The sequence below is a fragment of the Euphorbia lathyris genome, chromosome 4 (genome assembly GCF_963576675.1).
Source record: "Euphorbia lathyris chromosome 4, ddEupLath1.1, whole genome shotgun sequence".
In the NCBI taxonomy this organism is placed as follows: domain Eukaryota; kingdom Viridiplantae; phylum Streptophyta; class Magnoliopsida; order Malpighiales; family Euphorbiaceae; genus Euphorbia; species Euphorbia lathyris.
The window spans coordinates 57,132,784-57,204,872 of NC_088913.1; the positions used below are offsets into that span (position 1 = coordinate 57,132,784).

Below are 72,089 nucleotides of genomic sequence, written 5' to 3' on the forward strand. Positions count from 1 at the left end.
TTCATCAGGAAAATGGTCGCGGATCTCGGGTTGTTCGATTTCCGTGCTTGCTTGTATTCTGGATAAATGTTCAGCTGCTAGATTTGCTGATCCCTTTTTATCCTTGATCTCTAAATCGAACTCTTGTAAGAGTAGCAACCATCGTATTAGTCGTGGTTTAGCGTCCTTCTTGGCGAACAGGTATTTCAAAGCAGAATGGTCGGTGTAAATAGTTACTCTGGAGAGCACGAGATAGGGACGAAATTTATCAAATGCATAGACCACTGCAAGCAACTCTTTTTCTGTGGTTGTGTAATTCTGTTGAGCTTCATTCAAAGTTTTGCTTGCATAGTGTATGGGCTTAAACTGCTTGTTGATTCGTTGTCCAAGAACGGCCCCTACACTGAGATCACTGGCATCGCACATGAGCTCGAATGGTGCGTCCTAATTTGGTGCGGTGAGTATAGGTGTGTGTGTCAGAAGCTTCTTGATCTGTTCGAATGCCTGGTTGCACTCATCTGTGAATATGAAGTTAGCTTCCTTGTGTAGTAGTCCAGAGAGTGGTTGTGCGATCTTTGAGAAATCCTTGATGAATCGCCTGTAGAAGCCAGCGTGTCCCAAAAAACTTCGAATGTCTTTGACCGTTTTGGGCGCAGGTAGTTTCTCGATTACCTCTACTTTAGCTTTGTCAACTTCCAACCCTTTGCTCGATATTTTGTGACCAAGTACAATACCCCCTATTACCATAAAGTGGCACTTTTCCCAATTTAGGACTAACTATGTTTCCGTGCAGCCATCCAGAACATCTTCTAAGTTCTCCAAACAAGATTCGAAGGATGTTCCGTAAACCAAAAAATCGTCCATAAATATTTCTACTGTTTTCTCGATCATGTCATGAAATATGGCCATCATGCACCTCTAAAATATTGTTAGGGCATTGCAGAGCCCAAATGGCATACGTTTGTATGCGAAGGTCCCATATGGACAGGTAAATGTGTTCTTTTCTTGATCTTTGGTGCAGATGTGGATCTGATTATACCCGGAGTATCCGTCGAGGAAACAATAGAATTGATAACCATCTAGTCTTTCCAACATCTGATCAATAAATGATAGAGGGAAGTGATCCTTTCTGGTTGCTTCGTTGAGTTTCTTCTAGACAATGCACATCCGCCACCCTGTGATTGTTCTGGTGGGGATGAGCTCATTTTTGTCATTTTTAACCACGGTGGTTCCTCCCTTCTTAGGAACAACTTGGACAGGACTGGTCCATATATTATCGGAAATGGAGTAAATGATTCCTGCCTCGATGAGTTTGATCACTTCTGCTTTCACAACGTCCTTCATGTGTGGATTTCGTCATCTTTGCGGTTGCACAGTTGGTCGGTGATCCTCTTCCATTAAAATTTTGTGCATGCAGATGGTCGGGCCGATTCCTTTTATATCTTCGATTTACCATGCTAGAGCAGTCTTGTGCCTCCTTAGGATGGTGAGTAACTGTTCCTTCTGGTCTTTTGTCAATGTTGCCGAAATGATTACTGGTCTACTGTTTGGTGGGTCTAGAAATGCGTATTCCAGGTGGTCAGGTGATAGGGGTCAAAAACCCCTATCTTTGGCTACGGTTTAGGACGGGTTTTAGCGTTATTTAGTTAATAAGCGAGCAATTCTCGCATTTAAATGCTTTTGTGTGAGTTAGTTAGAAATTGGAAACGTTTTATTTACTTTTCGTTGTTTAGGCTTGTTTTATGATCAATTTAGGCAAATACGGCCAAAATGGCATGCGTATTATAATTCCATTATCTTTTGAAGCTAATTGATCCACCAAAAGTCGCACCGAATGAAGCGTTTGCTCAAAATAAGCGATTGGCGGGTCAATTTAGCCTTTGGACTAATGTTATTTGGAGTTTTTGTGGATGCGCAGGGATAAGTTCGGGCGAAAGACGCAATTTTTGGCATTCGGCGACCGCGCGGGGGCGTATCGGGAAAGACTGCTCGATGAACTGGCCTATTTTGGCCTGCTCGGGCGAGCAGCTCGCCCTGCTCGGCGAGCAGACCTGCGGGAATTGGTTAAAAAGACAAATTCCACCCCCACAACTCCACGACCGGCCCCACAACTTCCTACCTGCATAAGGACATGAAATAGGTCATCAAAAGGGCCCGAACCATGCCTATAAATAGGATTTTTCCAATGTAAATTATTATCTTTCATTAATTGTAAATTACTTTAGCTTTCCCCTTGAATTTCCTCTCCATCTCCTCCATCTTCATCGACCTCCATTGAAGCTCCTTCAAAGCTGTTCTTCGAGGAATATTCAAGGTCCGTCCTTAAGACCTAGGAAGCCAATTGCAGAGTAGACAGGTTCCTTGAAAGGGATTTTCGTATCTCCTTTTACCTTTCTTTGTTTGTACTCTTTGATACAATCTATGAATCCTAGGCTAATTGTACCCTGTGACATTATTCTTCATCTTTAATAATATTTTAGCTCTTATTTTGTTCTATGCTTATTCGTTTAATCTTTGTCTTACGCTTTATTCAATTGGTTTAACTCATTCAAAAGCCCCAAAATCTAGTAGGCACATATTGTGAGCTGCATCTGACCTAGTCAGAGCCTAGGAGATTGACGACCTCTTAGTTGATTAAGTCCAAATTGCTGAGCCTTAGACCTAGTTTCGGCCTTACAAAGGAATCACGCACTAGGAACTTCAGGAGGGTAAGTAGGGTTAATCGCCTTGAATACAAGTGACTTAGATTAGGTTTTTAATCAATAGACCTAATAACCTAACTTCATTATTATCGTTCATACCATGTTCCTTCGGGTAATTGCATTAGTGAAAGATCACCTAGGAGTAGTATAACTTAATTAGGAGTAGTTTAACTTAATTAGGCATAGAATAACTTAGTTTTTTTTAAAAGAATAGAATAACTTAGTTAGAACTAGTATAACTTAGCTAGGAGTAGCGTAATTCAACCTAGGAGTAGATTAACTTAAACAAACAAACTCAAAACCCACAAAGCCTAGATAACACCTGAGACCAAGTAATTCGATACTTGTGGTAAATAAGTCCTGTGGATTCGATACCTGGACTTTCCAGATTTATTACTTGATAACGACGGGGTACACTTATATTCATACTTGTATATACAAATACTTGTTTAATCGTTTATACCTAAGTTTATATGACCTTTCTATACTTGTTTATATCTACCGTGTTTTCTCATAACATGCGTAGTTGTCCATACCTATTCTTATTTATGCTTGTTTATATAAATGTATATTTGTACTTATACTTGTCTGTCTGTGCCTGTTTATACCTTGTATACTTGTTCATTCTTATTTTTATATTTGTTCATATTCTGATTCATACTTATACATACTTGCTATCTCTACTAGTTTGTACCATGTACATCAATCGATATCCGTCAATATAAACCAATAAGAATGCTTGTATAAAACTGTGCGACCTTGTATGATGTGTATAATTTTCTTTCATAGGAAAAATTTATGCTTTCATTTATTTCTTGTATTTATTTCTTCTCAGCATATGCCTACAAGATCAGCAAGAATACCGTGTGTCCCTCTTAACCCTGAACTTGAACGTACTCTTCGCAGGAGCAAACAGATTGGAAAACTGAAGCAAGACGAGATCATCGAGCCTATCAAAATGACTGACAATGAACAGAACAATGAACGGAACACTGAGAACACTGGGCCAGAAAATGACACTCGTCTGATGAGTGAGATCCTGGCACCGCACCGACACCAGCATTTGTCCGACATTGCCGCTCCGAATATTCCGGCCAATACATACGAAATCAAGTTCGGTATAATTCACTTGATCCAACAGACCGGATTGTTTGGAGGGGAAGCACATGAGAGCCCGAATGATCATCTGGATCGCTTCCTAATGTGCGCAGACACTGCGAGAACAAATGGGATTCCCCAAGATGCTGCTAGGCTGAAGTTGCTCCCATTTTCTCTAACTGGGCAAGCTTTGGAATGGCTAAGAACACTGGAGCCCGGATCAATCACGACTTGGGCAGGATTGGAGAAGGAATTCTTGTCCTACTACTTTCCTCCCTCGAAGACAACAATGCTCAGGGGTGAGATCACATCCTTCCACCAACCTGAGCACGAAGCGCTCCATACATCTTGGACCCGATTCAGAAAAATGTTGCGTATGTGCCCTCATCATGACATACCCAAGCATCAATTGGTGAGCGTCTTCTATCACGGATTGACACCCACCAACAGGGCTATTGTAGACTCCGCAACGGGTGGAGATTTGTTTAGGAAGACAGCAACAGAGGCGTATGACATGATTAACGAGCTGGCTAGGAAGAGCGTGCAGTGGCAAGAGGAGAAACTCGCTGGCCCCACAAGGCAGCGGGTGTTTGCTGTGGAAGAACAAGAACAAAATCCAAGTGTTGCGGATATAAGTAGGAAGATGGACGTCCTGTTGGCTAAATTCAGCCAACCTCCCACCTGTGTGCACTGTGGCGGTGACCTCCATGGAAAGGACTGTCAGGTAGGGAGCCCTTTCGCTGGAGATGGGGTGGAGATGGTCAATTATGTTGGGGGGCAACCGAGGTACAACCAGAACTATAACAACTACAACCCCAACAACCACAACTCCTACAACAACAACAACAACTATAGGAGGCCTCAGCACCCGAACCTATCCTACGGGAATTCAAATAAGAATGTGCTTCGACCTCCCAGCGGTTTTGTTCAGGAACATAGAGAGCAGGGGCTTGGCATGCCCCCATATCAACAGCAGAACCAAGGGCCAATGCAACCTCCTAAGGAATCTGACGAGGTGGTTACTCTCTTGAAGGAGATCTCGGCTAGGCTTGCCAACAATGAAGCTTTCTGCAAGGATCTGAGCAATCAGGTAGCCCAGATCAATAGGGACGGGCAGGAAAGGCCACAGGGTTCTCTCCCAAGCACAACAGAGAAGAATCCAAAGATCCTGAGAAAGGATTGAGTAAGGGGGAGAAATCGAAGTTCTCCTCGGTTTAAATTCAAAGCTTGAACAGTTATTTCTGCATTTTTCTTTTCTTTTTGTTTTGGTTAAATTTGGTTGTTAGTTTTTAATTCGTATTTTTATTACATTGTCAAGTTTTGCACCCCATATTCTCTCTAAATTAAAAAAAACGCCCCTGCTCGCCGAGCTGGTCGGCCGAGCCAGCTGCTCGGCCGACACGGGCTGTTCGGGGTTTTTAATCCCGAACTAAAAAAAAAACAACACATAAAATAAAGATAAGGATAGGGGATGACTCATCATCTCCTTCCTTACCTTCTTTCTTTCTTTCTTTCTTTCTTTCTTTTTATTCTCTTCTTCCTTCTCTCTTTTTCTTTTTCACAAACCTAAACCCCAAATCTTCCATACTAACCCGAATTCAACAACTAAGGTATGCATTCTTTCCTATTTTTGATTTCTAACATGTTTCTAGGTTTAGATTTTAGTTTAGGGTGTTAATTTTTGAGATTTGGGCTAAACCTAAGTTTTGGGTTTTTTATACTTTTTCTCAAATAACCTCTTATTTGCTTTTAATTCTTGATATTCTTGCATTATATAGTTACATTATGATTAATATGTGGTTTGGATATGATTTTTGTTCTTAATTTGTGAATATTTGGAGAAATTGCTCAATTTGGGTAAAATCTCCATTTTAGCTCAAAGTTCAACTATTCAGTTTATAGTTGAAAACTTGCCAATAGAATTCTATATCACATTCTTAACACATTTTAGTCACTGGGCATCCCTAATTTTGCACGAATTTAGAATTACGGGTAAATTACTTAGGGACTGGAAGCTTATGGTTTTGGTCCCTAAGTTTCTAAACTATGATTTTACCTATTTATTGGTTATGTGGGGGTTTATGTTTATGTTTGTGAAGAAATTCTAACTAGTCCGTTTGGTCTATCTCTCAGGCACTATGGGAAGGAAAGGCAAGGCCAAGATCACGGTTGACAATGAAGCCGACTCTGACATCGAATTCAGTGACGCTCTGCAAGCTAAGTATAACCCACCTTTTGGACTGGTCGATGAGAGAGATGGGCTGTTGTATCATTGGTTTTCTAGGCAAGAACTTGCCACTCTAATCATTGTTGACCAGAAATATCTAGCATCTATAGGTCTGGAAAAGGATTTCAATGAAATCCTAAAATTCCACGGTTGGCATAGACTGGCCACAAAAAGGACCCTAGTGTATTACGATTTCACTGTAGAATTTCCGACCACCTTGAAAAAGGAGCTGCCTGTGGGGTGTGGTAAGCATTCTTTCAGACTGAACGGTGTACCCTATCATCTCAGTGACACTACGTTAGCAGCCTTGATGGGAGTCTATAACCATCCAGAGGCAGTCTCGGGTTTTGAGGAACCCTTGACAAAGGATAAAGCTTGGGAACAATTAACAGGCTTATCAGAATTTGACTCCCGCACTGCTAGCCCAATCCACCTCTTAGACCCAGTGTTAAACCTTGTACATAGACATGTCCACGGGCCCGGGTACCCGCTCGGCCCGCCCAGGCCCATGTCCCTTGGACCGGGCTTGGACAATAAAAATTGTTCATCGGCCCGGCCCAGGCCCGCCAAAGCCCGCCTATTTTTTGGGCGGGCTTGGGATTAATAAAAATAACACGGGCCGGCCCAGCCCAGCCCGCTTATTAATATTAATTAATAAATATATATTTATATATTAAATATTTATTTTTAAGTATAATATTTATTTTTTTATAATTAACAATATATATATATATATATATTTAGGTGGGCTTATATGGGTTGGGCTCGGGATTTGATTTTTAAGCCCGAGCCCAGCCCGGCCCGAGCCCGCCTAAATTAATTGTGGGTTGGGCTGGGCTTGGGCTGAGCATTTTTACTTAAAAATCCGACTGGCCCGACCCAGCCCGGCCCATGGACAGGTCTACTTGTACACAAGTTTGTGTCTCACAACTTGTTAGGCAAAAATGAGAGCAATAAGATCTCAAAGACAGAATTGCTCATACTATGGTGTGTGGCCAACCATAAACCCATTGATAGTATCAAAGCCATCTTTGAAGGCTTTTCAAGCCAAACAAGTAAAAAACGCGGGTCCGTTGGCCTCGGACATTTGGTTACCAACTTCCTTGATAACCAATTCAAAGATTTGGACATTCAGGAAGATGGTTTCCACCCCACCTTGCTTAACTCCACATTTTTGGGGAAATCTACTTTCCATTCAGTTTTGAACAGGAACTCATCTGGAGGAGCAAGCTCAAGTGGGAGGGCAAGAAAACGGGCAAGAAACCCACCACGACAAAGAGAGGGAGAGCACGACGAACCTGAGGAAGAAGAAACTGCAGCAGCAGATGACCAAACGGAACACCAAGGGCCGGGGACGGAGGCCCAATTCCAAGCCATTAACACCATGATGGAAGAAATGAGAGACCTTAACCTTCAAACCTTCAATACTGTTCAACAAATGGACCAACGGTTCACTACCTTCGAACAGAACATGGACCGGAGGCTCACGGGCCTTGAATATGTAGCGGCAGACGACTGTGAGCGCTACAACATACCGTGGCCACCTCCCCCGGCCGACTAGTAAGTTGTCTTCTCCACCCTAACTTTTTGCACTTGTACTTTATGGTTTGTGATGCAATGTTGGAACTTATTGCATATTTTTAGTGTGAGGAGGAGGGGTAGACAAACTTACAAAAATTGTATAAATTTTTAAATTTTTGTTGCGTCGTGTCTAGTTTAGTTTAGCGTTTTTCGGGTGTTATTTATGTTTTGCATGTTTAGGACCTAAAACCGTGAACCTCCTTCGAATCTAAACTTCGTTATTTGTCCTTGAGGGCTGAGAACCGAATCTAAGATTGCATAACAACTAGTTTAGGTGTAGGACACAATCCTTGTATCTGTAAAAGCATGAGCTAAAGTTTGCATTTAGACCCTACTTTTGAAGAAATACTAAAATCATTACTTAGGTAGATAACTTAAGAATTGAAGGCATGTGATGTTAAACTTGAGTTTGGGGAGAACTAGTAAACACAAAATTGAAACCCAAAGAATTGTGAGTTGAATTTGAGCCTAAGAGCGAACATCAAAAAGCTCTTTTTCTTGACATTTTTGTGTGAATGCTTTGACTTGTGGAAAGATTACAGATTTTGCACCTAATACTGTGTTGAACCTACATGCAATGATTTGAGATGGTAGACGATGAAATCAGCCTCATTAGAATTAACCCTTTTCTTTACCTTATTTTCTCTTTTTCATCCACTCTAGGAAGCCCCTTTGAGCCTATATTTTTGTAGTTTATAGATTTTTCTTTCGTTCTAACCCAATTTTTGCAAACCATCACTTGGTTTGCTACTTAACCCTAAGTCTTTGCAAAGCTCACATCGAGCCTTTGTCGTTTCTAGCGCTTTATCTTTGTTTATGGCATCATAGTAGCAAGCCAAAAGGCTGAGAAGTGAATGAGCATCACTATCCCAAAAAAAAAGAGAAAAAGAAAAGAAAAGAAAAGAAAAGAGACGAACAAAAAGGGGAGAACTTCATTCCCCAGTTCTTAAAATCAAAACATCTCAAGAAAACGTCCTAAAAAGAGAATAATGAATGAATAAAAAGCTCAGTCACTTCATATTTGCTAAAGCCATTCGAACTTTGTTTTTCAAGCGCTAGAACTATTAACCCTTGTTGTACCTTTAACCCTCTAACCACATTACAACCCCAATTCGAGGTTGTTTTTGATATCATCGGAGTCATATAGTATAGCAGAGGAACTCGGATGAACGTGCAAAATCAACGTAATCCTAAGCAAGAACATAAGCCGAGAGTAAACACTTTAGCCACCAAAACTATGTGAAATGAGTGAACTACCTATGCTGAGGTGTTTTACTTAGCGATCCCATCAAGCTCGTTTAATTGAACATGTGTCCTTTTTCTTAAAACATATGACCTATGATAATTGAAATGCGGCTTTTGGATATCGTGTCTCTACTTTGTATTTCCCAATGCATGTAATTACAGATGCTCGAAATTGTGTCAAGCACCTAGTCAAACCGGGAGGTTTTCTAGCTTGCTTGTGATTGCGGGTTTAGTTTTTTAGTTTACTTGGGGACAAGTAAAGTTTTAAATGCGAGGAGGTTTGATAGGGGTCAAAAACCCCTATCTTTGGGTACGGTTTTAGGACGGGTTTTAGCGTTATTTAGTTAATAAGCGAGCAATTCTCACATTTAAAAGCTTTTGTGTGAGTTAGTTAGAAATTGGAAACGTTTTATTTACTTTTTGTTGTTTAGGCTCGTTTTATGATCAATTTAGGCAAATACGGCCAAAATGGCATACGTATTATAATTCTGTTATCTTTTGAAGCTAATTGATCCACCAAAAGTCGCACCGAATGAAGCGTTTGCTCAAAATAAGCGATTGGCGGGTCAATTTAGCCTTTGGACTAATGTTATCTGGAGTTTTTGTGCATGCACAGGGATAAGTTCGGGCGAAAGATGCAATTTTTGGCATTCGGCGACCGCGCGGGGGCGTATCGGGAAAGACTGCTCGACGAACTGGCCTGTTTTGGCCAGCTTGCCGAGTAGGCCCTCAGAGGCCTGCTCGGGCGAGCAGTTCACCTGCTCGCGATGAGCAGTGCCTGCTCGCCGAGCAGCTCGCCCTGCTCGGCGAGCAGACCTGCGGGAATTGGTCAAAAAGACCAATTCCGCCCCCACGACTCCATGACCGGCCCCACGACTTCCTACATGCATAAGGACATGAAATAGGTCATCAAAAGGGCCCGAACCACGCCTATAAATAGGATTTTTCTAATGTAAATTATTATCTTTCATTAATTGTAAATTACTTTAGCATTCCCCTTGAATTTCCTCTCCATCTTCATCGACCTCCATTGAAGCTCCTTCAAAGCTATTCTTCGAGGAATATTCAAGGTCCGTCCTTAAGACCTAGGAAGCCGATTGCAGAGTAGACAGGTTCCTTGAAAGGGATTTTCGTATCTCCTTTTACCTTTCTTTGTTTGTACTCTTTGATACAATCTATGAATCCTAGGCTAATTGTACCATGTGACTGAAGGAAATTAGGGCTAAGGTATAGCAGCGGAAATATAAAAATTTTAGCCTATTTCCTTTTAACCATAGGATCCGTTAATCGTTATTTCAGATAAAGAGGGATAAGAAGGAATACCTTTCGATGAACAATCTACCGTTGTTAAAGAAGCGTCCACAATTCTTCTCCGAGGTTCCAACCGCAAAGTAGAATACGGTGAGGTTAAGATAAAATCAACCCTTATGAGATGCAACCAAAATAGATTGCCTCTAATTAACCAACACAAGATCAAGGAGAAAGAGGGATGAATGAGATTAATCAATCGATGGAATGTCGTATGAATTCTTGTCCACGAACTTGGGGATTAGAATTCTTTTCTCTCTCTCTCTAAGCAATTTCGAAAATCACAAGTGGGGAGGCATAGGGGCTTGGTCGAAATTCACTATAGGGAGGGGTATATATATTAGCTTGTATCTAAACCCTAGTTAGATAGGAATAGGTTACTTAATAGGAATCCAATTCGAAAAAGGATTCCTAATTATTATCTCACTATATATCTAATATATTTAGGATAATAATAAATAACCTAATTGGATAATAATAGGAGAATATTAATCTAATTAAAACTCCCAATTAAATTATCTCTTAATTAATTTAATTCATAATCCTAATCAAATTAGGATTAATGGAATAAAATCAATCCCTTACTAATACATACAAATTTCGGGCCCCTCCTTGTATTTGGGCCTTACTGGGCTCAATTGGGCTTCCATCTATTAATCATATCCATCTCTCTTTTGGTTCCAAGTCTTATGTGTGATCCATTAGGTCCTTACTACTTCTGGCCGTATGCAACCTATTAAATTAATTTCTTCAAGAATTATATTTAATCCCTTGCATAACAGAATAATGTACAGAGTATGTTAATGGCAAGTCTGTAATCATTCCCCCAGAGTCCGTTAAGAAGACAGGTTGATTCTGTCGTTAACCCTTCCGTATTAGTTACGGTATAATACGATCCTTTATCAACTACATCCTTGAACTGAATCTTATGACTATGGGTAATGTCAAGTCACATATAGCGAGACGTTCGTTTTACTTGTTATTGGCCGAGTCAACTCAAAAAGATAGGTTAAGTGAAATCTGTATTTCTACTCTTAAGCTATCACCTTGCAAGGGTTTAGAGTCAAGTCTTCCACAAGTGATCCTTGGATGTATCTCCCATTAATCGGGAGTGATAAATGCTCAATCCAATGTATAACTACCTTGAAATTACTGCCTGTGACACCTAACCTTTGCAGTTCACACCCCAGAGTCATCTTTGTTAAGGATCGTGGGACCACTGGATCAAAGTCTCACATTCAGTAATTCAGGATGACCAATTAACATTCCTTTGAGTCTGAGGATTAGTTATACCTATTAATACCAATGAGATGAACAGTTGACAAGGATGAATCTACCCATCCTGTTATCTCAAATCGGATCCCCAATCCTAATGAACAACGTTTCATCGGATCTATATAACTGTCCAGATATCTGTATATATGAAGCTTGTGAGATCAGCTTTCTGTCGGACAGAAGACATTGTTACATACAAGTCTCAACAGTGATATATCAATCCTAAACATATCACTCGACTTGGGGTGGTTTTAAGTTTATTAGTTTATTATAAAGTTTTGTCTCACTTCATGCTTGTATGAACACTTTATAATCACTTTAAACAAACTTACGGATTTCCTTTTATTAGACTTTATTTAGTGCTTAAAAGGGATTGCCTTTATATAGTTGTAAAACATATATCCCATTAAAATAAATGATATAAAGAACAATTCATTTACAATAAGTTTGTATCCTGCAACAATTGACTATAGGACACAAAACCCCAATATACTCCCACTTGGACTAAAGCCAATTGTTTCTAAAACTTATCCCAGTAGAAGTTAAATGACGATCATGTACTTTCTGGGTTAAAGTCTTTGTCAACGGATCTGCAATGTTGTCCTCTATAGGTACTCTTTCTATTCTCACATCTCCTCTAGCCACAATCTCTCTTATGATGTGGTATCACTTTAGGTAGTGCTTGGATGCATTATGAGACTGTGGTTTCTTTGCTTGCGCAATGGCTCCATTGTTATCACAGTACAGAGTAATGGGATTGACAGTGTCAGGCACCACACCTAGTTCTGTAATGAACTTTCTAATCCAAACTGCTTCCTTTGCTGCTTCCGCAGCAGCGATGTACTCTGACTCGGTCGTAGAGAAAGCTACGCTTCCCTGCTTGGAACTTTTCCAACTGACCGCGCCCCCATTTAGGATAAACAGGTATCCTGATTGGGATTTAAAATCATTCTCATCTGTGAGATGACTAGCGTCTGAAAATCCTTGTATTTTCAGATCTCCTTCTCCGTACACTAGAAACATATCTTTAGTTCTTCTCAAGTACTTAAGAATGTTTTTGACGGCAATCCAATGCTCGTCTCCCGGATTCCCTTGGTAACGACTCGTTACAGATAACGCGAACGCTACGTCGGGTCTAGTGCATAGCATAGCATACATAATCGAACCGATCGCGCTGGCGTACGGGACTACAGCCATGCGTCGTTTGTCATCATCAGTTTTAGGACATTGATGATTGTTTAACTTTACTCCATGTACCATGGGTAAGTTACCTCGTTTCGATTCAAGCATGCTAAACCGATTTAGCACCTTTTCAATGTATGTAGGCTGTGAAAGACCAAGCAGTCTACGCGATCTATCTCTATAGATCTTTATACCAAGTATATAGGCTGCTTCACCAAGGTCTTTCATTGAGAAGTTACCGGATAACCATATTTTCACTGACTGTAATAGAGCAATGTCATTTCCCATTAACAGTATATCATCCACATATAGTATGAGAAATGCTATAGAGCTCCCACTTGCTTTCTTGTAAATGCAACCTTCTTCGCAATTTTGTTCGAAACCAAATTGTTTTATGGTTTCGTCAAAACGCTTGTTCCAACTTCTAGATGCTTGCTTGAGTCCATAAATGGATCTCTGAAGTTTGCAAACTTTATTTGCATCCTTTGATATGAAACCTTCAGGTTGCATCATGTATACATCCTCAAGCAGGTTTCCGTTTAGGAAAGCTGTTTTCACATCCATTTGCCAAATCTCATAATCAAAATGAGCGGCAATTGCAAGCATGATTCTGATTGATTTGGACATAGCAACGGGAGAGAAGGTTTCGTCATAATCAACACCTTGTTTTTGACGATATCCTTTCGCTACCAACCTAGTCTTGTAGGTGCTAACCTTTCCATCCATGTCAGTCTTCTTTTTGAAGATCCATCTGCACCCAATGGGTTTTATCCCTTCGGGTGGATCAACCAAGGTCCAAACTTGGTTAGTATACATGGAATCCATTTCAGAATCCATGGCTTCAAGCCATGCTTTAGAATCTGGACTAATAAGAGCCTCTTCGTAGTTTTCGGGTTCGTCGTCTAATACGGGAACCTCGTCATCATCTCCCACTAGAAAACCATATCTAACTGGGAGTTCACGAACTCTTCGTGATCTACGAATAGGTGCCACTGGAGTCTCATCTAATGGGACTTCTTCAGGTACCTCGACCGCCTCCGTTGTTTCAGTCGGTGTTTCTTCCTCTTGAACTTCATCGAGTTCAATCACGCTTCCCTTTTGTGTTTCTTCGAGAAACTCTTTCTCTAAGAAGGTTGCATGTTTGGATACGATCACTTTCTGATCATCTGGATGATAGAAGTAATATCCCATAGTTTCCTTAGGGTATCCAATGAAGAAACATTTATCAGATTTAGAATCTAATTTGTCGAACGCAACGCGTTTGACATATGCTGAACAACCGCATACTCTCATGAAAGAGAACACGGGTTTCCTACCAACGACCAATTCATATGGCGTGGAACTAGCGGATTTAGTTGGTACTCGATTTAGGGTGAAGAGGGCAGTTTCTAAGGCATAGCCCCAGAACGTCTTTGGAAGTAAGGCCATGCTCATCATGGATCGTACCATATCTAATAGGGTACGGTTTCTCCTCTCGGATACACCATTGTGTTGTGGCGTATAGGGAGGTGTCCATTGTGAGCATATCCCACATTCAGTTAGATAATTCAGAAAATCATCAGAAAGATATTCGCCACCTCGATCGGATCGAATCGTCTTTATTTTCTTTTCTAATTGATTTTCCACTTCATTCTTGAAGCATTTGAACTTGTCAAAAGCTTCTGATTTGTGCCTCATCAAGTAGATATAACCATAGCGAGTATGGTCATCTATGAAGCTAATGAAGTATCTGAATCCTCATCTTGCTTGGACTGATATAGGACCACATACATCTGAATGAATTAGTCCTAGAGTGTCTGATACACGCTCACCTTTATTGCTAAAGGGTGTCTTTGTCATTTTACCTTTTAAACATGATTCGCATGTTTCCAATGATTCAGAATCGATTGGATCTATAAGCCCATCTGAATGTAGCTTTAGCATGCGTCTCTTGTTTATATGGCCTAAACGACAATGCCACAAGTAAGTTGAATTATCTAGCTTATGTCTTTTGGTATCAATTGCAAAAACAGGAGTTTTATCATCTAACACATAAATCCCATTTTGTGATATTCTTGAAAAATAAAAGATCGAATCTTTATAAAAATTGCAACTATTGTTCTTTATTGAAATATGAAAACCGTCGTCAACGAGACGGCTAATAGAAATAATGTTACGAGACATCTCAGGAACGTATAAACAATTCCTTAATTCTATTACAAGCCCAGAGGGCAAAAGTAAAACATAATCTCCAATTGCGAGGGCAGCAACTCTTGCTCCATTTCCCACTCGCAAGTTTATGATTCCTTTCTTTAGTTCCTTAGTCTGCTTTAGCTCCTGCATATTTGTACAAATATGAGATCCACATCCGGTATCAAGTACCCAAGATTCAGACAATGAAACCGTATTTATTTCATTATAGAACATACTAGACGTAGAAGCACCGCCTTTTCCCTTCTTGAGGGTGGCTAGATACTCCTTGCAGTTTCTCTTCCAATGCTCGTCTTTACCACAGAAGTGGCACTCTCCTTTGGGCTTCTTAACTTCCTTTCCCTTGGACACATCTTTCTTACCTTTCTTGGGATGTTTAGAATTGGGAAAGTTCCCTTTTCTTTTCTTCGATCCTTCGATTACAAGAGCCGGTATGGCCTTGTCTTTCTTCATATTGGGCTCAACAGATTTGAGCATGTTTGCAAGCTCTTCAAGAGAGGTTTGCAAGTCATTCATTTGGTAGTTCATGATGAACTGTGAATAACTCTCTGGGAGGGACTGAAGAACCAAGTCGGTACTTAATTCGTTGTCTATCACAAAGCCAATACTAGAAAGTTTGGTAATATAGCCTATCATCTTGACACAATGTGTCATGACAGATGTGCCCTCTTGCATCCTGCAACGATATAACAGTTTTGATATCTCGTAGCGTTCGCACCTAGTTTGTTTCCCAAACAATTCCTTTAGGTGCATGATGATGGAATAGGCATTCATCTCCTCATGTTGCCTTTGTAATTCCGACGTCATCGATGCAAGTATGATGCAAGTGGCATGATCATCATCAGCCTTGTGCTTCTGATAAGCATCAATTTCCTCGATGGGAGCATCATCTTCAGGGACAGGGGGTATCGATGTATCAAGTACATACCCAATTTTCTCGAACTTCAAAACAATTTTGAGGTTACGAAACCAGTCGGTGAAGTTTGAACCATTCAATTTGTTATCGGTAAGGATGTTTTGCAGATTGGTTTTAGTCATGATTTTAAGAGTGTGTGTTTAAACAAAACTTGAGAGTGAGAAAGAGTAAACGTATGTCATTCATTTGCTTTAAAGTTTAACAATCTAAAATTATAGGCCTTTTAATTTATTTCAGATTGCTCCCACTATTTTGCCAAATTAATAACCCTCCATATTAATTCGAAGAATTTCACAAATCCTTTAGTGAGCTAGGATCCTAACTCTTAAGATTTCGCCTTGAGTTTACTCAACAAGCTAGTCTCATTCATTAGGTAGATTCATATAATCAATCACATCTCTAATGTGATTCCTAGGTTATTGGGTTACTAACCACATTAGTAACTAATATGCTATTCATATTAATCCCAACCATTTTGCCCATTAGTTTATGACAACATGAGTTTACTCATCCAATTATCATAATCTAATTTAAGTATTACCCCATATTCATGAAAAATGATTTTCGATAATTCAGGTGTTACCATAAGACCCCGAGCTTGAGTTTACTCAACAACCCAAAGGCCCCTAGTACTTCCGGCTGAATTATAATATTAGGGAGGGGCAACCGATTTTAATAACTTACTTATTTACTTAACTTTTTAATGAGGGATTTTATTTAAGTCTCATAATCTAACTTAGTCTTGATTTGCTTTAGCATACATCAGACATACATACATTCACATACATTGGCGTTATGGACACATCATCTAAATTATTCCGTCGAGCCAGAGACGGAATAAAAGGCCAAACCTAAGGAAATACTAACTATTACATATTTCTCTTTAGGTCCTCCGTCTTCTCCTTGGCGTCTTGAAATTACATTTTAATTTCTATACTACTATAAGAAAACTTCAATTGAATTGAAGGGAATCAGATGAGAGGAGAAATTACAATAGATAGTAGAAAGGCAAGACGCGCATGCCCTATTTCAAAAATACCAAAAGACTAAAAGAGGGTCCAAATATGTCCATAACTCCAAACATGCATAAACTCAATTAAATAAATTTAATTGGTTGATTACATAACCGGCTTATGTAATATTTAGGTTAATCACATTAACTCGTCAAATTAACTTTCATCCAATTTTACTTCTAATCGTTTTGTATCTTTATATTAATCCTTAGATTAATATAACCATATAAAACGTTGATTATGCTTGTCCCATTTATTTTGATTTTAATTCACTTAACACTTTGATTTACATATTGGTAAAACAAACATTTAAACGAATTATTCATTCGATAATCAAAACAGAACACTATTAATTTCTGAAACATATATATACATTTAACATAAAACGATTTTAAACCTATTTTAAAATCAAGTGGGTATCGGGCCGGGCCCGAGGGCGGGATGCTGCCGATTGGCAGCAGCCCTTAGGGCACGCGGGGCGCTGCCGCCTTGCGGCAGCGGCGCCCCTGCGCCGCACGCGGCTGCTGCCGCGAGGCAGCAGCCGCGTGACAGCGGCCAGTCGCGCCATGAGGCGCGACTCGGGCTGCTGTCATATTTTTTTTATATTAAATATATATATATATATATTTATATATATCAGTTCTAAAACAATTTTAAAACGGTTTTCAGAAATAGGATAATCTACAATAGATTTCCGTTTTATCATTTAGAATTAATAAAACTAATTTTATCAACCTAACTATAAAACTAATAGATTTTGTTATAATGATTATCAACCGAAATAATTAGGAACATAAGCATAATCAGTTTTAATTAACAATTAATCAAAACTTTATTTATCTTTAGAATTAATTAATTAATACTATTTGTCAATTAATCCTAACCATAAATATTTATTCAATCCTATTGAAAACTTCTATATTTTCATATATGAAATAACGGATTTAACGATGGCTCTGATACCACTGAAGGAAATTAGGGCTAAGGTATAGCAGCGGAAATATAAAAATTTTAGCCTATTTCCTTTCAACCATAAGATCCGTTAATCGTTATTTCATATAAAGAGGGATAAGAAGGAATACCTTTCGATGAACAATCTACCGTTGTTAAAGAAGCGCCCACAATTCTTCTCCGAGGTTCCAACCGCAAAGTAGAATACGGTGAGGTTAAGATAAAATCAACCCTTATGAGATGCAACCAAAATAGATTGCCTCTAATTAACCAACACAAGATCAAGGAGAAAGAGGGATGAATGAGATTAATCAATCGATGGAATGCCGTATGAATTCTTGTCCACGAACTTGGGGATTAGAATTATTTTCTCTCTCTCTCTAAGCAATTTCGAAAATCACAAGTGGGGAGGCATAGGGGCTTGGTCGAAATTCACTATAGGGAGGGGTATATATATTAGCTTGTATCTAAACCCTAGTTAGATAGGAATAGGTTACTTAATAGGAATCTAATTCGGAAAAGGATTCCTAATTATTATCTCACTATATATCTAATATATTTAGGATAATAATAAATAACCTAATTGGATAATAATAGGAGAATATTAATCTAATTAAAACTCCCAATTAAATTATCTCTTAATTAATTTAATTCATAATCCTAATCAAATTAGGATTAATGGAATAAAATCAATCCCTTACTAATACATACAAATTTCGGCCCCTTCCTTGTATTTGGGCCTTACTGGGCTCAATTGGGCTTCCATCTATTAATCATATCCATCTCTCTTTTGGTTCCAAGTCTTATGTGTGATCCATTAGGTCCTTACTACTTCTGGCCGTATGCAACCTATTAAATTAATTTCTTCAAGAATTATATTTAATCCCGTGCATAACGGAATGATGTACAGAGTATGTTATTGGCAAGTCTGTAATCATTCCCCCAGAGTCCGTTAAGAAGACAGGTTGATTCTGTCGTTAACCCCTCCGTATTAGTTACGGTATAATACGATCCTTTATCAACTACATCCTTGAACTGAATCTTATGACTATGGGTAATGTCAAGTCACATATAGCGAGACATTGGTTTTACTTGTTATTGGCCGAGTCAACTCAAAAAGATATGTTAAGTGAAATCTGTATTTCTACTCTTAAGCTATCACCTTGCAAGGGTTTAGAGTCAAGTCTTCCACAAGCGATCCTTGGATGTATCTCCCATTAATCGGGAGTGATAAATGCTCAATCCAATGTATAACTACCCTGAAATTACTTCCTGTGACACCCAACCTTTGCAGTTCACACCCCAGAGTCATCTCTGTTAAGGATCGTGGGACCACTGGATCAAAGTCTCACATTCAGTAATTCAGGATGACCAATTAACATTCCTTTGAGTCTGAGGATTAGTTATACCTATTAATACCAATGAGATGAACAGTTGACAAGGATGAATCTACCCATCCTGTTATCTCAAATCGGATCCCCAATCCTAATGAACAACGTTTCATCGGATCTATATAACTGTCCAGATATCTGTATATATGAAGCTTGTGAGATCAGCTTTCTGTCGGACAGAAGACATTGTTACATACAAGTCTCAACAGTGATATATCAATCCTAAACATATCACTCGACTTGGGGTGGTTTTAAGTTTATTAGTTTATTATAAAGTTTTGTCTCACTTCATGCTTGTATGAACACTTTATAATCACTTTAAACAAACTTACGGATTTCCTTTTATTAGACTTTATTTAGTGCTTAAAAGGGATTGCCTTTATATAGTTGTAAAACATATATCTCATTAAAACAAATGATATAAAGAACAATTCATTTACAATAAGTTTGTATCCTGCAACAATTGACTATAGGACACAAAACCCCAACAGTGACATTATTCTTCATCCTTAATAATATTTTAGCTCTTATTTTGTTCTATGCTTATTCGTTTAATCTTTGTCTTACGCTTTATTCAATTGGTTTAACTCATTCAAAAGCCCCAAAATCTAGTAGGCACATATTGTGAGCTGAATCTGACCTAGTCAGAGCCTAGGAGATTGACGACCTCTTAGTTGATTAAGCCCAAATTGCTGAGCCTTAGACCTAGTTTCGGCCTTACAAGGGAATCACGCACTAGGAACTTCAGGAGGGTAAGTAGGGTTAATCGCCTTGAATACAAGTGACTTAGATTAGGTTTTTAATCAATAGACCTAATAACCTAACTTCATTATTATCGTTCATACCATGTTCCTTCGGGTCATTGCATTAGTGAAAGATCACCTAAGAGTAGTATAACTTAATTAGGAGTAGTTTAACTTAATTAGGCATAGAATAACTTAGTTAGAACTAGTATAACTTAGCTAGGAGTAGCGTAATTCAACCTAGGAGTAGATTAACTTAAACAAACAAACTCAAAACCCACAAAGCCTAGATAACACCTGAGACCAAGTAATTCGATACTTGTGGTAAATAAGTCCTGTGGATTCGATACCTGGACTTTCCAGATTTATTACTTGATAACGACGGGGTACACTTATCCTTTAGTGAGTCTTCTTTACGGAAGGCGCATCATCAGGCAACTGTTTCAGTTCGGGACATCTTTCCTCACTCTCCTTTTCGGGATCTATGTCAGGAAGATTATCCTATTCTTCATTGTCAGGGCCTTCGTTATTACTCGCTTCTTGGTCTAGATCAAATAGTTGTTCCTCCTTTTGATGTTTTTCCTTATCAACTTGCTCCTGCAAAAACAAATCATTATCTTGTGTATCGAGAAAGTAACATGAATCACCGGAAATTGAAGCGTAACGAACTGCTTCATGCATCTTAAATACTACTTCTTCATTATTAATTTTAAGGACGAGCTGCCCTTTGTGCACATCAATAACAGCCCTGCCTGTGGCTAGGAAAGGTCGTCCCAAGATTATGGGAACTTCCAAATCTTCCACAATGTCCATTATAACAGAGTCGACAGGCAATATGAAATTTCCGACTTTAACCAAAACGTCTTCAATGATACCCTTAGGGTATCGAATTGATCGGTCCGCTAATTGGACCGTGACCTTTGTTGGTCTTAGTTCTCCTAATCCTAATTGCATATAGATTGAGTATGGCATAAGATTAATGCTGGCTCCTAGATCACATAAAGCATTCTGAATAGTAAGTGTTCCTATTGAACAAGGTATAGAAAAACTCCCTGGATCTTTGAGCTTCTTTGGAATTTGTTGTTTGGCTTGTAAGATTGATGAGCTGTCCTTGTTCAGTTGCACCATGCCTACACTTTCCAGTTTCTTTTTGTTGGTCAGCAAATCCTTCAAGAATTTGACATACATGGGCATTTCAGACAAGGCTTCGATGAATGGAATGTTGATGTGCAGCTTTGTCAATTGTTCTAGAAAGCTCTTGTTGAAACACCTTTCCACATGATTTTTATTTGACAAAATTATTTAAGTAATTGATAAAAAAAATATTCTAACACATTAAATTTAAATGCTTTGATTTATTCATACTAATGTGTTTGTTCAATGTTGAGTTTATTGTTTATAAGACATTATGATAAAGAAATCCTAAAGGCCCATAAGTGGAAATCAAGCCCAAGTCAACACATAAAGACCTCACGGCCCAAGATTTCAAAACGCGGTCGTTTTGTACAAAGCATAAGCTCAGCTTAAAGAAGGATCGAGAAGCCTTCTCTCAATTGCTTAGAGATGAAGCTGCTGAGTGGAACGACAAGAAGTACAAGTCAGCAGCGGACAAGAACCAACTTCTAGACAAAGTATTTCTACTTTGGGTAAAGTTCAGAAGGCGCAAGAAGTTGTCTGGAAGACTTTGCCAAATATGTCGAAACATTCTGTTTATCGGACGAAAAGCTTCCGAGCACTGCCGTGGACAGAAGATGCAAGAATCTCATTGGCCAACGACACTGAGCACGTACTGAGTGACAACGACAGGAAGCCGTTTCCCTCCAATGGTTATTTCGAAATTCGAAATTACCGGTGCGTGAAGTGTCACTATATAAAGGCCTCTCATTTGCTTCATTCTATGCAGATCTTCAATTAGTTGAAATGCTGACCAAATTCATACTCGAAGTTCTGTGAGAAAAGCAAAGCAAAATCTTACACCAATTTCCAATCATTGTGTAAAAGTCTAGAGTGATTTCAATCATCTAAAGTGTATTAGCAATTGTTGTTTAAGACAAACACTTTATCATTTCTAGAAGAATAGAAATGAGAGGTTGAGTACTCGGTTATAGTACTCAGCGGTAGTTATAGGAGTGAGTAGAGGTATAGAGGAAGGTACTCTTGTATACTCAGCTTCTATTGTAAAAGGTTTCGTGCTCTACCTTTAAAGAGCTCAGTAGAGAGTTCAAAAAGCTCGGAACGAGTTCCGGGGACTTGACGTAGGCGAAGAGGCCGAACCAGGATATGTCTGCTGAGTAACATATTTCTAACCCTTAAACTCCTTTATATATTGCTTGCTATAAAACTGACTAAGTAACGAACTCACGCTGAGTTGAGTGCACTAAGAAGCTGAGTTCAGGAATAGACTCTAAGTGCTATCTTCTGACTCAAGGAAAGAAACAGACTTAGTCACAAGTTGACTAAGCTTGTGTCTTAGAATTACTTAGCGCCGCTGTGTAAACCTTTTCTTAAGAAAAGAAGTCAACCTTAACGGACAAAATTTTAAATAGTTCATATCCCCCCCCCCCCTTAGAACTAACCTTGTCACGTTATAAGGGACCAACAAGTGGTATCAGAGCTTAAAAGCTCACTGAGCAAGATATAACTATCTTGAGCTGATCCCCACAATGGCTGAGAACAGCACTCGTTTCCTCCCAGGAAATCAGACAACTCAGATTTTACCTGAGGGACTGTCCATTACTCACCCTCCTCTGTTCTTCGGGTCTAACTATACCTTTTGGAAGAACAGAATGAAAAATTTCATTCATGCAACAAATATGAGTGCATGGCTTTCTATAGTCCAAGGCCCATTTGTTCCTGTTGAAACTATTGACAGCCAAACGGTTGTTAAAGCTGAGACTAAGTGGACAGAAGATGATCTCAAGAAGCTACAAAATCATGCTTTGGCTATAAATATGCTTCACTGTGCATTAGATGCTGCAGAGTACAACAAAATTTCAGGTTGTGAGTCAGCGCAAGAGATTTGGAAGAAACTGGACGTCACCTATGAAGGAACCAACAAAGTTAAGGAGTCCAAGGTGAACCAACACATGAGGTTGTATGAGCTGTTTGAAATGAATGATGATGAAGGAATCTCTGAGATGAACTCAAGGTTCACAAACATTATAAACGAGCTCAAGAGACTTGGCAAGATCTTTACTGAGGAAGAGCAAGTCAAGAAGATACTAAGGAGTCTTCCTAAAAGCTGGCAAGCCAAGAAAACTGCTATTGAGGAAGCTCAAGACTTAACCACCTACAAGTATGATGAACTCATTGGCTCACTGCTGACCCATGAGATCTCAATGAAGAACTTTGAGGTGAAGGAGAAGTCTGAAGACAAGAAGCAAAAGTATATTGTCATGAAAGCTGACTCCACTAATGGGAGCTCAACAGACGATAAAGCGATGGCCATGTTCACTAGAAAAATGAAAAGGCTGTTCAGAAAGAATGACAAGTGTTCAAAGAAGCCTTACAAGAAGTTTGATAAGTACAAAGCTGAGTCCAGCGACAGCAAGTACAAGAAGGACAGCTCAAAGCCAATCACATGCTTTGAATTTTATCAAACTAGCCATATCAAATCAAGTTGTCCTACCTTGAGGAAGGAAAGGAAGAACGGCAAGAAGGCAATGGTGGCAACCTGGAGTGATAGTGATGAGTCATCATCATCAGGAGATGATGCCACTGAGTCAGCAAAGATCTACTTCATGGCAGATGAGCTTGCTGAGCCTTGTGTTTCTGAGCATACTGACCCCTCCGTTGCATCTGACGATGAGGCACACTCAACTGAGGTAATATCACTACCCTTGCTCAGAAATGAAATGATAAATGCCCTGAGTGACCTCTACACACTTGTCAAAAAGTGTAACAAGAAGGTTAGAGCACTCAGCAGGCGATGTGACGAGATTGAAGAGGTCAAACTGAGTGACCTTCGATATCTTCTCCAAGACAACTCAACTTTGCATAGTAACGTAGAAATTATGCAAAAGTTTGTCTCTGAGATCCAATCAGATTCTAAGAAACTGAAAAAGGATGTCACATCTATTCAGAACCAACTCAAGGTTCCGAATAAAAGAAATATTCCTCTGAACACTCAGTACCGAAGTACTAGTCAGCAGATATGGAATCCTCAGCGGAATGTCCAGTGTGACTTCTGTGGGAAGAAAAGATACACCACAAAGGTGTGCTGGCACGCTCAGCACTGGGGTGCTGACCAGTTAGTGAGATATCCTAAACGGAAGGTCAGCTATGACTTATGTGGGAAAAATGGACACACTGTCCAAGTGTGTCGTCATAAGATGAAATATGATGCTTTACCTGCTGAGCCTAACAAACAAGGACCCAAAAAGACTTGGGTGCCTAAAGATAACTAGCTATATTACAGGTAAGTCTGAGGTGTGCTGAGAATTCAAAGATGTGGTACATTGACAGCGCATGCTCGAGGCATATGAGTGGTGATGAAACTCAGTTCATCACATTTGTGCGTAAACGAGGTGGAAGTGTAAGTTTTGGAGACAACAAAAAGGGTAAGATAGTAGGGTCAGGAACCGTTGGTGGTAATCCTACTATTGAGTCAGTCTCCCTAGTCAGCGGACTCAAATATAACTTACTCAGTGTAGCTCACCTATGTGACAATGAAAGAAAAGTTATATTTGATAACACTGGATGTAAAATATTCGAGGGTAAAACAAATGAGTTGATTTTAACTGCCCCTCATATTGATAATGTCTTTATGCTGAATTTAGAAAAGAAATTTTCAAAAACTGTATGCTTAGTGTCAAAGGAAGAAAATTCCTGGCTATGGCACAGGAGACTTGGTCATGTAAGCATGGACCTCCTGGCCAAATTAGCAAGAAAGCAATTAGTTGAGGGACTGCCAGAACTTAAGTTTGAAAAAGATCAATTATGCCACGCTTGGCAAGCTGGAAAACAAACCAAACAATCTTTTCATAGTAAAAACATTGTCTCAACTAAGCGTCCATTAGAGTTACTACACTTGGATCTCTTCGGTCCAGTCCAGCCGCTGAGCTTGGGTGGTAGAAGATTTTCCTTGGTCATTGTAGATGACTTTTCTCGGTACACTTGGATCATCTTGCTGAGTATCAAGGATGAAACCTTTGAGACGTTTTCAACTTTAGTAAGAAAACTTGAAAATGATAAAGACCTTAAGTTAGCTCACATCCGAAGTGATAATGGTGGAGAATTCAAGAACCAACAGTTTGTTGAATTCTGTGAAGCCAACGACATTGACCATAATTTTTCTGCTCCTAGAACGCCTCAACAAAATGGGGTTATTGAAAGGAAAAACAGAACCTTGGTTGAAATAGCCAGGACAATGCTGAGTGAGCATAGGCTTCCAAAGTACTTTTAGGGAGAAGCTGTCAACACAGCGTGCTACATACTTAATAGGGCTCTAATTAGACCCATATTAAATAAGACTCCTTGCGAACTTTGGAAAGGACGAAAGCCCAACATTGGATACTTTCGTGCCTTTGGTTGTAAATGTTTTATTCTAAATACCAAAGACAGCCTAGCTAAGTTTGACTCAAAAGCTGATGAAGCTATCTTTTTAGGCTACTCAACAAACAGCAAAGCATACAGAGTTTTCAATAAACGAACTCAGGTCTTAGAAGAGTCAGTACACATTGAGTTCGATGAAACTAACCCTGCAGGAAAAGACAAGCAGCTGACTGAGGATGATCCATACTCAGCACCCGCTGACCAAGAAACGGCCGCTGAGTCACTACCTCAAGGGCTGACCAAAGGTAAAAGCGAAACTCAAATTGTTTTCACTGACCAATCTACACCTGCAGAGATTGTTGAAACACAACCAGCTCAAGACATCAATCTTCCAAAAGAGATCAGGATACTAAGAGGACACTTAGAAAGTACCATTCTTGATGCTGCTGAAAACATCCTGATGACAAGAAATCAACTCAGGAGATACCTCAGCAACGTAGCATTCTTCTCAATTCAGGCACCAAAGAACTTCGCTGAAGCTGAGTATGATGAGTTCTGGATGAATGCAATGCAAGAAGAATTTGATCAGTTCAGAAGAAATGAAGTATGGGACTTAGTGCCAAAACCAAGAAGCCAGAAGACCATAGGAACAAGATGGGTCTTCCGCAACAAGCTAGATGAACAAGGGAACGTGGTCAGGAACAAAGCAAGACTTGTAGCTCAGGGCTACAGTCAGCAAGAAGGTATTGACTACGGTGAGACCTTCGCCCCAGTGGAAAGGCTAGAGGCTATAAGAATTTTATGTGCATATGCAAGTTATATGAACTTTAAATTGTTTCAAATGGATGTTAAGAGTGCATTTCTTAATAGAGTTATAAACGAGGAAGTCTATGTTAATCAGCCTCCAGGGTTTGAGGATCCCAAGTTCCCAAACCACGTTTATAAACTCAAAAAGGCTCTGTATGGTCTCAAGCAAGCACCACGTGCTTGGTATGAGAGGCTGGCCAGTTTCCTGCTGACTAGAAATTATGTCAGAGGTAAATCTGATACAACCTTATTCATTAAGAGAAAGTGTAAAGATACCCTACTAGCTCAGATATATGTTGATGACATTATTTTTGGTGCCACTAACGAGTCAATGTGCAAGGAATTTAGTAAGCAGATGCAGACTGAGTTTGAAATGTCAATGATGGGAGAACTCAACTTCTTCCTTGGACTTCAAATCAAACAAAGGAAAAATGGCATCTTTATTAGTCAAACTAAGTATGCTAAGGAGATATTGAAGAAGTATGAACTTGAGAATTGCAAGTCAATATCTACCCCTATGGGCACTGACACTGTCCTCTGCGCTGACGAAAGTGGTAAGTAAGTAGACAGCAGATTGTACCGAGGTATGATTGGTTCTCTACTTTACTTGACTGCTAGTAGGCCGGACATTCAGTTCTCAGTATGTTATTGTGCTAGATATCAATCTAACCCTAAGGAATCCCATTACATATTTGTAAAAAGAATCCTTAGATATTTGCAAGGCTCAGTGAATGCAGGTTTGTGGTATCCCAATACTCATGATTTCACACTCATTGGATACACTGACGCTGACTACGGACGAGACAAGCTTGAACGAAAAAGCACCTCGGGAGGATGTCACTTCCTTGGAAGCTGTATTGTGTCCTGGTTTAGCAAGAAGCAGGCATCAGTAGCCCTGTCAACTACTGAAGCTGAGTACATTGCTGCTGGAAGCTGTGTTGCTCAAGTCCTATGGATTAAGCAACAGCTTGAAGATTATGGCGTTCAAATTAAAACAATTGAAGTCAAATGTGACAACAAGAGTGCCATTGACCTATGTCCCAGCACGGTAGGATGAAGCATGTCAGCATAAGACATCACTTCATCAGAGATCATGTACTCAAGGGAGAGATCAAGCTGACCTATGTCCCAACGGATGAGCAGCTTGCTGATATCTTCACAAAGCCACTGGCTCGTGAGCAATTCAACATACTTAGAGAAGCCATTGGTATGTTTAATCCTCTTCAGTAAATTCCAAGTATAATATGTGATATATGCATACTGAGTGAATTTACATGCTGTGTGTTTATCTTAAGCTGAGCTACTAAGCACACGAATTATTCCTTGCGTAACACTGACTGCTCAGAACTTTGAACGTTTGAAATCCTTAACACTGAGTAAAGATCCGTTGCAAAATTTAATGCATAACACGCGAATTAAATAGCCACCTAGGATGACGTAAGCGTGATGATTAGAAAACACATGCGCCGACTGTGTCATAAATGCCAGAATATTTGTCGATTGAGTATCTCGAGGTCAAACGACCACCTCAACGCTTAGGATCAATTCGACACCTCTATAAATAGTGGATGATTTCCCACTTTTATCTCTTTACGCTTAGAAATCTCTGGTATTCAAATACTCTTCTCTAAAATCTCCCAAACTTCTCAAACCCTCTAAGAATCATGACAAAAGATTCTCAGAATGTCTCCGGTGCCGGTTACACCGATAATTGCTCCGATGAAAACCCTCAAATCCCTGCTCAGCAGGAACACGGTGAGACTCCCACCAAGTCTCAAGAAACGAGTCAGCGTGACCACTCAAAGGTCACTACACCGAGGAAAGCTGTCCAAAGCCCCTCTAGAGACGTTGTCTCTCCACCTAAAAAGCTTAAGTTCGTGTCCAGAGGAACTAAGCCCCAAATTCAACAAGGTCAGGTTGGACCTAAATCAACGGAAAACCTCAAAAGGCAAGCTGAGCCTGAGGTAGAAGAGAGAGAGAGGACGCTGATGAGCAAGCACTGAGGAAGAAGAAGAAACTCTCTTTTGAGTTAAGACCCATCAATGCACCTCCCACTGACTTCGTCATTCCCGCTGACTCACACTTTGTACGAAGTCTTGGCGATGACATTGAGCAACCACAGGGTGAACAAGATGAAAAAGAACTGGTTGGTCAGTTTACCAATGAGGAGACAGAAAATGTTGAGGAACATGAGTCAGATGTTGACCAATATGAAACAACCTACACTGAGCAGGTTGAAGAAGAAGAAGCTGAGCCAACAGCAGAGGATCACACTGATCAAAGGGAAACTTCACCTACTGACTCTATTGAGTCCATCCCTGCTGACCCCTCTCCTCCAAAGATAAAGAGACTGAGAAGACTTAAGAAGAAGGCACATCGATCACCCGTCATTGATTTAATGAGTGACTCACCTCTGAGGGATGAGATCACTGACCTATCTGATACGCAATTTAGGTTCTTCTCTAATCCTATTGAGTCTCCACCAGAGCAACAAGAAAAGCAAGCCTCTGTTTCTAATCCTAAGGAACATGCCGACTTAACTGCTTCCCTAAGTCAAGATGATCCCAGCAAGTGCTCGAAGATCCTGCTCCTCAACATGTTGAGCAAGCTAAGGAAATACCTGCTCAGGTCAATACTGAACTTCCTCAGCTTCCCAAATCTAGTCAGCTTCAGCCTGACTCTGAGCAAGGAACACATTCTGCCGATCATCCTCTTCCACAAATTCAAGTGCAGAATATAATCCAGTCAATTTCTACTGGAAATCAAAACTCAAGACCAGCCGCTGATCATGCTGGCACTTCTAACATTGAGCATAACCAAACACCTCCTCCATCCGGTTCTACTCGTATTCCAGCAGCTGAGCCAAATCATGATGGATCCTTCTCATATCTGAATGCCTCTGAGTCTGGTCGAATAATTATTGACTCAGCTCAAGCTCTCCTCCACGACCTCCATCAAACAAGTACTGATGCCACTGGATCAGTTCCTGTTGAGCCAACTCAGCTTTCGTTTGTCACTCAGCTTCTCATAGAAATCAAAGGTCTGAAGGATCTTCTAAGTGTCATGACTTCATTACAATCTCAACAGCCCAGGCAGGAATCCATAACCAAGCTGGCCGAACTCTAGCTGACAATTGTCTATCACATGAACTCCCTCCACAGTCAAATTCATCAACTGTCAGCTGCGAACACAATGTATGCAACTTCTGCCGAAGTTCATCAACTCTTCAACCAGCTTCACACTGAGCAAGAGAAAACCAATCACCAACTCTCTTCCTCCACCCAATGCTCCATTGAGAAAATTAGTGAGGTTGTACGTCTGCTAAACTTAAGCAAGGAAGAGATGGAAACTGACCAACTCAAGACGAACGAAATCCTGAAGTACTCTCGAGTTACTTTCAACCACGTGCGCCACTCAAATGCTCAACGTCAGTATTTTTACACGTCCTTGCTGAAGATGTTTCATCAAGCATTTGCCATGCTCACTGACAGTATACACTGGGTTGGAAAGTCTCAAGCATATATCCTGAGTATGCTCAGTGCCGCGGCTATCAGGATTCCACGTTCTATTTTGGATGATGGTGTTCCAGTTTTTGACGGCATAAATGAAAGCACAAGAAAGCTTAAGGCATTCTCTAAACGCTTAACTCAAGCTGCCCTTGAAGACACCTTCATTCCTCCTCCTACCGATGATGGAAAAACGGGGGAGAAAGAACAAGCTCAAAGAACTCAACAATCAGAGGGAGCTTCAGGAAGTCAGCAGAAATTCAAGGGAAAGGGAAAAGCTAAAGAGCATGAAGCCCAACTCAACTACAAGAAAAAATAGCTTGGCTAGAATTGCTAGACTTAGATTTTAAAAACTTGTAGTCCTTTCCTTATGTATTTTTGTTGTGCTGACCCTGAATACAAAAATATGCATGCATCTATCCTTTTAAAATTGACCAATCTTATGTGATGCTTACTTATGTTTTGTGCTGAATAGTTAACGCATCTTCACTAAATCAACTGTGCTATTTGTCTACATTGCTTTATGATTGTATGATGTGTTGATCTATAAGTTGTCCTCTTTTATATGTCTTCTTAAACACATTGAACAAAGAAATACTCAGCGCTCTCTGATATCTAAATCTTCCGCATAAACTGAGTTAAAAAGAATATGTTCCATGAGCTAACCTAATTCTGAAAACTGACCTTAGACTTACTTGATTAAAACTTGAAATGTTTAAAGTAAAACTAAGTCCGCTGCTCAACCCTTACGGGGGAGTATACTGAGTAATATAAGGTCAACTATCATGGGGGAGCTCAACACTGAGTTCTTGACTGAATATTTTTGCCAACATCAAAATGGGGGAGTTTGTTGAAACACCTTTCCACATGATTTTGATTTGACAAAATTATTTAAGTAATTGATAAAAAAATATTCTAACACATTAAATTGAAATGCTTTGATTTATTCATACTAATGTGTTCGTTCAATGTTGAGTTTATTTTTTATAAGACATTATGATAAAGAAAGCCTAAAGGCCCATAAGTGGAAATCAAGCCCAAGTCAACACATCAAGACCTCACGGCCCAAGATTTCAAAACGTGGTCGTTTTGTACAAAGCATAAGCTCAGCTTAAAGAAGGATCGAGAAGCCTTCTCTCAATTGCTTAGAGATGAAGCTGCTGAGTGGAACGACAAGAAGTACAAGTCAGCGGCAGACAAGAACCAACTTCTAGACAAAGTATTTATACTTTGGGTAAAGTTCAGAAGGCGCAGGAAGCTGTCTGGAAGACTTTGCCAAATATGTCGAAACATTCTGTTTATCGGACGAAAAGCTGCCGAGCACTGCCGTGGACAGAAGTTGCAAGAATCTCATTGGCCAATGACACTGAGCACGTACTGAGTGACAACGACAGGAAGCCGTTTCCCTCCAACGGTTATTTCGAAATTCGAAATTACTGGTGCTTGAAGTGTCACTATATAAAGGCCTCTCATTTGCTTCATTCTATGCAGATCTTCAATTAGTCGAAACGCTGACCAAATTCATACTCGAAGTTCTGTGAGAAAAGCAAAGCAAAATCTTACACCAATTTCCAATCATTGTGTAAAAGTCTAGAGTGATTTCAATCATCTAAAGTGTCTTAGTAATTATTGTTTAGGACAAACACTTTATCATTTCTAGAAGAATAGAATGGAGAGGCTAAGTACTCGGTTATAGTACTCAGCGGTAGTTATAGGAGTGAGTAGAGGTATAGAGGAAGGGACTCTTGTATACTCAGCTTCTATTGTAAAAGGTTTCGTGCTCTACCTTTAAAGAGCTCAGTAGAGAATTCAAAAAGCTTGGAACGAGTTCCGGAGACTAGACGTAGGCGGAGAGGCCGAACCAGGATATGTCTGCTGAGTAACATATTTCTAACCCTTAAACTCCTTTATATATTGCTTGCTATAAAACTGACTAAGTAACGAACTCACGCTGAGTTGAGCGCACTAAGAAGCTGAGTTCAGGAATAGACTCTAAGTGTTATCTCCTAACTCAAGGAAAGAAACAGACTTAGTCACAAGTTGACTAAGCTTGTGTCTTAGAATTACTTAGCGCCGTTGTGTAAACCTTTTCTTAAGAAAAGAAGTCAGCCTTAACGGACAAAATTTTAAATAGTTCCTATTCCCCCCCCTTGGAACTAACCTTGTCACGTTATAAGGGACCAACAGCTCTTATGTCTCTTATCGCAATTCTGTTGCTTCAGTCATTCTGGGTATGGAACCCTTGGTTAATAACAAGACGTGCCTAGTTCGTCTTCAATCACCTATTTATCTTTCTTGTGTTGAGGCACATGTGGTTGATCATTAGACTTTGCTTCATCTCCTTTATCTGTAAGAGGTTTTTCACCAATGTTCCTTAATTCTTTACCTCCTCTTAGTATGATGGTGTTGACTTTTTCTTTTGGGTTGGTCACAGTGTTGCTTGGGAGAGCGCCTTTTTCTTTAGAGGATATGGCTGTGGCAAATTGCTGAATTTGAGTCTCGAGATTCTTTATGGAGGATTGTGTCTGCTTCATAAACTGCATCATCATGGCCTCTAGATCAGGCTTTCCTTCTTGTTGAACATTTGATTGGCGCTGATACTGTTAGTTAGAGGAGCTACCTTGTTGTGGTTGGTGTTGGTCCCGTGTGATTAGTTCCAAGGGGGGGTTAGGAACTAATATAACTTTTTCTTTAATTATTTATGCTGACTTAATAGTTTTGGTAAGTTTGTCAACTCAGCTTTGGTCAGCTTGGCCGAATTTAGCGTAAGACAGCTTTAGTCAGATATTGACTAGAACTGTTTTGCTTGTAAGTTGAGAATTGACACTCACGGAGGTCAGCTTTCAACTTAGCGTTCTAATTTACTCAGAGTCGGCTTAATGTGTTTAGATGCTGAGTAAATTTACCATACAACACATACAGATATATATATATATATAGAGAGAGAGAGAGTTGGAGATTACTTAGTATCACTTATCCTGGTTCGGCCTCTCTGCCTACGTCCAGTCCCTAGAGTCCTCCGGGCTTTTAGAATCCAATACTGAGCTCTTTAAAAGTAGAGCACTAACCGATTACAAGGCAGTTGAATATGCAAGAGTACCTTCCTCTATTCGTCTACTCAACTCCTACTGAATGCTATAACCGAACACCCAGATTTTCTCTACCACTAAGTACTCAACACCGAGCACTCAGCATACACTCTCAATATTACAATTGATAAGAACTTGTTCCCTTTCAAAAAAAGAACACTTTAGATGATTACACACAATCAATCTAGCATTTACACAAGGAATGGAAGTTTGGTGTAAGATCTTTTTCTTGTTTTTGAGTGCTTTGGATTTGTATCTTTCTCACTTGTGATTTTCTGTAAATCGGCAATCTTACAAATGAAACCTTTGTCCCTTTTATAGTTGAATTGTAGGAAACAAATCATTTGAAATTGATTTGTCCGTTGAGTCCAAAACGGCTCTTTTAGGGGACAAATCTCTGGTCAGCTTCAGATGTCCAGACCAATCCTGAATCCTGAATTCTTCAGACGCCAGGCTTGTCTTCTTCCTACAGACTTTGTCTTTTTGTGGCAGTTCGTCTTTTAGCCACGGACAGTTGACCCATTCATCTTGGAATTTGGCTGTTGCGTAATTCCGAGATTTCTATTATTGGCGCAGAGGGTTCGCAGTCTTTGTCTTCTAGCCAACGGACTTTTCATGCTGTCCTGAGGATAACTCAGATTGACTTCGTTGTCCACAGCCTTTGATTGTTTGCCAGATTTCATACTGAGTTCTCCCTTACTCAACTTCCAAGGTCAGCTTCGTTCTGTAAGACTTCGTTCTGAAGCAGACATTTCTTCTTTTATGCTGAGTTTCGTTTTACTCAGCTTCTCAGATCATCTTCATTCTTAGCCTGTTGTTGTGACGATGACTTATCTTTTATGATGCTGAGTTGTTCTTTTACTTAGCTTACGTTGTGTCTTTGTCCTATCTTAATTTTATTTCCTTTTGCATTTATACTCAACATTGAACAAACGAATTAGTACAATTAAACCAAAGCACTTAAATTTAATTGTCTCTTAATCATGGATGATTTTGTCAAATCAAAAACTTGTGAAAAGGTGTTTCAACAAACTCCCCCATTTTGATGTTGGCAAAATACATAATTATGGAACTCAGTTTTGAAATTCCCCATGATTGATTGATTTTTTATATTCCTGAAATTGCTCCCCCATTTATTAACTTAACTCTAAACTTTCCAAGATTTAATTGAGAGATGTATACTGAGTATTATGATTTGTTTGTTCAATTTGGACAGATCAGTATATACTACTAAGTATGGTATTAAGACAGGTTGGATAAAGTGATGCTTATCATAAATTTACTTGGCAAGAAACACAAATATTAAGCACCAAAGAAGTATGGGCTAAGTTCTAAATTTTAGACTAGACTACTTCTTCTTCTTCAGACTGGCTTCAGCATACTTGCCTTTTCCTTTGTCTTTACTTCCTGATGCACCACCGGCGTGCTGAGTTCCATCTTGGCTTTTCTCCCCCGTTTTGCCATCGTCGGGAGGAGGAGGAATGAACGTATCATTTCTAGCAGCACCAGATAGAGCGTTTGAATAACGCTTCAACCTTCTTGTACTCTCACTTAGGCCATCAATAACGGGAACACAGTCATCTTGAACAGTTCGAGGAACCCGTAGGGAGCTACTCAGCATGCTGATGAGACATTCATGAGATTTGCTTATCCAGGAGATGGACTCAGTGAGCTGGGCAAAAGATTGATGGTACATCTTGAGCAGAGCTGAGTCATAGAACTGGCGTTGAGCATTTGTGTAGCATACTGAGCGAAGGATGGTTTGTGAGAAGCTCAGAAGTGTTTCATTAGTGATGGGGTCAACATCCATCTTTTCCTTGTTGACATTGAGAAGACGCACAACTTCACTCAATTGATCAATGGTACACTGAGAAGTGGAGGAAATCAATTCACGTGTGCAGGTCAGGTCAGAGGTCAACTTGGAGAAGTATTGCTCAATCTCAGTAGAAGTGGCATACTCAGGATGAACCGAAGATCCAATGTTGGCCAGATCTATGGTCAGCTTAGCAAAGTGATCTTTAAGCTCAGTAGAAGTAGCATACCCCAGATGTATTGCAGATAGACTCTGGATTTTGCCTTCAATTGAATTCATGTGGTTGACCAGGATGAGCAATAAGTCAGTCAGCTTGGAAATTTGGTCTTGCTTGGGTTGCTGTGTCTGGACCATGGTCATTACACTTATGATATCTTTGAGACTCCGAATTTCGCTCATCAGCTGAGTGATGGATGAAAGTTGGGAGGACTCATTATTCGCAGACCCAGCAGTATCAGCATGACGAGGATTCAATTCCTGAAGAAGAGACTGAGCAGAGGCAATGATTCTGCGCCTAGACTCAGTGGCACTTAGATAGGCAAATTGGCCTGCATGATTGGACTCAGAGGCTGGAATTGAAGTTGAGCTCGAAGGTGGTGGAGTTGGCTGCTTGGTAGTTTGGCTAGGTTGGACAATTATTGGTCCTAGCGGTAGCTCAGTATGAGGAACTGAGTGCTCAACATCCTGTGTATTTTGAGTTTGAGGGGAAGGACTTACAGAGATGTTGACTTGTTCAATATGAGGTGGAAGTTGAGCAGTTTGTGCCATAGTTGGCTCCCCATCTTGAGCATTTTGGACTTCGAGCACTTGCTCGGCAGAATTTGGATGTTCCAGAGTCTTGGCTTGTTTCTCACTAGGAGTAACAGAGGCTTGATTTTGCGCAGATTCCCTAGGAGGAGACTCAGTATCATGGGAGAAGTATTTAAATTGGATATCGGAGAGGTCAATAAGTGGCTCTCGAGGTGGGGAATCATCCAGAAGATCAATAGGTTTTTGCTTGTGTGCCTTCTTCTTAAGTCTTCGAAATTTCTTAGCTTTTGGGGGTGAAGGATCAGCTTGAATATCTTCACTAGAGCTAGACGATGATTGTTCCAAAAGTTCATCATTCCCTGGTTGTTCAGCATGTTCCTCCTGATGTTGTTCAACATCATCTGGCTCAGCATGATCTGCTTCCTCAGTGTCAGGCTGAGTGGCATTATTACTCTGTTCTCTCTCTTCTGGCCCAACAGGGGTTTTTTCAGTGTCAATCCCAAGGCTTTTGACGAAGTGTGACTGGGGAGTGACAATCCAGTTGAGGGGATCAGCTTCAATAATTTTCAAACCAGAGCTTTTTCTTCTCTGTAGAGGTGGATCTGGTGTTTCTTCATTTTCTTCTTCGGGCTCAGCTTGCCTTTTTCTCTTCTCTGCTGACTTGGGTGTAACCTGAGTTTGGTCAGCATCAATTTTCTTCCCCTTAGACACTGCTCGTACCTTCCTTGGGACAGTATCGACATCTTTTGAGCATGTTTCAAGTGCTTTTCTCTTCTTCTTTGTTGTTGCTGGCTCAGCAGACTTAGTAGTAGCTTTCTTTCCTTTAGGTTCTACTTCTACTTCTTGCTCAGCTTCTGCTTCTTGCTCAGCTTCTGCTTCTTGTTCAGCATCGTTTTCTTCCTCATCTTCCTCAGCACCTTCAGTCCCCTTCAAAGGTCGGTTGAATAACAACCTGAACAGCAGAGCCGCTGTGATTTCACTTCCCAAATTGTCAGTCTCATTGATGGTCTCAATTTTCTGATCCTCAAGGATTTTGGTGATTAGAGAGCCTAGTCTGAGTTTCTTTCCTCCCCGTTGAAGTGCACCAACCAGGAACACAGGCATATTGAGTGGGTTGTAGGTCAGCATGTGCCATATGAAGCACTGCTCGAAGTTGGATACCGACGATGCTGAACTGAGCTTTGGGAAAATGAAGTTAGTCAATATGTAATGAGCCATCTTCTGATTTTGGCCCATACAGGTACTGGGTATTTCTCCCTTGTGATTCTTGGGCTTACAAAATCCCTTGACATGGTCAAGCTTTTCTTTTGTTGTTCTAAACTCTTTCCCTGTTTCTGGTAGGTTGAGGAGGGTTGCTAAGTAAGATGGGGTGATTGTTATCTTGTGTCCCTTGACGGAAGTTTCCAAGTAGTCAGCATCTTCTTCATCGATAAAAGGGTTGGAGTAAAATTCCCTAACTAATCTAGGATAGGTTTTCCCAGAGAGAGAGAGAGAAGAGTCCTACCCATTCATTTTTCTCAATCCACTCACAGAAGGGTTTTTCAGCAGTGATGAAGCTTCGAGAGAACCATCTACATTTCAGAACTTCCAGATTGTTGACCTTCTTGTGAACTTTGATCATGTTCCTTTCCGTGGACTTCTTTGAAGAGCTTGCTGGATCAGCTTGAGGGTTTTTGTTCGGAGTTTGGTTGAGCTGAGGAGGAGATTTTGGATTTTCATCGGTGTGATGTTTGCCGGAATCACCATCGGAGACATTTTGAGGGTTCGACATTTTCTTCTCAGAGATTCTTAGGAATTTTGAAATTTAGAGAGAGAGGAGTTCGAATGCCAAAAGATTCAAGCGTAAAGAGGATTAAGTGGGAAATCTTCCACTATTTATAGAGATTGAAATCGTTCCTATTCGTTGAACTAGCCGTTTCACCTTGGGACGTTCAATCGACAGAGATTCTGTCATTTATGACACGTTCGGCGCATGGGTTATCCCATTATTGCTTACGTTGTCCTAGGTGCTATTTATTACACGTGTTAGCATTTAATGGTGCAAGTGGGTTTTAACTCAGTTTTGCTAGAATTCGAAGCATTTGTGATACTGAGTACCTAGTTCTATGTAAATGAATTTCTTCTTTTAGTAACTTAGCATAGGGTAATCACTTCAACATGTATATCTACTCAGCATAGGGTGATTTTATATTTTAAGCTCAGTATGTAGTAGTTACTAATTTTGAATTAACTCAGCATGGCAAACATTCAACATTCAATTTTTCACTTAGAATTATTGAAGAGGATTAGACATACCGATAGCTTCCCTTAGTGTGTTGAATTGTTCACGAGCCAATGGCTTGGTGAAGATATCTGCAAGCTGTTCATCTGTTGGCACATAGGTCAGCTTGATCTCACCCTTGAGTACGTGATCTCTGATGAAGTGATGCCTTATGCTGACATGCTTCATCCTGCTGTGTTGGATTGGATTTTTGGACAGATCAATGGCACTTTTGCTGTCACATTTGACCTCTATTGTTTCGGTTTTTACTCCATAATCCTCAAGCTGCTGCTGCTTAATCCATAAAAATTGTGCAACACAGCTTCCAGCAGCTACGTACTCAGCTTCAGTTGTAGACAAGGCTACTGATGACTACTTCTTGCTGAACCAAGATACTAAACAGCTTCTAAGGAAATGACATCCTCCTGAAGTACTTTTACGTTCTAGCTTATCTCGTCCATAGTCAGCATCAGTATATCCAATGAGTGTGAATTCATTTGAGGTTGGATACCATAAACCTGCATCAACTCGATAAAGTTTACTATCTATTGATTTACTCTTTTCATCTTTGCATAGGACAGTGTCAGTACCCATAGGGGTTGATATGGGTTTGCAATCTTCCATATCGAATTTCTTTAACATTTCTTTGGTGTACTTGGACTGACTTATGAAGATGCCATTCTTACCTTGCTTAATTTGAAGTATAAGGAAGAAGTTGAGTTCACCCATCATGGACATCTCGAACTCAGTTTGCATCTGTTTGCTAAACTCTTTACACAAAGATTCGTCAGTAGCACCAAATATTATATCATCTACATAAATTTGTGCAAGTAGGGTATGTTTACCCTTTTTCTTAATGAACAAGGTTGTGTCAGCTTTTCCTCTAACATAGTTTCTGGTCAGCATGAAGCTTGTCAACCTCTCATACCAGGCTCTTGGAGCTTGCTTCAGGCCATACAGGGCCTTCTTGAGTTTATAAACATGGTTTGGAAATTTTGGATCTTCAAACACAGGAGGTTGATTAACATATACCTCCTCGTTTATAAAACCATTAAGAAATGCACTTTTAACATCCATTTGGTATAATTTAAAGTTCATAAAGCTAGCATAAGCACACAATATACGTATGGCTACTAGCCTAGCAACTAGTGCAAAAGTTTCACCATAGTCAATACCCTCTTGCTGACTATAGCCTTGGGCTACAAGTCGAGCTTTGTTTCTGACTACGTTTCCATGCTCATCGAGTTTGTTTCTAAAGACCCACTTAGTTCCTATGGACTTTTGATTTCTAGGCTTAGGTACTAAATCCCATACCTCATTCCTGGTGAATTGATCAAGCTCTTCTTGTATGGCATTGATCCAATATTCATCGTGCTCAGCATCCGCAAAGTTCTTTGGCTCATGCACTGAGACGAATGCTACGTTGCTGAGGAACTTCTTGAGCTGATCTCTTGTCATCAGCTTGTTGTCAGCAGCATCAAGAATAGATTTTTCTGAGTGTCCTCTTGGAATTTTTATTTCCTTAGGTAGTGTTGAGTTGTTTGGAACAGGTGTTTCTGCAATCTCTACAGGAATAGATTGGTCAACAAATGTAATTTCAACTTCTTGCTTACCTTTGGTCAGTCCTTGTATTGATGACTCAGAGGCTCCTGGATGATCAACGGAAGCTGAGCTTGGTTCATCTTCTTCGAGCTGAGCTAACTTTCCTGTAGGGTCAGCTTTATCGAACTCAATATGTACAGACTCTTCTACAACCTGATTTCTTTTATTATATACTCTATATGCTTTACTGTTTGTTGAGTACCCTAAAAAGATCGCTTCGTCAGCTTTAGCATCAAATTTTCCAAGGTTATCCTTTGTATTAAGTATAAAACACTTACACCCAAAGGCACGAAACTAGCCAATGTTGGGCTTTCGTCCTTTCCAAAGTTCATATGGGGTTTTCTTAAGTATAGGTCTAACTAGAGCCCTATTAAGTATGTAGCATGCTGTGTGGACATTCACCCCAGAAGTACTTTGGAAGTTTATTTTCACTCAGCATGGTTCTAGCAATTTCGACAATAGTTCTGTTCTTCCTTTCAACAACCCCATTCTGTTGAGGTGTTCTAGGAGCAGAGAAATTGTGGTCAATACCACTGGTTTCACAGAATTCGTCAAACTGTTGGTTTTTGAATTCTCCACCATTGTCACTTCTAATATGAGCTACTTTTAGGTCTTTGTCAATTTCAAGCTTTTTAATCAATGTGGTAAACATCTCAAATGTTTCATCCTTGCTACTTAGCAAGATGATCCAAGTGTACCGAGAGAAATCGTCTACAATAACCAAGGAAAATCTCTTACCTCCCAAGCTGAGTGGCTGGATAGGTCCGAAAAGATCCAAGTGTAGTAATTCCAATGGTCTCTTGGTTGAGACAATGTTTTTACTTTGAAATGACTTTTTGGTTTGTTTGCCCTACTGACAAGCTTTACACAATTGATCTTTTTCAAATTTTAATTTGGGTAAACCCTCAACTAATTGCTTTCTAGCTAATTTGGCAAGAAGGTCCATGCTGACATGCCCAAGTCTTCTATGCCATAGCCAGGAGTTATCCTCTTTAGACACTAAGCATATGTTTTCAGAAAACTGTTTTTCTAAATTTAGCATGTATACATTGTCTACACGATAGGCAGTTAAAATCAATTCATTTGTATTTCCCTCGAGTATTTGACACTTAGTATCATCAAATACAACCTTTCGGCCGCTCTTACAAAGTTGAGCTACACTCAGCAGATTGTATTTGAGACCTTTAACTAGGGAGACTGACTCAATAGTTGGGTTACCTCCGATAGTACCTGAGCCGACTATCTTACCCTTCTTATTGTCTCCAAAGCTTACACTTCCACCTCGTTTAAGCTCTAGTGTGATGAATTGTGTTTCATCACCTGTCATGTGTCTTGAGCATGCGCTGTCTATGTACCAAAACTTTGACTTCTCCACGCATGTCAAGCTGACCTGCAGTTTAAACTATTCATCTTTAGGTACCCAATTCTTTTTGGGTCCTTTCTTGTTAGTATAAACAGGTGCAAAGTCATATTTCAGTTTGTGATGGCATACTTTTATAGTGTGGCCATTTTTACCACAGAAGTCACAATAACTTACTCTTTGAGGGTGATGCTGAGTGTGGTCAGCATTGTTATGCTGAGCATGCCAACATACCTTAGTGGTATGTCCTTTTCTTCCGCAGAAGTCACATTGGACAATCCGCTTGTTGAACCAACACACATCTTTTGTGTGTCCCCTTTTCCCGCAACAGTCACACTGGGTGAACTGTTTATGCTGACTAGTACTTGTGTACTCAGCATGGGATTTATTTTTATTTGAGCCTTTTACTTGACTCTGTAGGATTGTAACGTCCTTTCTAAGTTTCTTTGACTCAGATTGGACCTCCGTGACAAACTTATGCATTATTTGAATGTTGCTATGTAAGTATGAATTGTCTTGGAGGAGATATCGGAGGTCACTCAGCTTGACCTCTTCAATCTCGTCACATCGCCTGCTGAGTGATTTTATTTTCTTATTGCATTTCTTAGTTAGCTTGTATAAATCACTCAGGGCATTTACCATCTCATTTCTAACCAAGAGTAAGGGTGTTACCTCATTGTTGTGTACCTCCTGGTCAGTTTCATCAGAGAGTTCGGCTTGCTCAGATTGAGAATGTTCAGCTCCATCATCTGCCATGAAACATATATTGGCAGTTTCATTTTGCTCAGCTTCAGATGAGGTTGACTCATCACTATCGCTCCATGTTGCTACCATTGCTTTCTTGTTTCCCTTCTTATCCTTTTTGAGATTCGGACAGCTTGACTTGATATGCCCAGTTGGGTGGCACTCAAAACATGTGACGGACTTGGAGCTGTCCTTCTTGTATTTGTCACTTGACTCAGCTTTGTATCTGTCACCTCTTTTGTATGGCCGTTTGCTGTTCCTATCATTTCTTCTGAACAGCTTCTTCATCTTTCTAGTGAACATAGCCATTTCCTCATCATCAGTTGAGTCAGCTTCGGTCGAGTCAGCTTTCATGACCAGTGACTTTTGTTTCTTGTCTTCTGACCTTTCCTTCTCTTTAGCTTCAAAGTTTTGCATTGAGATTTCATGAGTCAGCAGAGATCCGATTAGCTCATCATACTTGTATATAGTCAGGTCCTGAGCTTCTTCTACTGCAGTTGTCTTTGCTTGCCAGCTCTTTGGTAAGCTTCTCAAGATTTTCTTCACTTGTTCTTCTTCGGTGAAGTTCTTGCCGAGTCTTTTTAGTTCATTTATAATATTGGTGAATCTAGCATTCATGCTGGAGATGTCTTCATTGTCGTTCATTTCAAACAGCTCATACAATCTCATGTGTTGATTCACCTTTGACTCTTTGACTTTGCTTGTGCCTTCATAGGTCACCTCGAGCTTCTTCCAAATCTCCTGTGCTGACTCACAACCTAAAATCTTATTGTATTCTGCAGCATCTAAAGCACAGTGAAGCATATTTATAGCCGAAGCATTATTTTGAAGTTTTCTAAGGTCATCTTGTGACCACTCAGTTTCACTCTTAACAACTTTCTCATTATTAATAGTTTTATATGGCACGAATGGCCCTTGAACAATTGCAAGCCATGCACTCATGTTTGTGGCTTGGATAAAGTTCTTCATCCTATTCTTCCAGAATGTATAGTTTGATCCAAAGAATAGGGGAGGCCGACTGATTGATAATCCCTCGGGGAGTATCTGTGTTGTTTGGTTCCCTGGAAGGAAACGAGTGATGTTCTCAGCCATATATAGGGATCCGCTCAAGATAGTTATATCTTAGAGTAGTGAGCTTAGGCTCTGATACCACTTGTTGGTCCCGTGTGATTAGTTCCAAGGGGGGGTTGGGAACTAATATAACTTTTTCTTTAATTATTTATGCTGACTTAACAGTTTTGGTAAGTTTGTCAACTCAACTTTGGTCAGCTTGGCCGAATTTAGCGTAAGACAGCTTTAGTCAGATATTGACTAGAACTGTTTTGCTTGTAAGTTGAGAATTGATACTCACGGAGGTCAGCTTTCAACTTAGCGTTCTAATTTACTCAGAGTCAGCTTAATGTGTTTAAATGCTGAGTAAATTTACCATACAACACATACAGATATATATATATATATATAGAGTTGGAGATTACTCAGTATCACTTATCCTGGTTCGGCCTCTCTACCTACGTCCAGTCCCCAGAGTCCTCCGGGCTTTTAGAATCCAATACTGAGCTCTTTAAAGGTAGAGCACAAACCGATTACAAGGCAGTTGAATATGCAAGAGTACCTTCCTCTATTCTTCTACTCAACTCCTACTGAATGCTATAACCGAACACCCAGATTTTCTCTACCACTAAGTACTCAACACCGAGCACTCAGTATACACTCTCAATATTACAATTGATAAGAACTTGTTCCCTTTCAAACAAAGAACACTTTAGATGATTACACACAATCAATCTAGCATTTACACAAGGAATGGAAGTTTGGTGTAAGATCTTTTTCTTGTTTTTGAGTGCTTTGGATTTCTATCTTTCTCATTTGTGATTTTCTGTAAATCGGCAATCTTCCAAATGAAACCTTTGTCCCTATTATAGTTGAATTGTAGGAAACAAATCATTTGAAATTGATTTGTCCGTTGAGTCCAAAATGGCTCTTTTAGGGGACAAATCTCTGGTCAGCTTCAGATGTCCAGACCAATCCTGAATCCTGAATTTTTCAGACGTCAGGCTTGTCTTCTTTCTGCAGACTTTGTCTTTTTGCGGCAGTTCGTTTTTTAGCCACGGACAGTTGACCCATTCATCTTGGAATTTGGCTTTTGCGTAATTCCGAGATTTCTATTATTGGCGCAGAGGGTTGGCAGTCTTTGTCTTCTAGCCAACGGACTTTTCATGCTATCCTGAGGATAACTCAGCTTGACTTCGTTGTCCACAGCCTTTGATTGTTTGCCAGATTTCATAATGAGTTCTCCCTTACTCAGTTTCCAATGTCAGCTTCGTTCTGTAAGACTTCGTTCTGAAGCAGACATTTCTTCTTTTATGCTGAGTTCCGTTTTACTCAGCTTCTCAGATCATCTTCATTCTTAGCCTATTGTTGTGACGATGACTTATCTTTTATGATGCTGAGTTGTTCTTTTACTCAACTTACGTTGTGTCTTTGTCCTGTCTTAATTTTATTTCCTTTTGCATTTATACTCAACATTGAACAAACGAATTAGTACAATTAAACCAAAGCACTTAAATTTAATTGTCTTTTAATCATGGATGATTTTGTCAAATCAAAATCTTGTGGAAAGATGTTTCAACAGTTGGTATGTTGGTCGTGGGTGCTCTTGTCTATAGGATTGCTGCATAGCTGGTTGCCTCTGATTATCTTGCCAAGAGAAGTTAGGGTGGCTTCTCCACCCTGGGTTATAGGTGTTTGAATAAGGATTCGGTGGTTGGCGGGCAATAAAATCACATTGTTCCTGCATTAATGCTCCTGGTTTGGTTCCTGGACAATCTATTGGTCGATGAGGTCCACTGCAGAAGTCACAACCATCGGGTGATAGTATCTCCATCGGAGCAGAGGGTTGCATGTTGACTGCTGAGACGTTCATCTTCCCTATTGTTTTGACTAGTTGTTCCATTTGTGAAGATAATTTACTGATTGCCTCACTGTTTGCAGTATTCGTGACTCTCTTTCCATCAGCTCTCACCGAGTGCCAGTTGTAACTGGTGTTGACCACTCTCTCTATTAGCTCATACAATGCTTGAGGTTCCAGTTCCTTGGGGTTCCCATTGGCAACTGATTCAATTTGTATTTTGTATGCGTTGGTCACTCCATTATAGAAGTTTTGCACTTGCATCCACATGGGTATTCCATGATTTGGTACTCTTCTTAACAGTTCTTTGTATCTTTCCCACGCTTCAGATAAGGATTCATCCTCCTCTTGAAAAAAATGAGAAACTTCATTCCTCAACTTGATTGCTTGTCTGGGCGGAAAATATTTCATTAAGAACATGGTAGCCATCTCCTCCCAGTTCATGATAGATCCTGGTTGTAAATTCTTCAACCAATTCCTGCCTTATCCTTCAAGGAAAAGGGGAACAGTTTGAGTCGGATAACCTCATCACTATCATTTCTGTGGGTACAAAATGTGTTGCACATGGTGACGAAGTCTTGGATGTGTGCATTTGGATCTTCATTTGGGTATCCTCCGAACTGCACAACTGTTTGTAGCATCTGAACCATTGATGCTTTCACTTCGAACATTCGATTGCCTTCTTCTGGTAAGATGGTGCACGACGAATGACCCTCAGTAGATGGCCTGGAGTAATCCTTCATCCGCAGTCTCTGATTACCATTATTATTGTTTTCGTTTTCACCATGACCCTCCTCATGGTTCTCATTTTGTCTCTCGTCGTTTGGCATTTCGACTTCGCGATCCATTCTGATGTGTCTAGCTTGCCTAAGTATTCTTCTCCTTCTTCTGCATGTTTTCTCTATTTCCACGTCTATAGGAAGGATAGGAACACCTGCTCTTCGCATACAAAACTAGAAACCGAAAAACCAAAGACTAGACAAACAGATGGTTAACAAGTAACGAAATAAGCATACGTATTCTTCAAAACTTAAGTTTAAACAATCCCCGGCAACGGTGCCAAAAACTTGGTGTGTTAAATGTGGACGCTAGCAAGTGTACTAGGTCGTCTATGGTATTTGGTAAGACCAAGTGTCGTATTCCATAGGGATTGTTCTTTAGTGAGAAGAATAAGTTACCTTAAGTGTTAGATCTCTAATTTGGGTGAATAATGTGTGATATTTTAACATAACAGAAATAAACGGAAAGTAAGATGACTGAATTCAAGATAAAAAAGCACAGATCTATCCATACGCCTAACGAACAACAGTGCCTAACTTTTACCGCTGAATGATATCAATTTATATTCATGAGTTGGGTCTCTCTCTCTATAGTCACTAAGGTCTGGTGTCCCATTTCCAAAGATACTAAGTAAGTAATATTAACCAAGTATCCTTTCGCTAACATACAAACAAGCATTAAGCAACAGACAACATTCATAAAGAAACCCCAATACGTGGTAGTTTTCGTATCCGTCTACTAGAACATATGCCGATTAGCTGTGTCCGTTACGTCGGAGCACTGTCGTGTCATCCTCGGTAACTATCAAATAGACTTGATCTTAATCTATTCTTAAAGCATGCTAATAACACTCAATCATGGATAAAAATACTTCATTCATTGATAAGAGATACTTACAGTCGCCGTCTAAATGGCTGGCTAGGCCTGCAGAAGAACTACTCACTCATGGTCATGAGTGAACAACTTGTTCTTCCCAAAAACATTCTTCTAACGGAAAATAAAAACAGAATATATATAAGCTAATGGTGGCGGTAATGCCGAGATCCCTATCATAAAAACATTCCTCCTATTTATACTCCCCTTACATCAACCCTAATTACAAGGGCAAAAAGTCACAAAAAGGTAAAAGTAAGGACAAGTAAACAATCCTCCTACACTTGGCGCAAGATGGAAAGCTGTCTTGCTTTCCACGTTTTTTTCTTCTCTTTCTCTCTCCTATAACTTGCTCGACCTGCGCATTTATCCATTTTCCTTCCAAATGACCCGTTAATGCTGTTGTTTAAGCTGTTCTGTTCTACTGAGAGGCTGTTCGTGAAGATTCCTGCTTGAACTGTAATTTCTGGCTGAAAACTAGGACTTTGAAGCTCTTTTCCATGAATGATCATCTTCAAAAATTTGCTCTTTTTACTTGCATCATCTTTCTTCCCCCTTATCTGTCTCTTGATCCCTCATTCCATTAATCTGTTGTTACTAATTCATTCAAGGCATAGACTCACCCACTTCTTTGTCAAACGACGAAAGGTGTTAAACTTAAGACTCTTTTTGAGAAAGAGGGCTATAGGCTAGACCCAGGGGAGGAGGGTTTTCAGGGATTAGGAGGTAACACAGGCACCCAACCAGACACTATACAACTTCACGCCTTTTAACTTGGATATTATTCTTTCTAGACGACACCCATCGTCATCTGGTAGAATAGCCTTTAAGTCTTCATCTGGAAACGCCGCCAAGGCACCAGCCGGGAACCTTAAAAGAGTTTTGCCACAACCCGTATTGCCTGATGACATAAAGCTAACGCTAGGGAGGGCTTAAGAGAGATTAGATTGAGATTCTATTCTTCGGGAAGGGAATTTGTTATGAAAGGAGGTTGAGCTTTCGAGGTCCTCATCCATATTAGGACTGGGAAGACTTACTTTTTCTTGGTACATAAGACCAGCGATCCGTCGGTTAAGATCTCAGGACATAGTGACCATTTCTATCTGCTTCTGATAGAGAGGCAATAAATTCGAAGGAGACGACTAAAGTACAGTAACCCAGGGCGACAACCTTGACCGAAATTTGCTAAAAAATATGCGCTCCCTCCCGAAATGCATGTCTGACCTCACAAACCCAGCCTTCTCTGATAAAAGAGATACAGTCATCGACCAGAAAGCCATTGCTAAAAATAATTTCTGCAATTCCGTGTCCTTTTTTGCAATGACTACTGCTCGTTATGAGAAGATCCATTCCTAAAGGTTTCTGCAACAACATATCTGTCGTCGCCAAATAACAGTTTTTGGCAACAACATCCTTGTTGCAAAAAAACTAGTGTTTCCAAATTTGGTGTGAATAAAGGGAGCTGAAATTTATCTTTTACAACACCGTATGATGTTGCTATATATGTTTACATTTAGCAATAGGACATTTGTTGCCATAAATATGAGGTTTAGCTATAGTTGTTGTCATTGCCAAATATCATAACGTTTTGCCACTGTTTATGTCGTTTTTATACAAGTTTACATTTTTACCATATAGTTTAGTGTTTTGCAATAAGGTATTTCGTTGCCATATATTTTGATGTTTCGCAACAAAGTATTCTGTTGCCATATACTTTGACGTTAACAACAGTCTTTTGTCGTTTTTGCAACAAGTTTTGTTTTTGCCATATATTCTGATGTTTGGTAATGAATTGTTGTTACAAAATAAAACTTAACACCTATATATATATATACACTAAAACAGAATACAATGGTTTGAAAAAAACGAAATACAATAAGAACCCTAAATAGAAAGCTAATTAATATCCATAATTAATCACCAAGTTAATATACATTCTTCTTTACATAAACCATCATATCTAATTACATAGTCCAAAAAACTTTCAAAGATTGCAAAAAGCTTGAGTATGAATTTCATAAAAACTATAATCACAAGTTAGTTAACTATAAAAAAAATGGGGGTAAATTTCATCAATGGTATACAACTTTTGCCTTATTTCACACTTTGGTGTACAACCTTCAATTTGTCTCACTATTATATACGAACTTATAGGTGACCTCCCACTTTGGTGTACAGCCGGTAAAAATGACCGGTCAACGCTTGGTCAATGCGCTAGCTCATCATTTTCATTCAAGTCATTGGTAAAATGGGACCCACAAATTATTAAAAAAAAATTTATTATTTCTCTTTTTTATCCTTAGCCCTCCATCTCTTCATCTTCTTCTCTCTATTCATTTCTCACTCTTCAAATTTCTTTCTTTCTCTAACATCTCTCTTTAAATTTCTTTCTCTCTCTAACTCATCTCTCTCTAAGCTTCTTTCTCTTACAATGACAATGATCATTTTTGAAGTCATGGAATCAATTTTTTTGAAATACACTACAGTGCTTAGAAACAATATAAGAGATTATCTTAACCTTCAAACTGTAAAAATAAACCATGGAAAAGAAAATAAAGCAAATGACCAAATCAACCCCATTTCACAACCATAAATCCTACGGATGCACAAATATTACAAAGAACACTACAACTCTACAATGTTGTTTATATGGCAACAGTTACAATGAAAATTCAAACTTCAGGTTCTTTGTATAAAGAGAAATCGAGCAGGGACAGAGAGGAAGAGGACCAAATAGAGGGGCTGGAACATAGAAATTGAGAAATTAACATAACCTGGAAATTAACACAAACATGAAAATTAACAAAATTTTAACTCAAAATTATGAGAAACAGAAAAGAACAAAGTTCAGACAAGCAGATCATCTCATGGTGGTTGAGGTTCATACCAGCATATTATCTCGTGTTGGTCGATGTTCACAGGTGAAAAAGCATAGAGAGTGACAATTAGTTAGTTGACCGAGGATTGAGAAGAATATAGCAGCCATTCATTTATCCAATATAATTATATGAAAAGTGATTATTGATTCCATGATTTCAAAAATGATCATTTGTCATTGTAAGAGAAAAAAAGCTTAGACAGGGAGAGAGGTGAGTTAGATAGAGAAAGAAATCTAGAGAGAGGTTAGAGAGAGAAAGAAATTTGTAGAGTGAGAAAGAAATAGAGAGAAGAAGATGAAGTAATGGAGTGATAAGGGTAAAAGAGAGAAATGATAAAATTGATTTTTTAATAATTTGTGGGTCCCAGTTTATTAATGATTTGAATGAAATTGATGAGGTGGCGCATTGACCAAGCGTTGACCAATCATTTTTACCGGCTGTACACCAAAGTGGGAGGTCACATATAAGTTCGTAAATATTAGTGAGACAAATTGAAGGTTGTACACCAAAGTGTGAAATATGGCAAAGGTTGTACACCATTGATGAAATTTACCCAAAAAAATGGTCTATTCTCTCAAGCATGTATTCCTCTTTTATACTTCACTTTCTTTTAATGATCATCACTGTCATCGTGAAACTACCTCCTAAATAAGAAGAAGAAAAGAAAATAGGATAAGCAAATATATGAATAGGGTCATGATAAAATAAAATAAACATGACTAACATGTATCTTTTAAGAAATAATCATGAAATTGACTAGTATATTCCTTACTCCTATAAGTAAAAGAAACAAACCATTGAAAAAACAATCTCATTGTCCACCTTCTCTCAATAATCCTCAGTAACATTAAAAATATAATTCAAAATTATTTCATTTACAGCTACAAATAACTGTCACTTGTTTCGTCAATTCACTCTTTAAGAATACATGCTTTTAAAGAGACGTAGAGCACAACAGAATGCAATTAAATGATAGAAATGGTAGTGAATAACAAATAAAAATAGAATCATTAGATAATTAACTTTCCAGACAGCAATAAGAAGAGGAAATTTCTATCATCATCAGAACAACCAATTCATACAAGTGTTGATCTTCATGTTAAAGACCTTTTGCCAATGAGTGGTAATTGGGAGTTAAATATTATGACAAAGATAGAAAATAGCTACTAATATATGCAAATAAAAAGGGATATGTAAGTCGTTCATCATACATGTTGTTCCTTTTTATCATTTGCACAAGACATTTCTCCATAGCTGCCATAGTGCATGTCTGTTGTGCTTTATATTCTTCAATTTGCTTCTTACTTGCTTCCAGCTTATTTTGTAGATGAGTAATCTGATTTTGACTTCCTTCTAGCTCATTTTGTAGATGACTAATTTGATCTTGTTGTTTACGCATGTTTATGGGCCTGGGGCGCCAGGCCACATATGGCCAGATCTTGGACCAAGTACATGAAGCAACATTTCTTCTTGTGTTTGGGAACGAGTCTCATCCGCTTCAGGTTCTTTGTCCTTATCTTGTACAAGTTGATGGAGTTGTTCCTACAAAAAAAATCATTAGGTTAAGTTCTTAAGCACTCATTCATTTAACTTTGATAGTGTAAGATTTAAGACCTTTAGCCATAAAATAAAGATATTAACATAAACCAAATTCATTTAACTTACATGTATTTTCTTAGAGCAGCTTTCATTAACCCACTCTAGTACTCCTTGACCATTTGTGTGTGTGTGTTCAGCTAGCCAGACCACATCCGTAGGAGAAAGCACACCATCATTTTGTTTAGTCTAAATCCAATACTAGCTTGTATTAGTATACTTTTATGTATGTAACACTATCTATTTTACCAGCTATATTACGCGATCTTACCAATATATGCTCCACCTCAGGAAAAGACTAGTTCCATATGGTGTGTTTACACCACTTCTCTGAGTTGCGATTCTTACTATTTCTTGCACTTTTTGCTGCATTTGTACGTTAAGGCATATTAGTAATGTTAATGGGTTTTTAAACTGCTAATATAATAAAATCTAAAATACGTTATTGAGACATATTTAAAAAAGAAAGATAAAAAAAACAGCAAAACAAGAACGAGGGCTTACTTTGAACTTATCTGAATTAAATGTAGCACAATAAGCTCTCCAACTAGCAACTGGGAAAAATTAGGAGGAGGGTTTTGTAAGCATATGTATTGCCACATTCTTTGTAATAACAATGCAATTGACATTTCCATAATCAGTACAAGCACAGTATTACATCTCTTGCAAAAGATTGGAGTCGAAGTTCTTGTGTACAATAATCTTTAATTTTGAACTTGTTATGATTTTTAGGCCAATGTTATAACATCTTATCAAGAAAAAGTTAACAAAATCTAGAGATTTAATGTCTTACCTTGCATTCAAATGACAAAAAAAAAACGTTAAGCGCTAGTCGGATAAACAGGACCCTCAAAGATTAGTCGGTGATTAATCGAGAATTAATCGGATTTGTATTTTTGTATTTTTTATTTGTTAATTAATAAAAATTGTTATGTAAATTCAATTAAAATATGTATTATACTATCTAAAAATAACAATAATAATTACTTAATATAGAAAAATATGTATAATTGTAACATATATCTCTAAAAACATGCATGCATCAATATTTCAACAACAATAGCAATGAAACAACTCAAAAGTGAATTATAAAAATGCAAAAGATAAATTCTCAATAAAAAGCATTTTTGTTCATCGCCGCTTAGGTGGTCTAGACGGGGTCGGGTAAATTACACCCGTGGCCACTGAACTTTACTCATTTTAATATTATGGCCACTGAACTTCAATTCTTAACGGTATGGCCACTGAACTTTACACTGGGCACTCAACTTTAACTAACTCCTCAAAATGACCGTTAACGACCTCAAAATGAAAATATTCAAGAATAAAGCTGTTCAGAACGACATTAACCATGAAACCAAATTTTATATTTTCCAAAATCATCTTTTTGGAGTTTTCTCTTTCTAAAAATTCACTATCTCTTCTAGCCAAACAACACCTAAATGACCTCAAAATGAAAACTTTCAAGAATTAAAATTCCTTATAATATCATTAACTCTTTGAATTTTTTATTTTCAGGCCATCAACGGTCCTTTTGAAATGTTGAGTGGCCACCGGTGTTAAAAGTGTAAAGTTCAGTAGTCATACCGTTAAAAATTGAAGTTCATAACCACAATGTTAAAATGAGTAAAGTTCAGTGACCATGGGTATAATTTACCCAGACGGGGTCCAATCGGCTAAAAATCGCCTAGGATCCAAACAAAAAAAGCCTAGAGAGCTAATTGGAGAAAATTAGAATGTATTCTTAATTTCAAGCGCCTAAGCGATCCAGGTGGCTTTGGTTTTGAACAATGTCCACATGCATAACTAGGGGCGCAAGCGAGTCTGTCTAGTTCGCAAACTGTTCGAGTTCGGCTCGGTCAAAGCTCGGATCGATCGGGTTCGGCTCAAGTTCGAAATCGGCTCGAGCATTAATGAGTCTGAGTCGGTGCTTCCTTGGGTTTGGCTCAAAAGCTCGTGAGCAGACTCAAGAGTATGTTTTAATATAATATATATTATTGATTTTTATTTTTTATTTAAATACATTTTAATTTTGTCATTTTTTTACTAGTTTTTTAATTAGTAATCTTGAACCATGTATAAATGTTTGGCTCAAAACTCAATTTGAAGACCCAAAACTCAATTTGAATCTATATAATTATAGACTGCATGTTAAATTCCAATTTGTTAGATTCTATGTTTGTTTAATCTTATTACTTTGTTTAAATTTGTTGTAGATTGTATGTTATAATTGTTTTTTAGAGTTTAAATTTAGTATTCCTTCATCATAAAGTTGATTTTAGATAATAAAATGTTAATATTCAAAACTGTTTCAAAAAAATTCAAAATGAACCGCTCGACGAGCTTCGAGCCCGAACTTCTAACTTCTTGAGCCGAGCCGAGCCGAGCCGAGCCTACCCCTATTCAATCAGTCTTAGTTCGGCTCGTTTGCACCTAGGCATAATCATGTACAGTAGCGTTCACCTGGACCCTGAATGATCAAATGAGCGTTGGTCATTCAGGGTCCAGGTGAACGCTACTGTAATCATGTAATGTAAGCATACATAGAAATAACATTAACGATAATCATATTGTTTGTATGTATAGCAACCAACCAACAGAATTCTCACATGATTATTTCTCCCATATACCAACTTACACAAGCAGTAAGGCAACACTCGTGCCATTCCATAACAATAACAACATTAGGATGATCTTTCTCAAAGGGGGAATAAATAAGGTCATGGCTAATTTTGCCTTCAACTTGGCCAACAATACACCTTCGACACGTATCTAGAAACAACGGATTACATGACCACGTATGTCATTTTGGCCGAATTTTCAAAGAATACTGATCAGTACGAGCAAATCAACTCTTGTGAACCAAGTTAAAAGGTCAAATTGATTCCCGCTCGAAAGTTTCAGCTTCAAACACTAGAAAAAAGCATGATCTCAAATAGTCATGAACACGGACCAAGCGGTAATAAACATCTTCCCATCAATTTCTACAGCCAATGAAGACAAACTGTAAATGTTCGGAGCAAATCTGACAGTAATATAGAGAAAAACTGATACACCAGGCAGATGATGGAGATAAAAGACTGCAAACTAAGCTTATTGAAAAGTAACTTGTGCATAACTAAATAATCTATGGTCTTCAGTTGTTTATGGGATAAATACAACCTCTACTTCCTGATTTCCAAAACTATTATAATCAGAAATCAATTAAGTTCTTTACCTAATCAGAAGAACACTACAAATTCTCATTCAGCTAGATAGTTATACTAAAACGCTTACAAAATGCTTTTGACTTCAGTAGTTATCTTTCAGGCATGGCAGCTCAGCACATCTTTGCTTCAACTGGTGCTGGTAGTCTAATATCACTTAGCTAAGTGGCATCACATTACCATGCAGCAATTGCAAAAGGCTACTGAAATTACATTTCGGAACCTTCTAAAGACATCTATCTATCAATCTTCAGCTAACATCCTAGATTGTTCACATACGGCCAAATGCTACTCAAATGGAGAATTCGAAAATTCTCTTTCAGATATTTGCCTGGATAGTCTATCCCTCCAGATGGTAAGCAACCACGTGCCGTTAAAATTGTTTTCTAAAAGCAAATAAATTCCACATAAATCAACAAACTAACACAAACGTGTGTAGTTAAGATAATAATGATGATGCTTGCTTGCAAGTTTCACGCTTAGAAGATATTCAATACTGAGCATGGATTGGTTTTATAACATAAAATCACCAACCAAAGATGATAGAAGAAAATAGTAGCTTCAAAATATACACCTAACAGCAGCATGTATCTTAAGAGATTTTCTCAGAGAAACATCAAGGTTACAGAAAAGGTGCAAAATTAAGAAAATGAATCCTTTACTTCTTTGATCTCCTGCTGTCTGCCCAAAAGAAATAGAAGTTCAGTTAAAAAGAACTCCACTCACTGAAGTCTGCGCATCTTGATATTAACTGGAATTTCCTTGTAGGATTGAACCTTCTCAGCTGCTTGTCGCTTGGGTCGAATAGATGTCCTTCGTGATTCTGAATCTTCAGATACAGAGACACAATCTGTTGTTTCAAATTTCGTCCTCACTGATGATGCTGGATCACATTCATGCAGATGAGAAACAGTAACTTTAACATCATCTATCTCAGATAAGTCTACTGTTGGTTCTTGTACTTGTTCTTGATGTCTAAACTTAGCAGACTGCCTTCTCGAACAAAGCCTGACAACACAAGTGTTTTTTCTTTCATTTCTCTAAATTATTTTCAGAACTTCAGAAATCTGAAGTTCACCTAGTAATTGATCTTTATACATAAGTAGACTGCGCAACTAACCTCTTATCGTCAGTTCTCTTTTCAGCTCGAACCAGTTCATTTATTGTGGGGTCCAAAGTATAGCTGCTCTCAACCATAGCAGTTGGTTCTTCTTCCTCAACTTCTAATCTAGTAGACTGTCTTCTTGAATGACACCTATTCTAATGCGCACTTCTTTGAGAATGCAGAAAGATTATAGGCCATTAAAGAGCTGAAGGTTATTAAAAGTGAAGCAGTTAGACATACCTCTTATCATCTGGAACCGATTTAACTGTTGTCGGGTCCAAAGTATCACTTCTCTCAATCGATTTAGCAGTTGGTTCTTCCCCAACTTTAAATCTTGTAGACTTCCTTCTTGAATGACACCTGTTATAACATGCACTTCATCTTTGAGAATGCAAAAAATTATATGCCATTAAAGAGCTGAAGGTCATTCAAAGTGGGACAGTTTGACAAACCTCTTCTCATCAACCTTGTTCTGGTATTGGGTTGGTTTATCTGTAAGATGGCCCACGGTACCACTTATCTCTAACAAATTGTCAGTTGGTACTTCCTTCTCAGCTTTAAACCTAACAGGCTGCCTTCTTGAGCAAAGCAAGTCAAGATAAATATCCCCGTAACATAAATGTTATAAAGAGAGCCAAAAATGAAAACTAGTAACAAAAGTAATTAGGAGCACGCAATTGATTATACCTCCTTTCATCAATCTTCTCTTGAACTTGAACAGGTTTAACACTATTATTCTCCAAAGCTGCATAGAGAAAATAATAGGGGAAGTTTTAATTTCATTTAAAATAGATAAAACACTTCAAATAAAAATCCAGTTTTCTAGTTACATTTGGATTGTCGCATCCTCTTTCTGTTACGAGGTTCACTGTTCTTATTGTCCTTCTGAGAAAACTTCTCAACCTCGCAACATTTGGTGGGTTCAACCTAAAGCAGTGAAACAATAGCTGTAAATACACACATGATACTGAAATAAAAGATACATTCTACAAAATTTACATGACATAACAATGAGATGAGAATTGGAGGTCTGAAAATTTTCAACAAATATATATATATATATATATATATATATATATATAAGGAAAGTACTTAGTCAGCAAGACTAATAAAAATTTCATTCATAAGGCATGAAGTGCACTCGCCTTACCTCAGACTCCAAGTTCCTTGCAGTAAGCAAGCCGTTTTTGCATCCCAGTTCATGTTGAAGCACCTTTAACTGAAGAGTGACAGAAAATATTGTTAATCCGTTATAACCGAACAACATAACGATTGAGAAAACTAAATTCAGGCACCTTAAACTTTTACCAACTCACCCTATCTTTAACTGAATTGAGTTCCTGAAAAATTCAAAGTAACAAAACAGCATAATCAAAGACCAGTAGTATGATGAAACAGTCCCTTGACGAGATATTAATCTCAATCTAATGATCCTTGAAAAACAAATGATATTACCTCCAGCATCTGACTGTTTGTTTGGGCAAGATGCAGATTCTTTTGCTGCACTTGCTGACATATTGTTCTAAATTTCTGTAACTCGATAACTTGCAATTGAATAATTTTACTATTGACCAGATTAAGATAGAACTCAAACAGGAGTACCAAAAGAATTATGATAATCATTAAAAGGAAAATTGTAAGCTAATCCAATTACAGTAGATCATAAAGGATACGTTCTTTCTGCAAGAAGCTTATGAAGTGACACATTTTCCTGGATCAAAATAAATAAAATAAACAAATACATAGCCTCCAAGCTAAACTTGTAACGCGGGCATGAAGCTTATGCATATACATAATCTGTTCAGCTCAGACATTATGGAAATATACCTGATGAAGCTTGTGAATGTACTCTTTGGTATTAGGGGAATAAGCTTGGAGTCTCAAATCATGGTTTGGCTGAGGCAAGTTACTAATGTCAGCAAGCCTCTTCCTTGGCATGTTTCCAACTGTAGATCCCTTTGCTACTTCCTCTCCTTTTATTCTGTTACCTGAGACCATTGACCAATATCATTCTCTGTTCATTGAAGAAATACCAACCCTAGAAAGTAAAAACAGCCTAAGTATTCATCACTTAGCACTGGAAAGGGCTAAGAAATTAGGAATATATAATATAGATTTCAGAAGCAATAGTGTAGTGTCTACACAGTTCTCTGAACTTCGCAAAACAAATGCATCAATTTAAGAAGTGAGAGAAAACTTCGTAAGTCAACTTTCAAAGAAAGCAACTACAACTAAAGAATGTCATGTTGGATTCTACTGAACTAATCTGTTTATCTAAAGCAAATTGCTTGAGTAGCTGAAATTCAGATAAACACAATTGTAAAATGCAATTCTAATCACGACTTCTTCTCAATAGCGAAGAAGATAGGTAATTATATTTTATAAATTCCAAATGAAAGCACAAATCTGACCCATTTCACAAAGCCTGAACCTAAAACCTTAATCAGAAAATCAAATTTGACATTTCTAATTTACTAATAAAACCCTAAAAAGCCAAAAAAAATTGTAACTGGAAGTGTAAGGCCGGAACAGAATTCTTATAAACGGGTGACAAAAGAAAAGAATCGAAAATGCATAATCACAGTAATGAACGCGGAATTATTTTTTTTATAGAAATTGAGGAGATTATAAGAACACAGAAGAAACCTGCAACATCGTTCTCTGTATCAAGAGCTATTATACCATCCATGGCGTAGCATTGGTTAAAACCCTAAAGCGTCCTTTGTCCTCTTCTAATGCAAAGTCTCGTACTTTCGCTGGCTATGGAATTTCAAAAGACCGAACTGAAGGAGGGAAAAGATGGGAGTAGAAGGGCAGATAAGGAAACTCGCTTGAAAATTGAAATTCAACAGTTTTCTTCTTCTTTTTTTGAGAGAGAGAAAATTCAACAGCTTTTTAATTTGTAACAAGCACATAATTTATAAATACATTTAACACAATTATTATCTTTTACGACATAAGGTTAAGTTCAAATAAAACCCATGTGGTTTTACATTTTCGTAGATCCGCAATTACGGTTTTTTACCTCAAAAATAACAATGTGGGTTATGTTGTAAGCAAAATTCCCGCAAATCTCTTTGCACAAAAAATACTTTTTGAATGATTTTTCTTTTTTTCTTCTTCCTTTTTTTTTTTTTGAATTCCAGAAGTTGATCTAATCAATAGTCGTGGAACAAAACAACGAGGATCAAGAGTAGGCCGCTCTATTCACAATCCATGTAGATCAAGAAAACATTTCAACTTTTCCTAATGTGAGATTCACATTATAAAACTAATAGTCTTTTGATTTTCTTTTTCTTTAGGATACCTAACTTATTTTGAAAGTATAATCTGATATGGCTACTTTTGAAGGATACTTTGAAAGACCATGAAATAATCCAACTTGTATATAAAACTGACTAAACAAGCGAGTTAGATTATGATGGAAGGAATATAACAAAAGAGAAAGATCTTCAACTTGTTATGATAAAGCATACAACTTATTATGATACATGTCCAATCAGTGTGCTCTATATGTCCAACGAGTGTATAGTACTAGATCTAATACATGTCACGTGTCTATTGAGATGATATACATTTCCAACGAGCGTATATCATTAGAGTTCTTAAATGTATGCCAACCATACAAACTATTTACAAGTATGCATGAGAATAAGACGGAATATGTTCCATCATTTGCGAGCGGGATATGTAGGAAATATTCTATAAGAACCGAATATCTATCCGCCCGTATATGAAATGGGCCACATTATTAGTATGATGGAAGATTAAGATTTGCCCTAATCTCTAACTATAAATAGATAGTGACTCCATACTAAACCTAATCCTAAGTTAACCTAATACGGTGAGAGACAAAAGTTGCCCCCCTCTCCTTTAGTCTACTGTGTAACCCTCTCACTAGGATCACATGATGTCTCATGGAACACCAATTACACATGTGCTTAGAAGTCTCAATCATTTTCATTATAAAACTATATCCTTATTAGTTTCCATTTTATTCTTAAATTAATCTCATTGTTGTTTACAATTTCATTTACCACATAGTTACTTTATCTCGGTTAACTTGATGTATATCAACTTCAACCACATATAAATATAATAATGAGAAACGCATAACTATGCTTCACTCTAGTGGAACACTAGGGTCATTTGACATACAGTCTTATGACACGTGTCAATCTTGTTTAAAATGGAAGATGATGAAGGCACCTTTCACCAAAATTGGTATAAGGGCCATTGAGCTATTGGAGCTGATACACTCAGATGTATGCAGGCCAATGAGCACTAGTGCTAGATCTGGTTTTCTGTATTTCGTCACTTTCACAGATGACTATAGCCGATACGGGTATGTGTATCTGATGAAGCATAAGTTTGAAACTCTTCAGAGATTTAAAGACTTTAAGAACGAAGTAGAAAATCAACTTGGCAAGAAAGTAAAAGTGCTCCGTCCTGATAAAGGGGGCGAATACTTGAGCCAAGAGTTTATTGAAAGTAATTGTGCTTGCTTTCTCATTAATCTCAAAGGTATAAATAATATGTTACAGGCTTAGGCTAAGGCTATAAAATCGGAGAAGATCACTCTAGAAGATATAGAGAATATTCACATAACAGAATAGGGAACAGAATAAGATATACAAGATATTTACATATCTAACACGTGAAGGAAAATAGGCAAACGTTTGGCAGCGGAAATATAAAATTTTAACCTATTTCCATTAACCCAAGATCTGTTAATCGTTATTTCATATAAAGAGGGATAGAAGGAAATACCTTTATGAAGTTCTATCTACCGTTGCAATCGAAGTGCCCACAACTCTTACTCCGAGTTCCCGAGCACAAGACAAAACACAACCCAAAATCAAGTTAGATATCAACCGTATTAAAACAATCAAGAATAGATTGTCTCTAATAAATCAACACAAGATCAAGGATAAAGAGAAAGAGATGAAATCAATTGAATCGGTAGGAAGCAGTGGATTATTTCGTCCTCGACTAAGGGGGTCGAAATTCTCTCTCTCGGTTGCACTTGTATGTTTCGAAAATCACATGTAGGGGGGTATTTATATTCTCTTGTATCTAAACCCTAGTTAGATAGAATTAGGTTACTGAATAAGAATTTAATTCGGAATATAATTCTTATTTATTATTTATAATTATATCTTAAATATAAAGATAATAATAGTAACCTTATAGGATAATAATAGGTGCAATTTAATCTCATTAAAACTCTTAACTTATTTATCATTTAATTAATTCAATTCACAATTATAATCTAATTAGAATTGTTTAAGAATCAAATTAATTACTCATGTAATTTCTTACATGAAAATCGCCCCCCTTATATACTGGGCCTTAGTGGACTCAGTTGGGCTTCCATTAATTAATTAACATTTATTTCTCTTTTGGGCTCCAAGTCTTATGGGTGACCCATTAGGTTCTTATCGCTTCTAGACGTATGCAACTATTAAATTAATTTTCACATAATTATATTTAATCTTTGCATAACGGAATGAGTACGCGAAATGTGATTAGCAAATTCGAAACATTCCCCCAGAGCTATAAGAAGACAGGTTGATTCTGTCGTTGACCTTTCCGTATTAGTTATAGTATAATTCGATCCTTTATCAACTACATCCTTGAACTGAATCTTATGACTATGGATAATGTCAAGTCACATATAGCGAGACGTTCGTTTTACTTGTACAGGCCGAGTCAACTCCAATTAGATAGGTTAAGTGAAATCTGTATTTCAAGTCTTAAACTATCACCTTGCAAGGATTTAGAGTCAAGTCTTCCACAAGCGATCCTTAGACGTATCTCCCATTTATCGGGAGTGACAAATGCTCAATCCAATGTATACTTATCCTGCAATTACTTCTTGTGATACCCAACGTCTGCCGTTCACACCCCAGAGTCATCTCTGTTATGGATCGTGTTACAACAGGATCAAAGCATCACATTCCATAATCCAGAATCACCAAATAACATTCCTTTGAGTCTAAGGATTACTTATACCTATTAATACCAATAAGATGAATAGGTGACAAGGATGAATATACCCATCCTGTTATCTCAAGTCGGGTCCCCAATCCTAATGAACTCCCTTTCAATGGATCCATGCAACTGTCCAGATTATCTGTATATCTGAAGCTTGTGAGATCAGCTTTCTGTCTTGACAGAAGACATTGTTACATGCAAGTCTCAACAGTGATATGTCAATCCTAAACATATTACTTGACTTGGTGTGGTTTTAAGTTTATTAGTTTATTATAAAGTTTCGTCTCACTTCATGCTTGTATGAACACTTTATAATCACTTTAAACAAACTCAGGGATTTCCTTTTGTTAGACTTATTTAGTTCTTTAAAAGGGGTTGCCTTTATATAGTTACGAAACCATATCTTATTAAAACAAATGATATAAAGAACACTTCATTCATATTTAGTTTACATCCTAGAACAATTGTCTATAGGACACTAAACCCCAACAACACGCCCCCGCAGTCGAAGCTGGAGGTTTCCGAATGCTTAGACTGTCTCGGAAATCATTGAAAAGAATTTGTGGAAGTCATTTAGTGAAGATGTCTGCAATTTGATAACGAGATGGCACATGGAAGACCCGGACCTGTCCTCGTGCAACTTTTTCTCGCACAAAATGAATGTCAATTTCAATATGTTTTGTTCGTTGATGTTGTACGGGATTGCCGGAAACATAAACAGCACTGATGTTGTCACAATACACAATTGTAGCTTAGTAATTGGACAATGAAGTTCGAGCAGCAAATTATGAAGCCAAAAAGATTCAGAAACCACATTTGCTACCCCCCCCCCCCCGATACTCGGCCTCGGCACTAGAGCGAGAAAGAGTTGGTTGACGTTTTGAAGACCATGAGAGTAAGTTATCCCGCAAGAAAACACAATACCCGAATGTTGAACGTCTTGTGTCGGGACAATCCCCCCCAATCAGCATCGGTATAGTAGAATAGATCAGAGACAGGTGATTTATAGAGATGGCGTCCAAGGTCGAGTGTACCTTTAATGTAGCAAAGAATTCGTTTTAGTGCTGTCATGTGGTCTTTGATGACTTGTGGAGAAATTCCGATCTGCTTCTGTCCCTGTGGGGGCGTCGTTGGGTTCGACGGGGGGAAGCTCCGATGCCAAAGTCAGTAAGGAAGAACAAGAGAGCAAACTGAATTGACAAAGGATAAGTGAATGTGTACCTTGATAGCCTGAGACACAGGCTATATATATCTATGAAGTTGTAACTTCCAGTAACTAGAAAGTCTCCATTAATGCCTCATTAATGGCAGTTACAAGTTACCTTTAAGTTGGCGGTTAGCTAATTGATAGCTCATTAATGGTCTTTATTGTCGGATCGGCCCAGCCGTTCTAATGGCGGATTGAGAGCTTATGGAGATTCGCCTCACAGGTTCGCCCGCGGGTCTCTCTTGGCAAGTCCTAGGTGATCCGCCCGTCGGATCTCTTTACTTTGATACGCCGCGGAATTCTTGTATCAGGTGACTAACACGTGGCGTTCTTTAGGCGAATATCCCTTTTGATCCTTGGGATAATATCACAATGTTATCAGAAGCCCCCCCAAAGTTCCCTTAAAGTCCTTTAGGGCTTTTGAGCTTTTTTGCGCGCCGTCATGATTACCTGTATTAATGATCCCTTTGTTCGATGCCAATCGATGGATGACACGCATCACAGGCGCGCCGCTCAAGGAAAGGGAAAACATTTTCTTCATTTCCCACTTTCTCTTTCTTCCTCATTTCTCCATTTTTCTTTGCGTTTTCATTTACAGAGCTTCTCTCAGAGTTTCAGAATCCTCGAAGCTTCATTTTCATGTAAGTTCATCTTCTTCATTCTACTTTCTCTGAATGTTTAGGAGCTCTTCTTCGTCCTCCGAATCAACCTCTGAACTCTTTAATTTGTCCTCTTCCCCTGAGATTGTATTCAGTTGGACTACTTCATCGTCGGAAAATTCTTTTTCCTCCGAAGGTACGGTCTGCTCCGATTTAGCTGAGTTACGCAACTCGGCGTATAATTATGATCGAACTCATTTAGGTAGAAGTAAAAACCTTTCCAATCCGGTCACCGGTACTGCTCCGGCCATAGGTTTTAGGCGTTTTTTCCGGGAGGATGGCCTCTTCTTCTTCCCAACCTAGGAAAAAGAATCCTCGAGCGGAGTCCACTCCGTCTCGTATGAGTGCCGCTGATCTAGCGGATCTGGCGAGTCGCTTCCCATGGATCAATAATTATAAGACTCAGTTAGCGGCGGCTCATCAACGGCCTTCCTGTCCGCCAAGTGGTTTCCTAACCGTATACTGTAGTTATGTAGAGAGAGGGTTCCGACTTCCTCTTCCAAAGATGATGGCGGACATCCTTTCTTACTTCGATATCACTGCCAGCCAATTACATCCCAATGGCTGGTTAGATATTGCTTTAGATTGCTATCTGGCCTCGAACTTAGGAGTAGTATTCACTCCCCGTATCTTCAGAGCTTTTTATAAACCGTCGAAGCGAAAGTCTGAGTCTTTCCTTACTTTTGCAAAATTTGGAGTGTATTCGCCGTTTAGTGGCAAAATGTCCAACGTCCATTGTTGGGATGAAAAGTTCTTCTACGTAAAGCTAAACGAGGGCGAATCACTGGGTTTTCCAACATTCTGGAATCCCAAACCTTTGCATATGGCGGGCGATATGCGTATATTGACGGATAGCGATGAGGTAGTGGCGGAGCTCATGAAGAGTGTCAAGGCGGATGCCTGGACATATGCGGATGCTTTAGCCTTCATGATGAGCGATATTCCCCTGATTCGCCAGGATGGGGACAAGTTCATTTACTCGAAGATTACACAATTTGACCAAGGTAACTTTGTTTTCTTCTTGAACCTTGATTACTTTATTGTTTTCTTTGGCAGGGGTTTATCTAAGGCCAATCACGCTCTTGCAGAGAAGCGTAGGAAGTTGTTGGAGGATGAGGCTCGCAAGAAAGCTCAGGTGGCGAATCCCCAAAAGGATACTGGGAAACGTCTGGCGGATACAGTGGCTGATCCGCCTTTAAAAAGGAGGAAACCAGCAGCTTCTGGTGGTCCAAAGTTTATGGCGGATGCCATGAGATCCGCTATACCCGTGGTGGAGATGGAACAGGTAGGTTGTCGTTATCTCTTATCTGTTAGCTATGTTTGGAATCCAAGTTTTGATCCTTTCATTTTCGTGCAGACGGCGAAGCCTGACCTAGGCAGATACTGGTCCGCCAAGTATGGTGTCCAGGGATCTTTGGAGAATGAATATGTTATCAATGACCTAGATGAGGCTCTGGGTCAGCTGGGCAAGGTGCAGAGGAATCAGAACCAGATTCCAGGATCAATCCATGCTCAAAGGGGAAAGACGGAGCTTCTTACGGTAGGTCCCCTTGCTAGAATGGATCTCTTTTTTTAGAAAAAGTTGTACCTTTGTTCTTTTATTTTGACAAAACTGTTTGTCTTTGACAGATGTATACTCACATACGCGCTATGGAAGCTGAGCTCCTTCAAGGTGTGGCGGATAAGGCTACCATAGAAAGGTTGGAGAAAGAAATAGCTGATGCCAGGGCGAATATCGCATCCGCCACGTCCGCCATGGCCCTTAAGGATGACGAGATAAAGAAGCTAAAGGAGAAGATTGAGGCAGATGCCAAGGAGCATGAGAATGCTTTAGGAGAGGCTGAATACATGGCTGGAGAGCAAGCTTTCTTTTATGGCAAACTGATCATGGCGTATGTCCAGCTGGCGCATCCCGAGATCGATTTCACAGATCCGCAGTTCGCCGTCCCGGATCCTGATGATGTTATCAGATATAACAAAATCCCAGACATCAAGGACTACCTCCGTGACTATGTTTGGAAGTGGATGAAGGGACCCATCAAAGAAAGCAAACCTTCCACCAATGTTAAGATAGTGGACCTCGAGGAGGTGCCTCCGAAGGTGGATGAGGAGCCGATAACCGATGGCACCCTTCTTCCTGGGGGAACACCTTCTGTGGAAAAGGAGGTCTCCTTGGTGGGCGTATCTGGGGCTTCCGAGAAGGAAGCTTCTCAAGCAGGTGCTTCTGGCGAGAAGAATGTTAAGGAGAATACTCCTGTTGTTACTTGATGTTTTTTTTTGTAAAACTTTAAGTACAATTTTTAATCCTTATGTTTGCTATTTATTTTACCTTTACGTTTGCGTAAGTAAATATATATAGGCTTTTAGGATTTATTTTGGAGTAGGTGGCCAGCCATACTCCATTGTGAGAACCTTTGTGAAGGTTTGAAGATGTTTTATTCCTTTAGAGGAAGTAAAGCTGCCTTTAGGGATCAACTTGCTACCTATCTTTGAGGTGAAGTGATCCGCCTGTAGGACTTATGAACCCTTCTTTGGGAAGGGAGTAAGAGAGTGTAAAGACCTTGCGTCCAAGGAACGTTTTAACTCTATCTCGAATGGGGATCATCTTCAGATGGATACGCCCATGAGATTGTTCTCCTATCTTTGAGGAGAAAAAGTAGCTATGAGATAGCAGTACTTTTTAATGTGGAGAGCGAGCATTTGATGCCCCCCTCTTTTTGAGACTGGAATATTTATATTGCTGCAAGAAAATACTTAAAAAGAATATGGACAGTAGAACAATTGCTTTTTATTAATAGGAGATACGCTTCAGTACAGCAAGCATGTCTTATATGTGAGCCTCATTAAAACCTTTAATAAGAAAAACCACATGGGAAAAAAGCTTATTTAAAGGAAAAAGAGTACTCAAGACCTTGTTTACATTCTATTTTCTGGCGAAGTATTTGTGGAGATTTTGGAGATTCCAAGTGCGTGGCAATGTATTTCCGTCCATGTCCTGTATTTTAAATGTGGCGAACCCAATCTTGTCCACTATGCGATATGGACCAGTCCAGGTGAGCCCTAGCTTGCCCTTCCCTTCTTTTAATTAGATTTTGTCGACCTTGCGGAGCACGAGATCTCCCACATTCAATTCTACAAGTCTGGCGTTTTTGTCATGATAAGCTGCGATCCGCTGCTTGTAAGCCGCCATACGCACATATGCCTTGTCTCTCTTATCCTCCACTTGATCAAGACTTTCTCTTAATCTCTAACCGTTGTCCTCCTCGCAATAGAATGCAACTCTGTCATTCGGAACCAATATCTCGACTGGGATTACAGCTTCCACGCCATGAGAAAGGGCGAATGGGGTTTCGCCTGTGGCCGTGCGATGAGTAGTACGATACGCCCATAAGACACTTGTTAACTGATCCGCCCATTTCTTATCATGCTCCCCCCAGTCTTTTCTTTATTCCTTTTACGATTGTCCAATTCGTGACTTCAGTCATACCGTTGGATTGTGGGTAATATACGGAGGCGAATCTGTTTAAAATGCCCAATTTTTCACAGAAAGCTTTGAACTCGCCACAGTTGAATTGCGTTCCGTTATCAGTGATGATCGTGTGAGGAACGCCATATCTTCCCACGATATTATCTTTGACGAACTCTACCATTCGCTCAGCAGTGATGGAGGATACAGCTTCAGCTTCTACCCACTTGGTGAAGTGATCTACGGCTACTACCACATACCTCCTTTGTCTACTAGTAGGAGGAAATGGTCCAATGATGTCAATTCCCCAGAGGGAAAAGGGTCGACCTACAAGGATGGGCCTGTGGAGATGTTTGGCAGTATGAGATTCATTCGCATGAATCTGACAACTATGGTAAGATTCCACCAGTTTCTGTGCATCAAGTTCTGCTGTGGGCCAATAAAATCCTGCTAGCCTGGACTTTTTTAGGATGGAGGCGGATGCCTCATGGGCTCCACATGCTCCTTCGTGCAGCTCCTTGAGGACCTGTTGTCCCTCTTCTGGCAAAATGCATTTTAACCAAGGATGGCTAAAAGATTTTCTATAGAGGCAGTCATTTACCATGGAGAAATAAGCCGCTTTCCTGACTATCCGCCGAGCCTCCTCTTTGTCCGTAGGTAGTGCTCCATCTAACAGATATAGGCGGATAGCGGACCTTCAATCACCTTCTACTGTCGTGAGTAGGGATACTTCTTCCGAGGCGAATTCCGGAGCTGCCTTAATTTCGAATGGACATTGCGGATCCACCCAGTTCTCCTTGCTGGAAGCCATTTTAGCTAGATGGTCTGCTTCAGTGTTTGATCCGCGGGGTACATGGATCAACTCCCATTTAGTTTCTTTGGCTTCAAGGTGATCCAATAATTTTTTAACTTCAGCAACGTATTTGGCCAAATCGTCATCTTTCACCTCGTAATTTTTTATCACTTGGTTGACCATCAGCTTGGAGTCACTATAGATCACGATCCGCTCGGGAGTGATTTCTTTCAGCAGACGCAGTCCCAATATCAAGGCCTCATACTCCGCGACATTGTTAGTTGCCATAAAATCCAATTTTGCTGCGTATCGGAGTTTTATAAATTGGGGGCCTTTGATCACGATGCCGATACCAGCTCCTTCGGCTGAGGAGGCTCCATCTGTATACATCGTCCATTCTTCGACTTGAGATTTAGGGAGGTCCATCCCTTCCTCAGTGAATTCATTCACAAAGTCTGCCAAGACTTGGCGCTTTAAGGTCGATCTGCTCTCATATCGCACATCAAATTCTCCAAGGCGGATTGCCCACTCCATCAATCTCCCTAAAGTTTCCGGCTTTTGCAACACCTTCCTCATTGGTATATTCGTTCGAACTATAACAATATGAGCCTGGAAGTAAGGCCTAAGGCGGATAGCCGTGGTGACAACAGCCAACGCCATTTTATCAAGCTTGGAATATCTGGTTTCAGCATCCTTTAACACTTTGCTCACGTAATAAATTGGATACTGCTGGCCATCCTCTTCCCTTATCATGACCGTGCAAACAGCTTTATCTGTAACAGAGACATACATGTAGAGGTTCTCACCTTTCAGGGGTCGGCTCATCATGGGCGGTTTTGTGAGAAACCGTTTGATTCCCTTGAAAGCTTTTTCGCAATCCTCATTCCACTCGAATTCCTTTTGTTTCTTGATCACCTCATAAAAGGGCTGACATCTACGGGCTGAACAGGAGATAAACCTGCCCAAGGCTATGATCCGCCCGTTAAGGCGTTGCACTTCCCTGATGTTCCGTGGCACTTGCATCTCCAGAACGGCCTTAATCTTGTCAGGATTTGGGCTCACTCCTTTCTCGCTAATCATGAATCCCAAGAACTTTCCATACGTAGCACCAAAGGTGCATTTCTCCAGGTTCAGTTTAATATTGTGACATCGGAGTACGCCCAGTACCTCCCTTATATCATCTGCATGTTTTTCCACAGTGGTGCTCTTGATGATCATATCATCTACATAGACGGAGTAGTTATCACCTTTGCTTTCCGCGAATATCTTGTTCATCATCCATTGATAGGCTGCTCCTGCGTTCTTAAGCCCAAAGGGCATGACTTTGAAGCAATAAGTGGCTTGGTGAGTCACGAACGATGTCTTGATTCTATCTGAAGGCTCCATTGGGATTTGGTGATAACTGGACTTTACGTCATTGAAGGAGTACATAGCATGTCCTGCGGTTCCATCTACGAGGATATCGATACATGGCAAAGGATAGTTGTCTTTTGGATAAGCTTTGTTGAGATCTGTAAAGTCAATACACATGCGGTATGATCCGTCTGCTTTCTTCACTAGAACGACATTCGCCAGCCATTGTGTGTAAAGTACCTCTTTAATGGCATCCGCCCGCTGGAGCTTGGTGATTTCCTCCTCTATCACCTTCTGCCTTTCTAGGCCATGGTTTCTCCACTTTTGGGCAACCGGAACTGCATCTTTGTTGATGTTGAGTTTGTGAGTTATCACATCTGGACTAATCCCAGGAATAATCTCATCCTTCCATGCAAAGACGTCTTCTGCCTCATGGAGAACCTTGGTGATTGCTTCTTTAATTTCTCCCTTGAGCCCTTTAGCCATTCGTACCTATTTTTCATCCGCCATGAGGTACATCTCCGTTTCGCCCAAGGCCATTGTGACCAATTCTTCCTCGTCCTCATCTTTAGACTGTGGGCGAATCATTAGTGATGCTGAGTACGTCTCCTGAGCCACTTTTTGACTTCCTCTGATCATTACACCTCCCTTGGTCGTGGGGATGTAAAGAGTTAAGTGGCATATGGAGATAAGGGCCGCCGCTTCGGAGATAAAAGGTCGCCCAAGGATCATATTATAGGCTAACTGACCATCCAGGATGGAGAATTCCAGATCGCCTTTCCAAACTTGTTAACTCACAATCTAATGTTACTTGACCCTTCGTTCGAATGGTGTGTCCCGTCACTCCCAGGATGTCTACTATGGTGGTTTCCACCTTGATCGGATCTACCATTAGTTTGGCGAATGCTCCCCTTGTGATGACATTGCACGAACTCCCAGTATCTATCATCACTCTTTTCATCTCCCAGCCTTCCACCATCATAGTAATAACCAAGGCATCTGCATGAGGAGAGATCTCTAGACCTATATCTGCAAAGGGGCGATTCAATGATGCCCTGTCAAGAGCGGTGGTCTTTGCCTTTTTCAGTACTGGTTGGTACCCAGGTCCGCCTGCTATGACATTGATGGTCCCTTTTCCTTTCTTCTTCGGGTCATCTCTGGATCTATCACCATCTCCCTTCTTGCCATCATTTTGGATGAACCGATCCAATTTGCCTCTCTCAATGAGACGCTCTATTTCCCGGGCTAACTCCTAGCATGCATTTGTGTCATGGCCATTTTTCCTGTGATATTTACAATAATTTTTAGGATTTTTACCAGTGTTGGTGTACTCCCCCCTTTTGGTTCAGGGTATGAAATGCTCCGTTTGTGCTGGTTGTTCTCTATCCACATGAGCACTTCGCTCTTAGAGGCATTGAGAGGTGTGAAGGACATGACAAACGCCGATTTGTTCTTAGAACCCCTTCGCCGGCCTCTAGAGGAGGAGTCTTGGTGCTTCTCCTTTTCTCTATCTCGGTGGCGAGATTCGCCTTTGTCCTTTCTAGGCGGAGATAGTGATTCGCGGTGAATGTCATCCACCTCCATAAAGTCTTTGCAGCGCTCCATCAATTCTGCCATACTGCTGGGCTTTTTTCGAATTAGATCCTCCTATAAACTCTTACAAGTTGTGTTCTTTACCAGAGATTCCACTGCCATGGAGATATCCACATCAACAATTTGTATACACAATTTGTTGAAAGTGTTTACATACTCTCGAAGGGATTCGTTGGCCTTCTGTTTTAATTCAAAGAGCTTTCGTGACTTGACCACTGGAGGGATACAGCCGGTGAATTTAGCACAGAACTCTCTGCTTAGTTGATCCCAACTGTCTATCGAGCCAGGAGGTAGAGATTGGAACCAGTCATAAGCGGGACCTCCTAACGTGGTGATAAACATTTTGCATAGCACTAGTTCCGTTGCACGGTTAAGGCGAAGCAGTATTCGATATTTCCTGGCGTGGGCCTCTGGGTTGTCAGCACCCGTGTATATAGGGAGATTAGGTATTTTAAAATGCCTATCCGTTTCCTCTGCCTCGATCCAAGCCGTGAAGGGCGAATCTCTATTGGCGAATGGGTTATGCCTGGCATTCTCCTCATTCATGCGGAGCACCGCAGCTCGAACTCTATCGTCAAAATTCTCCGGACCCGCCCTTGGGCGTCCCCTCCGTGGAGATCTACTTGGAGAAGATGAAGAGCTGGATCCAGAAGACGGATCCGAGGGTGATCGTCCGCTTCCGCTTCCACGTCCGCCTCTTCCTCCACCTCCACCTCCTCCACCCTGTCCACCCGGGGGAGCTTGTCCGTTACCCCCTCCATGGCCTCCTGAAGGAATTTGTCCATCATCTCCTTGGTGTGGCGGTGGCGGTGGCCCACTCGAACGTGGTGTCTCTACTGGCCTTTTGCTCTGTCTACGTCTAGTAGATGGGGGTGATCTACCCTTGCGGGTGGATCTCGATCTCCGAGGCGAAGGTGATTCGGACCGCCTACTTTTCTCTTTTCTATGCTTTTTGTGCCTTCACCCTTCTGATCCGCCTTCAGGGAGACTCGACCGCTGGCGACTTGGATTACCTGATCCGCCCAGATTTATCCCTCGACTTCCACCGGCTTCAGAAAATAACTGCCGTTGGAGTGGTGGGTTGTTACCAGCTACAGTAGTAGTTACCATGGACTCCGTGGGTTGGATTTGGAAGAATGAGGAATCATGGGCGCCTGGTCCTACAATAGTCTGTTGCCATAGAGATGACGTAGGATGGGTGCGCCGGAGCTCTGGTATTATCATGAACGACCTTAGGCGCCTTTCCATGTCAGGGCTAAACTCTCTCCCTATGGCTCCAGCGCATGTTTCAACGAATGCATCTGGCGATAAGCTCCCTCCAGCTTGTGCTGCTGGAGTGCTCGGATCAACGCATCCAGCGTTTGATGCGGGTTGGCTCAAGGGTGTTGTCAGGGGCGTTTCAATCCCAGAAGATGGATTCTGGCCTTCAGTAGTCATATCTTTTCCTAATGTGAACGAAAACCCTTTATTTAATTAAGAGTTCCACGAACACCGCACCAATTGATGACTTATGGAGAAATTCCGATCTGCTTCTGTCCCTGTGGGGGCGTCGTTGGGTTCGACGGGGGGAAGCTCCGATGCCAAAGTCAGTAAGGAAGAACAAGAGAGCAAACTGAATTGACAAAGGATAAGTGAATGTGTACCTTGATAGCCTGAGACACAGGCTATATATAGCTATAAAGTTGTAACTTCCAGTAACTAGAAAGTCTTCATTAATGCCTCATTAATGGCGGTTACAAGTTACCCTTAAGTTGGCGGTTAGCTAATTGATAGCTCATTAATGGTCTTTATTGTCGGATCGGCCCAGCCGTTCTAATGGCGGATTGAGAGCTTATGGAGATTCGCCTCACAGGTTCGCCCGCGGGTCTCTCTTGGCGAGTCCTAGGTGATCCGCCCGTCGGATCTCTTTACTTTGATACGACGGGGAATTCTTGTATCAGGTGACTAACGTGGCGTTCTTTAGGCGAATATCCTTTTTGATCCTTGGGATAATATCACAATGTTATCAGTCTTCCTTTGGGCCGTGAATATGGAGGCAAATTTGTTAGACAGCGTAAGAAATGTCTGATCTTGTGAAAGTGAGGTATTGAAGACTGCCGGCCAGGCTGCGGTATTGAGTGGGATATGGGTAGGAGTTGCTAGAAAGGATGCTTAATTTGCTCTTAGTGTCAATTAGAGTGTGTTAGGCATGAAAATGACTACAATAAAACGTACTATTTGTGATAATTTCATAGTGTTTTGGCCGTAAGATTACTTAAAAGAAGGACTAATGAGTGTTTTATGCAGATTTAGAAAGATAAAGTCAAAAAGGCTGTCACACAGCCTGTTTTGCAACAACCAAGAGGAGGAGTGCAACCTTTGATCCAGCGGTTAACGCTGCGTACCTGATGACGGACAGCGACTGTACAAGCGGGCAGGAGAGGGCAGAAACAGGCGGCAGAAAGCAACA

The 72,089-nt window shown here is 39.7% G+C and overlaps 1 protein-coding gene and 1 non-coding gene across 3 annotated transcripts; one reads left to right on the forward strand and one right to left on the reverse strand.

Moving 5' to 3' along the window:
- The first annotated feature begins 44,407 nt into the window (after positions 1-44,407).
- Positions 44,408-44,514, forward strand: LOC136228295 (small nucleolar RNA R71). The gene has a single exon (XR_010688624.1). It is a non-coding gene; the product is annotated as a small nucleolar RNA R71 (small nucleolar RNA).
- A 9,440-nt stretch (positions 44,515-53,954) lies between these two features.
- LOC136225570 (SHUGOSHIN 2) lies at positions 53,955-57,461 on the reverse strand. 2 transcript variants are annotated; one of them, XM_066013649.1, is made up of 12 exons: positions 57,219-57,461; positions 56,400-56,560; positions 56,246-56,283; positions 56,028-56,136; positions 55,889-55,912; positions 55,723-55,791; positions 55,403-55,499; positions 55,260-55,317; positions 55,025-55,147; positions 54,813-54,932; positions 54,588-54,722; positions 53,955-54,475 (listed from the first exon to the last, which is right to left on the reverse strand). In XM_066013649.1, exons 1-12 carry the CDS (start codon positions 57,259-57,261, stop codon positions 54,190-54,192), a joined length of 1,263 nt encoding a protein of 420 aa, XP_065869721.1. In that variant the 5' UTR covers positions 57,262-57,461; the 3' UTR covers positions 53,955-54,189. The 2 variants fall into 2 exon arrangements, with proteins under 2 accessions (XP_065869721.1, XP_065869720.1); XM_066013648.1 differs by having other exon boundaries at positions 55,025-55,150.
- Positions 57,462-72,089: the final 14,628 nt, after the last annotated feature.

What these genes read in the sequence shown, in the direction of transcription:
- LOC136225570 (XM_066013648.1), bottom strand. Translation starts at nt 57,261, where the DNA reads ATGGATGGTATAATAGCTCTTGATACAGAGAACGATGTTGCAG. An exon ending in CAAGGAACTTGGAGTCTGAG is followed by an intron (nt 55,500 to 55,722) that starts GTAAGGCGAGTG and finishes TCACTGCTTTAG; the next exon opens with GTTGAACCCACCAAATGTTG. An exon ending in GAGGATGCGACAATCCAAAT is followed by an intron (nt 55,318 to 55,402) that starts GTAACTAGAAAA and finishes TTCTCTATGCAG; the next exon opens with CTTTGGAGAATAATAGTGTT.